Below are 72,089 nucleotides of genomic sequence, written 5' to 3'. Positions count from 1 at the left end.
GTGGGGTTGGGTCTTTTTCACATATTTAATGGCGGTGTGGTGTAGATATTTATATGCGTGGTTCTCTTCAGTATTGGCTCGAGAGGGAGTATCTTTCATTGTTATGGAAGGAAATAACTTTCCGAATGTCTGGTATTCTTAATTGAAAATAAATCTGAAAAATGTTTATTTGAACGTCTAATGAACTTAGTTTGCAGCATTTGCTGCACTAGCCACTAGTAATAAGTAAATCAAACTCAGGAACAGTTTTATTTATAGTCAGAAAAATACAAATCAGTTAACAATAACCGTTGCCAAGGAGAGCTAAAATTTTCATGGCACACTCCGTTGTGTAATGAACACAGACGTAGGCCAGTCGTGAATGCAGAACTCAGAGCCCTACATGAACTGCCTGCTCACACGGTTCCCCGGGCTGCAAGAGCCGAGTTCAGCCCCGTCAACTCAAATTGGACGGGAAAGGATTCACGCCATTTCAGCAGCGGCTGCAGTTTTCCAACGGTTTTATTAGGAGATGAGTGATCACCTCAGAAATCCGTAAAACTCCGTTTGCAGCAACAGAACTCGTCAATTGTTCATTTAAAGGGCAAAGACCTAATATAATTACATAAATTGTAACGCAATGCAATGGAGTAGATGCGTGATAATGATGAGGATGTGCCTGGTGGACCTAGCTCTGCATGATTTGAGATGCTGATATTGGGTTAAAATACTCGTCTGTATTCTGTTTACACACCACTTCAGAGTTTATTTCTTTCACTGATAAGTAGGGCTAGGATTTTGATGAAATTGCATCTTTTTTCCAGTAAGCCAGAAACATAGCTGCTTTAGTATTTATATGATATGTGATGAACTGAGTGTTTTAAGACATATTTGTTAGGACATTTTTTGCAGTTTTTGCCTGCTTCAACTCATAAGAGCATCTTTTGTTTAATTCGGCCATTTTTTAGGCATTTTCATTTAATTTTGGTCGTAAATCCCCATTATTAATGTAAATAATGTCTATTTCTTTTGATATTTTCTTTACACATTTTGTCCATCAATATCCATTGTTTTCTACAATATTTTAATCGTTTTTCTACACAAATATTGACATTTTAACGTAGTACACCCCATGTAATGGATCAGTCCAATCACCCCTTCAATATAGACTCCTCTATACCTGCTAATTCCGGATAAAAGTGGCCTTGTGGTAGACTACATGGAAACTAAAAGTAAAGTAAATCCATGGCGCTACAGCCCATGAAGGGCCAAGATCGACCAGCTGATTGCTGACCTCACGTCCATATCCCGACGCAGAGTGAACGATCATACATGGAAACTACATCAAGTAAAATAATCAATTAAACTGTACTACTTAGAAAAAATTATGTAAAACTTAATTTAATTACTAGTCTAAATATTAAGCAGTACGAAACCTCTTTTCCTACTAAGCCAATTATGTAAGATCAATTTTTAGGGCATTTTAAGGGCATTTTTTTTCAAGATTTTAGGTCATAGATGCATTGTTTTTAGGACATTTATTCATGATTTATAGGTCGTCATAATTCTAGCCCTCTGATAAGTTAGTTCGCTGAGGTATCTCAAGTGGTCCTAGTACGCAGATGTCTACATTTTCACTTTCTTCAACAATCTGTACTGTTTTGCTGTCCGGATTAAGCGAAGTCCGAATTGTAGGAGTGCGGATTAACGGGATTTTACTGTACTAAGAAATATTGTCTTTTTTTCTTTTAAGGATGGCAAATACTAACTGGGATTTTCCGATCTCTGATCGGGTCAAAAATTCTGACAGGACTGATATTTAACACTTGCGGTGAATTTCGATGAAGTTCTAGGGCCTAATTAGTCAAATTCACACTCACTTCCAAGCTGGGTCCCCCTGGAATCTTTTAAGGGTATATGTACGTAAACGACCACAATTATTATTGGAAAATGCAGGCTCTAAATTTCTAAAATTTTATAACGAAATGAAGTCACAATAGGACAAAAATTACAAGGTATCACAACAAGAGTGATTAGAAATTAAATATCTGATAAAAGTTTAAAAAATGTTACTAATAATATTCTTAAGAATTCACTTTTTACTTTAAATTAAATTTTCCAAAATTTGAAAGTTTTCACACATTTTATTTCATAACTCCATAATCATTAGAGATAGAATTCTGAAATGTTGTACACTGATTTAACACGAATTTATGCAAAAGGTAGACTACAATAATTCCCATTTCTTTGAAAACAGAAAAATTAGGTTACAAAACATTATGTAAATTTTAATATATTTTATATAGACCCTAGGACAAATAAAAAAATTAATTGTATTAAAATAAACGATTCTACATGTTTGAGAGTAGAGTAGTTTACTTTTCAGAAATAAGTATTTATTACATGCAGAAAAAATATTAAAGATGTCAGAGAGACCATAATAAATGATGTAACTGCAGAATTTTTTTTTTCATACTCTGATGAAAACTTGTTTGAAAAATATTATTAATAACCTTTTTTATACTTCTATCAGATATTTAAGTTCTAGTAAGTCTTGCTGTGGTACCTTGTAATTTTTGTCCAATTGTAAGTTCATTTTCTTATAAAATTTTAGAAATTTAAAACCTGCACTTTCTGATAATATTTGTGATCGTTCACGTACACATACCCTTAAGATGAGAATGAGAGAGTGGTGTGCAGAAAGCAACGGGAAGCTTCCGCGTGTACCTTCAATACATTGGAGAATGCTGGATTAGCAGTGAAGTGCCTACCGCTGGGCAGAAATATATGAAGAATGAATTAGTGAATCCTGAACGATCTTCACTCTATCCCATATTTGGTATTTCTCTCCTCCTACAATACAGTGACCTGTATCGACATCATGGCGGCAACGGAGAAAATCCATGTCCTAAATCAGATTAAACCCACAACTCCGACTTCCGTGAAGCGTGAAAGCTAAATTTGCAATCAATCATGTTAGCCACAACTGAGAATTGACTCAGTATTGTATGCTGCATGTTACAGTAAACAGAACTTGGTGCGTTTCTATTGAAATCTGCTACATATTTCTTGTCGCTGTAGGACTTCCGTTCTTTAAACATGGCTTTAGATAAATATTTACGTGTCCTTTCACGCATTCATTTGTAATACCTTGTATTCTTGCACAAAACAAGAATATCGGCAGTAGTGCGTTTCCTGACATTAGCACGAGGTAGGCCTGAATAAAAGACAACTTGCCACATCGGAAGTGGCAGCGGGGCCCGGAATCTTGTCAAGTCTTCAGCTTACTGTTGTGTAAGTCCCACTTGTTACATACCTCCCCCGCCATTAAGCAGGCAGTCCGTGTTGTCCGCCTCTTTTCTACGCAACAAAGAATCGTGGGCCGCTCCATTCACCCGGCATTGTATTCAATTTGTAACGGCTGCTTCCGATTTGAAGTGATACAATGTGTGCTACCAGAAATGTTACAGCGCTTCCTGTCGACCCAACGTCAAATATGTTTTTTTTATAATTGGTTATTTTACGACGCTATATCAACTGCTTTGGTTATTTTGCGTCTGAATGAGATGAAGGTGATAATGCCGGCGAATTGAATCAAGAGTGCAGCGCCGAAAGTTACCCAGCATTTGCTCTTAAGGGGAGAGGATGGTATTTTTTTTAACTTTTTTCCTATTTGGTGTAAATTATTAATTTTTTGTATGTAGGGAGCTCATAGCTGTGGCAACTCAATCAAATAAAATATTTTGAAAAAAAAAAAAATATTTGGGGGCCCAAATTTGAAAAAAAAATATATACCCAATGCAGGATTGTACTAAAACCGATATATCTAAACCGTTTTTAAACATAGATTCAAATAGTTTTTGCAATGTATTTGCAAAAGCATGTTCTACAAACTATCTGTAACAGAATTTTGATATTAATCCCTACGTTTGTAAAATAAACAATTAAAATTTAGTAACAATTTTCTGATTTCCTTTCTTGCAAAGAAACGGACGCATTTTTTAAATGAAATCAATTAACAAAATTCTGTTACAGAGAAAAGTTTCCTAATAGTCTAAAGAATGTGTGTTCTAAATTTCATGCATGTATCTTTAATAGTACAGAAATTATATTCATTCTGTCTGGAAATGTAGCAAAAAAATAATGAAGTTACTGGAAACCGATAAAAGCGGGCGTGTGATATAAAAATCCATAGCGCAGAAAGTTTAAAAATGACGTCTCAACATCCGATAAGGGCACAAATACCCACAAAATGTTATGCAATGCATTCCACACATATCAAAGGGTATTTTAAAGAAAAAAAAATTTGAAAATTTAATTTACCGGAAACAACAATAAAAGTGGGCGAGTGATTTAAAAATCCATAATGCATGAAGTTTAAAAATGGCGATCCACACATATCATAGAGTATTTTAAAGAATATATATATATTTTTAATTTAATCATTTTTCATCAAAAATACTATCCTCTCCCCTTAATGGGTTGATGGAAACTCTAACCAGAACTTGTCTCAGTCAGGATTTGAATCCGGGCCCCCTCGTTTCACGGTCAGGAATTCTAACTGTTCCTCCACAGCGTTGGACCCAAATATGTGGTAAACTGTACGCTTTTCATATCATTTCTATATTACAGAGCTAGCCAGGAGTGAGGGCAAGATTAAGGTTTAAATCCAGTATCGTGTATCTTGAAACTTCTCATCGATTTCATGCGCATACTCGACGCGCATCTCTTACTAGTTCCAGTACAACAAAACACAAGCCCTTCGCACAGACTCGTCAGGTTGTGGCGGTGCATTGATAATAACTTAATAGTCTTTATTTGACATAAATGTGTACAACTTTAAGGCGTTTTTTAATTTGTTTTTGTGGCCCGGCTCGGGAGTGTTTGTGGAATGGTGAGGAGAAACGGGAAAACCCAGGAAAAAATCCGCTTTGTTCACAACTTTTTTTTATGACCCAGACGGAGATCGAACCCTGATTGCTAGGCGGTACCGAATAACATAGACGAAATTTTGGACTGTAATGCGAAATATCTACGGGAATTTTACTTGAAGCAAGTAAAGAGCTAGGTTTGGAAGTAAATCCCAAAAAGACAAAGTATATGATTATGTCTCGTGACCAGAATATTGTACGAAATGGAAACATACAAATTGGAAATTTATCTTTTGAAGAGGTGGAAAAATTTAAATACCTGGGAGCAAAAGTAACAAATATAAATGACACTCGGGAGGAAACTAAACACAGAATAAATATGGGAAATGCGTGTTATTATTCGGTTGACAAGCTTTTATCATCCAGTCTGCTGTCAAAAAATCTGAAAGTTAGAATTTATAAAACGGTTATGTTACCGGTTGTTCTTTATGGTTGTGAAACTTGACTCTCACTTTGAGAGAGGAACATAGGTTAAGGGTGTTTGAAAATAAGGTGCTTAGGAAAATATTTGGGGGTAAGAGGGATGAAGTTACAGGAGAATGGAGAAAGTTACACAACACAGAACTGCACGCATTGTATTCTTCACCTGACATAATTAGGAACATTAAATCCAGACGTTTGAGATGGGCAGGGCATGTAGCACGTATGGGCGTATCCAGAAATGCATATAGAGTGTTAGTTGAGAGGCGGGAGGGAAAAATACCTTCGGGGAGGCGGAGACATAGATGGGAAGATACTATTAAAATGGATTTGAGGGAGGTGGGATATGATGATAGAGACTGGATTAATCTTGCTCAGGATAGGGACCGATGGTGGGCTTATGTGAGGGCGGCAATGAACCTCCGGGTTCCTTAAAAGCCATTTGTAAGTAAGTAAGTAAGTAATCCGAAATATCAGAAATGTGTCATGATGTACGTAATTAACAGCAGCGAAAACAGATGCAGACAACATTTAGGCCTACCTCTTTTTACTAAAACACAGTTTGAAAATTCCAATGCTAGTACTTCAATGCAGTAATTGACGTGGACTAAAGAACTTCTAATTTATTCACATTCGAGTGTGGCTGTGATGCCAGCAGTGGGCTGTTCTGCTTTTACTATGGCGCCATGAATAATAATAATAATAATAATAATAATAATAATAATAATAATAATAATAATAATAATGCCTATATAACAATACAATGCATTAGCCTACCATGGTTGTTCAGTCAAAGTTAAATAAGATGATAATTGATACAGCATTACTAAATAACCAACAGAAAAAGTAAGAAACATCCTGTAGATACGCTAATATGTTTTCACGGGATATCAGCCGAGTTAAGATTTTGGAATGCTCCAAGCTTTCGACTGCTATCTCTGCAGCCATCTTATCCCGTGAAAACATATTAGCGAACCAACGCCGAGAAAGCCTCAAATCATACATCCTGTAGATAGCCAAATTCTATTCCATCCCGTGACTTCGTGCTTTCCAGAACAAAATAGTCTACCATCACATCCACGTGATACATCATAAGATATCAAATTCATAAAGGAAAAATATTCACATCTTCGGTTGGATTCGAACCAACGATCTTGACCTTCAAGCAGCAATAAACTGCGCCTTTACGGTTGCGTTTGTCACAGCTGATCAATTGACTGATGTCAAAGCTGAAAATCTGTACAAAGTTAATTATTGAAACCAGTGCAAGCTCGGGGTGGGGGGGGGAGGTTTATCCCTTGTAGACATGGAGCCGGCGCGCAATAAATCAGTCGCACAATGTCGTTAGCTTGTACTCCTCCAGGCACAGCGGGGCTAAGCCGCTTACCGTAATTGTAGCGCCCAGCTGGTCCCGCTCCGTGTGAACCGTCTTCACTCTTGTTCGACATAACACGCTTGCTCCAGAAATGGACGTGTGTTCCAGGTGGCATATCACCCCAGGATGCGGATTCATTCTTTTCCAAAGAGCAAACGGGTGCTATGCATAGACATTCGCTAGCCCGCGCTACGAGAGTGTATACGATTTTCACTAAACCTTCATTTATTATATTACTAGCAGTACCCGTACGCTCCGCTGCACCCGTTAGAAATAAATATAACGTAATTACATAATTAAAATAGGACATATGATCCAGGGAACATTCGTGTTTGATAGAAGGATAAGTCGTTTAATATGTTACTTAATTTAAATTGGATCCAAATAATTAAAATGCGATCATTTTGGTCCAGAGACACTCATTTGGTGCAATGACAATTCCTTTAACATGTTTCTAATTTTTATTACATGCATCCATACTTTAATGAAGACTGACATATCATTTAGATTTAATGTGTATATTTTATTTTACTTGTTATAGGTTTCCATTTAATTATGCTAATAACTTAATTTTAACCCCTGTTTTCTACGTATTCAGTAAATGGCTCTTGGCCCACTATGGTTCTGAACCCTTCAAATAACTTAAATTATATTATATAATATTACATATTATATTATATTATATTATATTATATTATATTATATTATATTATATTATATTATATTATATTATATTATATCAGAAGTTACTGTAATAACAGTATAGCATTATGTCCATCTAGAGAAACTACACTTTCCAATGGTGAAATAATAATTAATTATACAAATCGGTTAATTTAGCTTCCGATATTACTTCATACAAACACAGAAACATTCTCTGTAGGCTATCTTTCATAGCTTTCGATTATTGCTGTCCAAGGCCCCTTATAGACGAAGTCATTTGTTTTTTATTTCATTATACGGCCTTAGATGGCAGTTATTTTAATTTTAAAACTCATTTATCTCATTAAATATCAGTCCTATAAAAATTTTTCAAGGAATAAAACTTATCGCAAATTATTTTTAAAGAAACTCTTGTTATGTAATATTTTTCACAAAAATCAATAATAAGCGAGATATTTCGATTTATTTAATTCAGGCACCCTTATAACCCCCCTTTTAAATAATGTATTTTGAATACCATATAGCCTAAAATCTAAGTTACAACGAACTTAATTTATATTCCAATTTTCATCGAAATCCGTTCAGTGTGAAAAGGTAACAAACATACAGACAGACAGACAGACATACAAACAAAAATTTCAAAAAAGCGATTTTCGGTTTTAGGGTGGTTAATTATATATGGTAGGACCAATTATTTTTGGAAAATCTAAAATTACCAGAAAAATTTCGGCTACATATTTATTATTAGTATAGATTCCGAAAGAATTAAAGTTTAATGATTCTGTAATAGAAAAGGTTGCATCAGTTAAATTTTTAGGTTTGATTGTTGATGAACATTTAACATGGGATAAGCATATTTTGGCTGTCTGTGAAAAAATTGCTCCAATGTCCGGTATTTTGAAAAGGCTTAAAAGATCTTTGCCTATATATTGTCTCTTGAATGTATATTACTGTATGCTTTTATCCATTCTCATTTAATGTATATGTCATTTATTTGGAGACTTAATAAGAAAACTGCTTTGAGATTTTACAAATTATTCAAAATAGAGCTTTAAGAAATTTATTGGGTTTTCATTATTTGACTCCAGTTAAATATCTATATCAATTTTCTTTCGTTCTACCAGTTGAATCAATTATCAAATTAGGTGCTGCCATTTTCATGTACAAAGTTATTAACAATTTAATACATAGTAATATTATATTCCAGTTTAATAAAGATATACATACTTATTTAACAAGACAAAAAGACAATATATTTTTTTCTGAGCATATCTCCGTAACTTATGGAACGAAAGGACTTAACCATTTTTTAATAACAACTTTTAACTAACTTCCTTTAGAATATATAATTTTACCAAATTGCCGGTGTTTTAAGAAGTGTTTAAAAACACGTTTTTGGGAAGATTATTTATTTTAATTCTCAGTTGATTTATTTATTTCATGGTTTCAAACTTTTTCTTCTTTCTGCCCAAAACTTATGTTACCTTACTATTTGTTCTTATTTTGCTTGTTTTCTTTCATACATTCTTGTGTTATTGTTTGTTTTCACAGACTGTAGTTTCATGGCTTTTCAACTACATTGTATAACATATGTATGTGTTCTTGTATAGCCCCTACATATGAGATATGCTCGTTGGGGTATACTCAATAAATTTAAAAAAATAAAAAAAATGAAGAAAAACTAGCCCCGATTATCGAGTGATTACTTGTACAGTATTTATATTATATCATATCGCTAACACTGGTTTATGAATACGAAGAACGTTAGTTCGCTGATCATCCACCGGAAGCCCGCGCTAAGACTGTCTACGATACGGCCCATGTGTCTACTTTTGAAAGGGAAGCGAAACTGGGGGTAACATGGCAACATATGCACTCTCTTTCATGCGAGAACATTTTCTTTCCACAGTCTTAGGGTAAAGCTTCAAAATTAATTCATTCATAGTTTTGGCCCAAGGACAGGTCTTTCATTGCAAACTCAGCATTCTGCAATGTTGTCTATGTTTCATCTTCCTCTTAGTCTTCACATTAATGTTCTGATATCCTCTTCTGTCCCGAACTAGTCTCTTGTTCACCATTCTCTTCACCGGCAGTTTTTTCTCACCCAATGACTCAGCCAATTCCTCTTTACCTTCCTGATCAGTTTCAGCATGATTCTTTCTTCACTCACTCTTTGTAGCACAGTTTCGTTTCTTATTCTGTCTGTCCACCTCACATTCTCCATTCTTCTCTACTGTATATCCACATTTCAAATGCTTCTAGTCGTATACAGTGAAACCTCTCCTTACGGACACCTCCAAGATACGGACACTCCTCATATACGGACAGATTTTTATGTCCCAACTGAAATAATATAGAAATAATGATAAATTTAACTCTCGTTTACGGCCACTCTCAGACACGGACACGGACAGCTGTTTCACAATCCTATAGCTTGTTTTACCTCCTGACTGCGGACAGAACTTGGATTTCAAGACATAATGTATTACAAAAATGGAAAATTTAGTTTTGAGAACTGTACAAAAATTCCTTAACATCAGCCGTAGCGAAAAGGCCATGGTGCGCCGAGCCACTGTGTAAGCTGCAACGTGCATAGCACCTATGGAGGGAGGCGGACAACCGAAGGGGAAGTTGTTTAGGACGTGTAACGAAGAAAGAAATGAACAAGAAAACATAGGACACATTATCACAACCTAAAATTAACTGTCTTCAGAATGTCTCTGCGACAAAGTTTCAAAATCAGGAATTATGTCACTTACTGCCAATCGTAGTTGATCACGAAGGTATTTGTCTGTCAGTCGTGATCTAAATTTGATTTTTACTATTTTCATTGTTGAAAATAATTTTTCACAAACGTAAGTTACAGCGAACATGGCTTCAACAGAGCAAGCGAAAGAACGAAGCTTCAAATATTTATTTTTTTCCAAAGATTTGAAAAGTTCAATATCTGTCAAGTCCTTACATTTAGTTTTCATTTAACGTCACATTGTAAATCTATGAGTTTAAATTGAAAATCTAACCGCATTATTCGTACATCTGCTGTAAAAGAATCGACGTACAGAGATGATAATGATAATAATAATAGTAATAATAATAATAATAATAATAATAATAACACTTAACCTTTTAATGTTTCACCAGTCTAACATGTAGTAACTTATAATGCCGTTTTATGTTATACAACCGTTTTCCTAGTAATATTTGTGAACAAATCATACATTTAATATTTTCATCATATTGTAAGCAAAAGAATGCATTCTCCCATTCTACTTGAAACTTTCGTTTTTTATAGAGGTACATGGTTTCGAGAGAGATATTGCGACGATACGCCACTCGCAGGTCCGAGACAAATACAAATAGAATGGAGTTTGACTCCAGTGAGTGAGAGGGTGGGGGTTGTAGGTAGGAAGAGAGAGAAAAGCACTGCGAGCCACAATATGCTCGTGAGTCGCATTTTCGCCGCGGCTGCTTAACAGGAAAGAAGACAATAAGGGTCTCGTAGGCTACCACTAGCCCAGCCGGCTACCCCTTGTTAGCTGGAAGCAGATGGATAAACGAAGTCATAAAATTTAACCTATCTGATTGGTCCAAGGTTTCCGCGATCGTGAAATTGTATTCGACACACGATAGGGTTAGTAGGATTATTCTCTCCACTCCAGCCAGTTGTACTATTTCGAGAGACATGGCACCTGAACGTAAAGGTTAAGTTGAAAACTCTAAATTACAATACTGCATAACTGTAGACCTAGAATAAAATTGCATGGCACAGTACAGTATTTTTTTCTTTTTTTCGGTTGTATTTACTGTAGTTCAAAGTTGTAAAGAATTTACTGTAGTATATAGTATTTAGAATTAAACTACAGTAAGACATTTACTGTAATTTAAAGCGTGAAGGGATACATAATGCATATTATGAATTTACTGTTAGATTGGGGAGCCTCCCTCCCAATAAAGGACACCTCCCAGATGCGGACAGATTGTTACGTCCCTTCGATGTCCGTAAATGAGAGGTTTCACTGTACTTCATTTCATTATAAAGCCAATGTTTCTACCCCATACAATGCCACACTCCATGCAAAGCACTTCACTAATCTCTTCCTTAGTTCTTTTTCCAGAGGTCCGCAGAAGATGCTCCTTTTTCTATTAAAAGCTTCCGTTGCCATTGCTATTCTCCTTTTGACTTCCTGGCAGCAGCTCATGTCACTGTTTATAGCACACCCCAAGTATTTGAAGCTGCCCACTTGTTTAACTGACCCATTTCGAATTCGCACGTTTACCTTCCTTATTTTTCTTCCGATAACAATGATCTTCATCTTGTTTACACTTTTCTTCATTCCATACTGCTCACAGTTGTCAGTTAGCTTCAGGACCATGTCCCTTAGTACAGGGACGGGGAACTCGTATTGTAAACAGAGCAGTCAGCAGGGGTACCTACATACAACAGCAACTAGGTTAGCGGGAGAAGCTAAGCTGTCTGAGAGAGGCTATTCCCCGTCGCTGCATTAGTACAATCTCCTCTTTACTAACAACGCCATATCATCAGCAAATCTTATGCACTTTATTCTTCTTCCTCCTACTATCACCACTCCTATGTTCTGGGAAAACAGTTCTTCGCTATATCTCCAAGTAGATGTTGAACAGGGTAGGTGTTAAAGAACATCCTTGTCTTACTCTTCTCCCTATTTGACTTCCCTTTGACATTTCTTCTTCTATCTTGACTTTGACTCGTTGTTTCATATAAAAGTTACTGAATAGCCTCCTCTCTTTCCGTGCAGTCAACCTCTACCTTGGAGACTGGAAATGTAGAGTTCAACAGAGCCCAATGCCTGTACCTTCCTCCAGGTCTGCGCAGTCCCATTCATTGTGCAGGCTTTTTGCAACTTCCTTGATGCTGTTCTGTCATTCTCCTATAGGCTACCCTCCTTATATGGTAACTATTAGATTATGTCCATTTCGGCTTTACCCTTCATAATTTTCTGGAACGGCGAAACTTGGAGTGAGACAAATGACCAACAGGTCAGGGGCTCACATATTTAGTTTTTTCAGTCTCAAACTCCCTAACAAGGATGCACGTTCGCGTACCTCTTAAATGTTTCTCCCATTCATTCATTCATTCATTCATTCATTCATTCATTCATTCATTCATTCATTCATTCGATTTGGGCATGAAAATCGACAGAACAACGAATACAGAGGTACCACTATAATTGAAGACCTCCCTCCAATAAGGGTGTAACCAACAAATTTATAACACACGTTTCAGGAGAAAGGAAAATAATTTCAGGGGCATATTTCTTTCGGCTTATGCTTACTAGCAGAACCATTTGATTAATCAAGGATACAAGTTTATTCAGCTATTCGATACATTCATTTATTGTAATAAATGAATGCTTAAAAATACTTTTTCCACCGAAGTTACATATTTCATTCATTTGATGTTACACCCTTTTTCGACGGAGGTCTTCAATTTCCTTAGAGGTACCTTTATCTTTCTTTTCATTTTCTAGTTCTCATGTTTTCTGTTCATTTCTGCCTTTTTCTTCTCATTCACTTTGCCTTTATCCCTCCGCTTTCCCTTTATTTTCCTCTTCATCTCTTCTTTTCTCACATTTTCCTCGTCTCTTCTTTTCCTCCTCCTCTTCCCCATGTATCCAGACGTCGTTGTCACATTGTACAGACTAATCTTACTTGTAGGCCTAATATTTGCTCATGTTTACGACAATACTCTTCTCCTTTGTGAAGCAGAAAGATACAAACTTCATTAGGCCTACCCATATTTTACAAGAACTCAAATGTTAATTCTTAAAGCGTCTACAATTTTGTGAAACAGTCACTAGGTGGTGATAGGCCTACAGGCACGGGTGATGATGATGACGATGATGATGATGGTGATTGTTATTGCTATTTTTCGTAATCGTAGGCCTATTTCAAATCGTTCACAGGAATCTCTGTCTACAGGGTGGAAGTGATCATAACTGTGTAGATTTTGACAGCGTATCTCTTGGACAGAGTACAATACAAATTCTGATACCATATTAGTCTCAAATGAATACTTTCCCCCCCCCTCCCCAAAAATCCCCTAAATGTCAGGCCTAACACTGTTTTATTAGATATACCTAAACACTATCCGTAAGATTTTGATTATTAGAGAACTGATAAGGAATGATTTATCCCTTTGCATCATTAACGTCTTTGCTCTAGTTCACAGAAACGTGCTACATCGAGTGTGGGACGAACTTGATTATAGAGTCGACGTGTACAAAGTCACTAGAGGGACAAATATCGAGTACATTTAATATGTCAAAAAAAAACAATTATTGCTATTTTAGTCACTCAATGGGGCCCCCCTTACCCCCTGTCCTAAGACCATACCACCAAGGTTACCAAGCAGACAGGATCTATGCCAACTGCCCTTCTAAGGTGTCTAATCTTACAGTTTTGTAATTATACAGGGCTTTCATTTAAAAACTTCAAAGTCTAAATAACTAAGTATTTAAATTCAATTCAATTTAAACAAAAAAACACGTCAATTTAGATATTAAGGGGGAAATCTGAAACCAGGCTTAATTGCATTTTACATTTCATCCTCCATCCCAGCCACCCCACTTTGAAATTTCAAATCGCACCCCTATATTTTTATACTTAAACTAGTGGCTTGTGCAGCAAATGCTGCTGCAAACTAAGTTTATTAGACGTTCAAATAAAAATTTTTCAGATTTATTTTTAGTGAAGAATACTTGTCTTTTTGATAGTTATTTGCTTCCATAATAATGAAACATACTCCCTCTGAATGGATTTTTTTAGGCCAAATACTTTTTCTTGAACCTATCCAACTTCAGTTTTTGAGTTTCAACGCGAAACGCAAGTATCAATGTCAGGACGATAGCAGTAGCTATTTCAGATCATTGTGGATTGTAGGCAAAAGTTAAAAAAATGTCAGGTTTGCTAAGCTTTCGAACAATAGCATTCTCGTATAGCTGCTGCATGTAGAACTTGAAATGTAGAGCCTAAAATTATTTTATCCTACTAAGAGATCTTGCTGAAATGATCTGCAGACTACAAAATTTTCTAGGCATCTTATTTTATCAGTAAGTAATACCTTTTTTATCTTTCCTTAGGAACTGTAATTTTTGCGCTCTCTCGAGCCAATACTGAAGACAATGACACATATCAATATCTACACTACACCGCCATTAAGTATATGAAAAAGACCCAACCCCATTGGGTTAATAACTATAAAAATATTTGATTTTTAATAACAATATTATTATCTTACTTAAGTTTTGTAGTTATATATAGCAGCCACTCAGTAAATTATAGAAATGAAGATCTAAATTAAGATATTCTCTACATTTACTTACATAACCACAAAACGTTTCACTTTCATGTCATCAATATAGCATCAATATTATGTACAATTAATGAAAAATAGACGCATCATGATATTAACTATAATAATATTTAATTTCTAATGGTAATAATGTCATCAAACCACCTCAAGTTTCGTAGATTTGAATATCCAATACACAGCTGTACTCAGAAAATTATACACTGCAGAATCAGTTTTTAATAACAAATTGAATTGAGCTCTAAATATGTCGGCAATCCTGCAGATCATGGCCTTCGTGTAATAGCCTGTTGTTTATTGTAGTGTGTGTTTTGTTCTGAAATTCAATCAAGTCGACCGTGATTCAATAAAATTAATTCTCAAAACTGACAACAGATGGATTTTGGAAAATAGGAAAATTATGTAGGAAAATTGACATTTCACTGAAAACTACAACTTTTCCGAAAAACTTTGGATGCCAGGCATGAATATGAGGGGTCTCTCATTAAAATCCGTTCAGCCGTTTTCCCGTAATTTCCATTACCAGTTAAAATTATATATATAGAAGATATGAAAGAGCATTCAATTGTTTATACACTCATTCATTTGTTTTCGCATATTTTGTTTTCTATCTCTCCTGGCAACCTGTATTTTTGTTTATCAGTTGATTGTAGGATGAAAACACGACTTATTTTGTGTAATTTCCTAAATTTAATCAATAAGGATGATTTGTGTTCTCTCTTGAAGAGTATACACCATTTAAAAAAAAATTAATACACAAACACAACTTTTACATGAAATGCTCAATAAGTTTTTATAGCTTTATTCTCTTCAGCTCTAGTCAATCTATCTGTCCTGTACCGGCGATCCTAGATGTATCAATTTCCTTCGTCAACGCATTGCAATAGCGATTCATCAAGGGAATACTACCTCCATCCTGGAATCATTTCCTAACTCTATTTCGATGGATGAGATCTTTCTCATTTAATGTAAATTATGAAAATTGTTTATTAAAAAAAAAGAGAATCTGAGATACATAGCCTAACCTAAAAAAATAGTATTAGTACATTAGTCATGGTTGTTGAAATGTTGTCTCACTGGTAATAAATAATAATCGAGTTAAAAAAAATCTTCAACGTTTTTATTAAGTTTGCCAAACTGTTTCTATACATTTTATATTTGTTTTTAAGCTAACATTAAAAGGCTCTTTCTTTAATAAAAAAATCTATTTAAGTATAAAAATATAGGGGTGTCAATTGAAATTTCAAAGAGGGGGGGTGGTTGATGGTGGGGGTAAAATCTAAAATATAATTAAGTCTGGTTTCAGACTTCCCCCTCAATATGTAAATTGACGTCTTTTTCTTTAAATTTAATTCAATTTAAATAATTATTTATAGTGTGAAGTTTTTAAATGAAAGCCTTGCATGTTAAATAACACAGGCTCGACTTACAGTGATTTATTTTTTTTAAACGCTTAAAATTATTCGTATACACCCCCATGTATTGTTAATAATGATAGTAATAATAATAATAATAATAATAATAATAATAATAATAATAATAATAATAATAATCCGTGGCACAACAGCCCCTTAAGGACCCTGTCTGACCAGGCGGCTGCTGGCCTCAAGTCTATATGCCCAAGCAGAGGTGAACGATCATCGAACTAGAATGGAGGTATCGTGTAATTAGTACTATGATAATCCCAGCCGTTATAGCTGATTTTCGTAACCGGATTTCGCTACCTAACGTAGCTCCGCAAATGCATCACAATGCTGCGTAGGCACCGGTCCCGTACACTGGTCGAAATTTCATGATAAAATTTCTTCTCCTATGAGGACAGGAACCAGCGCGCATTCCGTAACGCGAGTCCTAGGCAGGATGCCTTAGACCACGACGCAACGGCGCGGGACCATAGGGGAGAGTTGGGTAGTATCGGACATCGGGTAATATCGGACAGTGAATTTCTTTCATCTACCACCAGATGATAGTACCTGAATGACATGGTTACATTTCTGTGATGTCGCATACAGAAACGTAACCATGTATACCAACTCTCCCTACGTATTAGTAGATAACATAAATAACAATGAGAAGAATGAACATTTACGATTATCGGAATGAAATGCCTAGGAAAATAAATTATCAACAGTAATCTCACTAGAGGGTTTGATTTATCTAGAGAAAATCAAAACTAGAGTGGGATTTAATTGACTATTACACGATTAGAAGAAAGTATATAACTTAAAGATTAGAAGTAACGAAGTACTCCAATACAATAAAATATTAATTGACTTACGAAAATACAACTGTCTTCAAATGTATTATTGTACCATCTCAACATTACAAATATTACGCTAGTAGATGGCAGTAGTGTGTTACGGTTAGCTGTTTTCTTGTTATCAGTTGTGCCAACTATGGAATCTTTATTGAACTCTGTGGACGGTTACTAGTCAAGAAGGTTTGTTGATTCAGTTTCATTTTTATTAAAACATTTGCATTCCACTTCAATCATCCGGATATCAGTAATCAACGTCACTTGACAGATGATTTTCAATAAATCCTAGTATTAAACAATCTCTGATACGTGACTATCCATAATATCATATAGCAGAAGCTATAACAAACATAACCTAAATAATATAAAGAAGTGTTAGCAAAGTTTTAATTAACAATGATGAAATAAAAAATAAACATGAATAATTCTAAAAGAAACAATTATTGAAAGTACAATTTTCAAATTTAAATGTTTTAGTGGTTGGTGGTTCAGTTGATGTTATATTGGACGTGTGCGTAAAAGAAGTAAACTCGTTGATGTACATGGTGTAATCCTCAACTTATTCAGGATTTCTGATTGGTAATCTTCATTTATTTGTAAATAGGGTTTCAGAGAAGATGTATAGGTATGACCAGTGATCTTTATTAATTCTTGTTCTTGAATGCCAATGTGAGTCATATTTGAAACTGCTGTGCATCGACTGGAGTGGTTTGTAATTTTCTGTTTTTTTGACGTCCAGATCAGTGCAGTTTGAAATGTTGGCAAACAAAGAAACAAATGCTAGGGTAGTGATAAAAATAAACAAATGCTATGGACGCGATAAAATTAAACAAATGCTAGGGACGCGATAAAATTGTGCGATAAGCAGCCATGATTGGTTGAAAGACGTCCTTTCGTACCGTTTTATTGGTCAAAAGTAGTGTGACGTAGTAAAAGTGTAATAGTCATTATAATCAATGTCAATTAAAGATCAAATAATTAGATTGAAGGCCATCCTTCAATATAGTATTGCGGATCGGATGGTGGTGATGTGTTACGGTAGGGAAGAATTTGCAGGCCGGAGTCACGTCGAATTTCACGGCCCATTGTCACCTGCACGCCATTATCCTGCTTGTGACTTCCGACAGCGGTGGCATACATCCCGGGGTTTATACTTCTTTCAGAAATCACACCACGTAAGAAAGAATTAGCTTGTAGGTGCAAGGTGGCTTTTGTGGGGGTTAGCGGAAACGACGTAATGGGAGGGCGCAACAATGGGGCGCCTGACAAATGACTGGCGGGGCAATCCGCTTAGCTTCCTGCGGGTAATGGCGTCATAATAACGGGGAGGGGGACGCCCAGATTTTTATAGCTCATCGGTTGGGAATCACCCTGACACCTGGACCCTGGCCCATTTCTCACCCTGACAGCTTCCTGCCACAAGGGCCCAAGGCGACAACCCCACTTGACACCCTTCTTGCACTCCCGAGTATCAGTTTTCCCTAACAAAACACACTGAGTACCGTTACGAAACACGTAAATTATACGCAATTTGCGGATGTCAGCTTTCTAGGGACGGAACGCGGCCTTCACCGAGTGGTTTGCAGCTTGGCGCTTCTTGTCTTTTTAGCCGGTTATTTAATGACACTGTATCAATTACAAGGTTACTTGGCGTCGATGGAATTGCTGAAAGTGAAATGGTATTTGGCGATATGAGGCCGAGGATTCGCCACGTGATTGCCTGATATTCGCCTTGTATTTATATGCAGCATTCGGAAATATGACCATATTTCACCACACCTGGAACAGCTGCCGTGCCTCCGACTTGAGAACCGTAGAAATTACACGCGCTCTCTGCTGTGTCAAATCTTTCATACTCCTTGTCCGGCTTACCTGTCATATCGGTTTCAGAATGTCTTCTCTCTTCACATTTTCGACACCCGTTCTCAACAAGAAATTATTCTTCTTATACCCAGCACAGAACATCCGTTATTCTCAATCTCTTACTATCTACGTCTCTCGAATGTGGAATCTTAGGTACGCTTATTATTATTATTATTATTATTATTATTATTATTATTATTATTATTATTACTTAAAATGACTTTTAAGGAACCCGGCGGTTCATTGCCGCCCTCACATAAGCCCGCCATTGGTCCCTATCCTGAGCAAGATTAATCCAGTCTCTATCATCATATTCCACCTCACTCAAATTCATTTTACGTCTCGGCCTCCCCAAAGGTCGTTTTCCTTCCGGCCTCCCAACTAACACTCTATATGCATTTCTGGATTCGCCCATACATGCTACATGCCCTGTCCATCTCAAACGTCTGCATTTAATGTTACTAATTTTGTTAGGTGAAGAATACAATGCGTGCAGTTCTGTGTTGTATAACTTACTCCATTCTCCTGTAACTTCATCCCTCTTAGCCCCAAATATTTTCCTAAGAACCTTATTCTCAAACACCCTTAATCTCTGCTCCTCTCTCAAAGAGAGAGTCCAAGTTTCACAGCCATACAGAACAACCGGTAATATAACTGATTCTAACTTTCCGATTTTTCGACAGAAGACTAGATGACAAAAGCTTCTAAACCGAATAATAAGAGGCATTTCCCATATTTATTCTGCGTTTAATTTCTTCTCGAGGGTAATTTATATTTGATACTGTTGCTCCAAGATATTTGAATTTTTCCATCTCTTCGAAGGATAAATCTCCAATTTTAATATTTCCATTTCCTACATTATTCTGGTCACGAGACATAATCATCTTTTCCTGTCACTCGGAAATTAGTGGCATGATATTGTTCCTCCACTTTTTTTTCTATACGAAGTACACAATGGTACACAACAATATGTCATTTTGAATCACATCACAATAAACTCACATACCAGTAGAAAGAAGCACAATATTACTAAGTATAATCGTACAAGAAACCATACACACATTCCTCAGTGAACCTTGGCAGTCAGTGCCATCTGGCGGGAATTTCATATATTCTCGATTACAGCTTTAACACAGGAATCAAGATGAATTGTCAAGGCCGGTAAAGGAGAAGCAAAGCGAGCATCAAGTCGGCCGTGGTTCAACGAACTTAAAGTTTCAAACAAAAGATAGCCTATACACAAATACACATGGAGCGCTCGCGATCAGAGATCATTAATAATTAATAAGGTCTATATTGTTGTAAACAATAGAGTACCACAAATTACACATACCAGGGTCTACAGAGGAAGAGATATATCTTCAGATCATTATTTAGTTATGTCGAAAATAGGACTATGGACAAGATGAAGAAAAACTACAGTAAGATTAAATTAAAGAAGAAGCAAAATAATCTACAAAACAAATTTACTACAGGAACCGAGTATCAAGAGGCTTTATCAAGAAAGATAAAATAATATTTTGAGAGTTATAAAAGAAGATGACATAAGCAATGAAGGGATTAATCAATATAGCAAACGCAATTCAAAGAGCAGCAGATGAAGCAATTGGTAAAGGAAGAAACGTCGAAGAAAAGTAGGGATAATTGTTTGGAATTATAAAATTAAAAAAGGAATTGATGGTAAAAAAGAAGCTTAGATTATAAGAAGTACCTCCAAAATAGAACAGAGGAATCAAAACAGGATTATCAGGAGAAAAGAAATCTTGCAAAATACTCGTATATTGTTAGAAGAGGAAATCAAGAATCATGGGAGAATTTTATAAGCCAAGTAAAAAATTATATATATGTATATATATGTGTAACAACTTTAATGTTTAGAATTTCTGGAACATGTTCCCTGACACGTTCTACGTCGATTAAACCTAACATACCTATATCCAAAGTTCTATACGTTTGGAGTATTTGTACCCCAAAGTTAAATTTTTTAGTTTAATTTTATCGCTGAATACTGAAAGAAGTAACACCAATTTCCGGAAGTGACATGTCTATGTCATTATTTTTATTATTACCATATTACATTTTAATATCAACTACTTATGAGTATGAAAGAAGCAGTGCAAAGTTGAAAAAAAAATGTCCTTAAGATTCCAAACACTGTACTTGTTGAAATTTGCCAATAGGCACGTGAAAATACCTGTGCACTAGGAATCCTACGATTTGGGAACCGTGCTTGATATGCCAAAACAGCTGCTGTTGCATTGCCATCACACAGTCCATACACATAAACTATGTCGGCGTATTCCTGATGTGTGTACACAAAAGGCATGTTTTAATGGTCAAAACTGAATAAAAAGATTAGTCACAATACGGTTTATTTTTCTCACAACTGTTATTTTAAACTGTTGTCTGTTTCGTTTCCTGAGCAACCTAAACAATTTTAATTTAATTTCTCTTAAAAGTAAAATTTCCTTCATCCACTGCTTTTCAAATGTTTCTTATGTATCTCTACTTAGTAATGCCATAAAATAGGCCTTGTATAAACGGTATAATGCTTGGAGCTGCAAGAAGTTCTATTTTTTCCAGCTCTGTTATCTCTATAACCTCTCAATTTCGGATATAGGTATGTTAGGTTTAATCAACGTAGAATGTGTCAGGGAACATGTTCCAGAAATTCTAAACATTAAAGTTGTTACACCCTGTATATATATGTGTGTATATATATATATATATATATATATATATATATATATGTGTGTGTATATATATATGTATAGCAGACAACAGTTTGGATATAAATTAATCAAGACATTGCAAAAGGAAGAAAAGGATAAAGTTAAAATAAATCATATAAACGAAGAATGGTTAAAACATTACAAAGAGTAGTGGTATAAATCAAAAGAGAATAAAGATGAAACGAAAGAAACTGTAATCGAAACGTTTGTCGATTTAATTACTGAGGAAGAATTGCAATGCAAAGCATGGAAAACAGAAAGTCACCTGGACGGACGGTATTAACACAGAATTGCTCAAATATGGAGGAAATAAACTTATTGAAAGACTGTTACTTTCTTAAATAAATGTTGGAAAAGAACAAGAATTCCTAAAAGCTGGTATGAAGTCCATGTTATCACAATATTTAAAAGATAAAAAGGAAGTTATGTGATAATTTCAGGAGTAAAAGTCTCCTGAATACAGGATATAGGCTACACACAAAAATTATAAATACACGTTTAAATGTAGTTACAGAATATTTACTATTAGAAAACTAACTGAGTTTCAGAAAGTGACGCTCCTACATTGACAACATATTTGCAATAATAAAATCATTGAAAAGAGAAGAGAATATAATCTCGAAACGCATACAGTATAGCTTTTGTTGATTTCGAAAAAGCTTTTGATAAAGTAAAAAAGACGAGTGTGTGGTAAATATTAGAGAAGAAAGGGTATCCTAAATATTTAATAAATGTACTGAAGAATATTTATCAAGAAACAAAGATAAACTTTGTGATAGAAAATGGACGGCTGTCTCGAGATATGATTATTAACAGTGGTTGAAGACAAGGATGCAATTTGTCTCCGCTATCATTTAATATAATATGGACGATATTCTGTTACAGTTAAAAGAAGAAATACTACTTGGAATTAAATTAGATAAAAATAATATTCTACATCTAATAGGCCTATGCTACTCTTTGCAGATAACACGATGTTAATTCAAGATAATGAGAATAAACTACAAATAAGTAGATCTATGCATAAATTACAAACATTATCAAAAGATTATAATTTTAACATTTCAACTGAAAAACCAAAAATTATGGCAGTTAGACGAAAAGACATAAGATCAAATATAGTTTTAAACAATAAAATAGTAGAGCAGGTTGGAAATTTGAATTATCTAGGTTATAATGTAGCATACATAGAAATAACAACGAAGAAATATAGAACAATGTCAATAAATTTCAACACATCTGCGGAGTAGTAGCAATTACATTAAAAAGAAAAACACGAAGGGAAACAAATCATCTTCTTCTTCTTTCTCTCACTTTAACCTCTCCCTTCTAGGTGCATTTACACGACCCACGCCACCCGGGCCTTACATGGCCGCGACCTGTCGGGAGAGGTATTAAGCTATGGATCACATACATACTTTTTGACCACACAAGGACATGGAGGGCCTCCCCGGATGAGGGATCAACTCAATGCCAGGGCCACCTCCGATACAACACAAACATTTAAGACATTACACAGCATTCACTCACACATATGAAAGGATTAAGGGAAGGATCGCCGTCCATGGCCGGACTTTCAAGAGGTACAATCCCGGAATTTGCCTGGAAATAACTGAGGAAACCATGGAAAACCTCAGTTAGGATTGCCGGCTCCTGGAATCGAACCCCGGACCTCCCGAATGCGAGGCCAGCCCTCTACCACGCCGCTAGCCCGCTCGGTGGGAAATTCTATAAAACAATGGCAGTTTCCGTTTTATTACAGTATCTGGATCTGAAACTTAGACTAGGCCTACAAGGAGGATAGATTGGAATCATATACAAGCAGTAGAAATGAAATACCTTCAAACGGTAAAAGGATGTAAGCTACTAGATCAGCCTAGACCAAATTAAAAATGAAGATGTACGAAATGATTTAAATATATTTTCGTTGAATGAAAAAAATATAACATATAGAGAAAAGTGAAGAAATCACTTCTTGAGAATGGATAAGCCTAATAAACGCATTCCACTACAAACATATAGATATCAACCTTCGTCTGGTTATAGAGATGTAGGAAGACCTGCAAGAAGATGGCACAGAACATGAGGCGGGACAGGAGAGCTCTCTTAATCCCTGAAGAGTTGATTATTATTATTATTATTATTATTATTATTATTATTATTATTATTATTATTATTATTATTATTATTATTTATTACAATTTCAAACAACTCATTCGTGTCATTTTGATGTGTGAATCGTTTCGACTGTCAGTTGCTTTTTGTCTCGGGATAGGCCTCATGGAATGAGGAAGCGATTATGAAGAGTTGACGAGAAGGCTCCGCTTTGTTAAATTTAAGTTGCTAATATAAAACTTTTCTTTCAAATTCCAAACATCCTTAAAATGCCAACCATGCTCACAATAACAGTTACGAACAGCATAAACATTTCACGCAATTGCAGAGATTCCATGAATCCCCTGTCATTTTTATGGGTTTTAAATAGAGATGTTCTCCCATAGATTATACGATATTTAAGAGGTGAAAAACAAGATTCGGCATGAAACTAAACACATTGGATTGCAAGTGGAGGAGGTCACCTGAAGGATGCGGTTTTTAGGTTATTTAACTCCATATAGGCCTATGATTCACTCCATAAAGTTTTATCATAATTCTAAAATACTTCTCTGAAAATGTTCCACCTTGTACAGGGTCATCATTTTATTTGTACTAAAATTTTTAATATTAACCTGGCTATACCTTTGGATTAATGATTGAGACCCGGAAACACCGTTTACTACCTCCTTCCACGACTGGAGTTCGATGGTACTGGCGTAAAATACAAACAAATTACTTTACTAGGTATAGGAGGGAAGAAAAGTAGTTCATCCATTTACGTAAATTAGGAAATATCGCGATTTTGAGTTTGATCATTTTCATTAGGTTTTGTTTAATCAAAATACAGTATAGTGTTAACAATAAGTGTTTTTACTCACGAACTGAGTTATCCATGCCAACGTATTCATTATGGAGTGTATATTATACTGTCTACAGCACATTAGCGTACAATATAGAGAATGAAGTTAAAATGAAAAATAATCATAATATGGATATTTAAACACATTTTTGAAAATGGTGGCCGTTCATTTCGATACAGGCTTCAGATCTTTTGTGCCTATTATCGCACTATAGACTATTGCATCTAATTCCAATTACCAGTTTCGTCCTTCATACTTAGTAACTCATGTTAAAATAATTCTGTACCTACTCTATAAAAGAGTACCTTACATACTGTAAATTAAGTCTTCATTTCTGCCCGACCCGCACAGATAAAATCACTCAGACATGCTATCTACTGTCCGTTCAAGTGGTTATGTCGCAGGATCGTAGAAAGGGGGGAATCACATGATATTTAATTACTTAATGAGGCCCTTTTATTTAAGTTATTTTAAACAGTTGCATAATATTACGTAGACGTCCAATTAATTCCTAACAGAAATTAATGTTTTCAGAAAAGAGCTAAGAAAGCCCAGCCACTAGTCTTTACAGTGGAGCGAGCAGAAGCAGGTGGGGGAAATCGGGATGCGACGTAGGCAAACGGACGACAGTACCTGTGCGAAAATATGATTCAATATTGGAAGTTTTCGTCACTGGAAAACGCGAACATATTTCTGAAACGTACTATACTCACAAACTCAGTACTGCGGCCTTGGTTCTGTGTGGAGGACAGTTGGAACTTCGCTAGTAGAAGGGGTGGGATTGAAGTACATTCAAAAACTCAGGTACAATAAAAGTTGAAGTAAAAAAAAAATGATGTCCCTGTATAAGGATAACAAGAGTGATCAAGGCATTGATGGTTAGGACATCTACAGAGAACAGATGAACAGTAAGTTCTTATCATTTTAGGAAGCTTACTTTTACTAGAAAGAAGGATTGGGCGGCCACATAAAGATGGCTTAGGCCTAAGGACAACTTGAAGAAAATGGACTAAGCACATAGAAAACAGACAACAAAGGGAAGTGGGAAAGCTTCGCAAGGAGAGCCAACATTGGAAAGCAATAATTATTAGACCTATTATTATTATTATTATTATTATTATTATTATTATTATTATTATTATTACTATTATTACTTACTTACAAGTGGCTTTTAAGGAACCCGGAGGTTCATTGCCGCCCTCACATACGCCCGCCATCGGTCCCTATCCTGTGCAAGATTAATCCAGTCTCTATCATCATATCCCACCTCCCTCAAATCAATTTTAATATTATCCTCCCATATACGTCTCGGCCTTCCCAAAAATCTTTTTTCCTCCGGCCTCCCTTGCTGTGGTCGTGCCAGAGAATCAGTCCCATTCCGAGGCTTATTGTATGGATTCGTAACAACCGTTTTTACGCCCAACCCCCAAGCTGGAGGACCACCCCTGTCCACGACTTCTTATTCCATATATTCACAGCTACCCTCCATATCTGAAGGCCGTCTCCTCTATCCGCAACCTGAGAACGCGCCATGTCGTGGTGATAGGGACTCACAATATTATATTATTATTATTATTATTATTATTATTATTATTATTATTATCTTATTTTTTATTATTTTTCATAAAAGACTGATGAACATTGACCCCGTTCTGAAAGTCATGACGACGTGGCGAAAACTCTCTCCTGTGCTCGAACTTGAACCCAGGGTCTACCGATTCATAGTCTGTTGTACTACCGACGAGTTAATCGTGAGTCCACCGCTGTGGACTAACGGTTAGCATGTCTTACCGTGAAAAGAGCGGGCCTGGTTCAAATTAGGATTGGGACAAGTTGCCTAGTTAGGTTTTTTTTTTTCTGGGGCTTTCCTCTCAACCCATTAAGAGCAAATGCTGGGTAATTTTCGGCGCTGGATCCCGGATTCATATTACTGGCATTATCTTAATTTCACTCAGACGCTAGGTAGCCTAATCTTCGCAGTTGATAAAGCGTCGTAAAATAAATAAATTGAAAATAAAAAAATTCAATTCTGTCTCTTACCGATAATGTGGAAGATTTTGAATTATAAATAGGCCTAAATGATTGAATAATGGCAGAAAAAGCGGAAGTTGAGAGAAATCCTGGTCCGAGTCGTCTTTTACCATCCACCGAGGTATGAACTGGGGTCTCCAGCTTAGAAAGACAAGGCTCTATTTAATCGACTAACGAACTGTTGCGTGGATATTTACTTGAATTTAATTTCATGGCTCTAAATCAAAGTTGCATAAACTGAAGCAGATTTGAAACGCTATACATAACCTCAATCTGTAAGTATAAAGATGAACTTGTAAATGAAATAAAAGAGCGTAACTAAATTCCAGTATAGTCAGCATTGCTAGCAATTCCTTCATAAAGCCACGCGACACAAAATTGTCGCTAATCCAACAAGAGGTCTGTCGTCCATTACAATAACAACACAAGTGTTTAATAAAAGTTTAACAACGTCAAGATGCAGTTCAAACAAGTGTACTGGATATATGTATAACAAGATAAACAGTGACACAGCCGCTAAGCTCGCGCTGTGGCTCCCGAGATTGACTAACGTGTTTGAGCTACGGATTCCGGCGTATTAACTCACGGGGTTCGAGGCAAACATCTCAGGTATTTGCTCCGGGGGAATTCGCAAATATTTGTTGTCGAAAGGAAGTGTTGACATTAAATTGTGACGAATATAGTCTACATGCATACACACTACAGTTTAGATGGCGGAGGAGAGCTGGAAGCAGTATTTAAACGACCTTCCTGCCTCTCTTTCTCTTTATGCCATGCGCGCGACGCCATGTCTTCATTGTGAGTGACGTCACGTGTTTGCTGCCCGCAAACAACGTAAGAGAGAGAGAGGGTGAGTACGTTCAACAACCAACTAGCTATAGTATTGGTTGCCGTCTGTCTTCTTTTTTTTTTATTATTTTTTTAAGCGAGCGTTGCGCAGGCAGGCAGGCAGGCAGGCTACATTAGCACGTCACTCTATGTGCTCTGTAAACATGCGTACAACGCTGAAGATAATACTTAAAAATAGCAAAACCTCACTCTCGTTTCAAACACAATAATGCTTTCGTTTCTTTTTTATTTCTTCCTCTCTACCTACAAATATACAAACTGTCGTTCCGTTAAATGTAAACAAGATTTCATTGAGGATCGTGATAAACACAAAGTTAAAAAGCGGCCACTATAAATGTGATTATTATGGTGGGAAGGAAGCAAACACTGCGTGTAATTGAGTGTCTGATCCTTGATAAGTCAATGCTACACTCTTATATGTGTACTTTTCCAATGTGTGTATTTGCTTTGTTTCTTGCATTTTGTGCTATCTTTCAGCTCTTCCAGACGATCCCAACGTTTATTTTATAATGAAGTAGCGAATTAAGGCTCGATATTGCAGCTCCCTGCAACACGTCTCTACGAATATGTGTTAATTGCGTATACTTCTCTGAATTCGAAAGACTTGCAAAACAGCTTTAATCAACAGCGAATTTAATTATACCTGTTATAATCTGAACAACAGGGTGGCTGTTTTATCAACTGTTTTTATAAATAAACGCGTCTCATTTCAGTGGCGTATAGTCTATTGAAATGAAACCTTTGTCATTGCAAGCTTTATCAAACGTAAGTTTACTGGTACACAGTGGGACAAAATGTACTTTGAAGTGGACGAAAATTGAAAAACCAATGTTGCAATTTCAAGGAAAAATCAATGTTGAACTATTCTATAGGCCTAATCAAATAATGCAGAAAAAAGCTACAGGTTTTGCCTATTTTTCAACACAGCAACCAAGTCTCTCGACATACTATGAAACTTTGCACAGACGTTACAGGTAACATATTTTTTGTGTAAAAACTCTGAATAACTCTTTATAAGGTAAAATTAATAATTATCTCCTATCTAGCCGATTTTTATGAAAGTTTATACTGACGTTAAAAATAGTACATAAACACAGCTATAATCAGAGTTTGTATGTACATAAACATTTTTGCTACCTGTAGGCCAACTCCTAAAGGTACAAAATCATGTTATGCAGGACAGAAGTTATTAACTTTATCCAGCGATTTGCGTTCTGACCCACAGTGGGACAGGAAGCTTTACTACTTGTTTATCTTCCTTAAGAGACGGAGAATATTGACAGTTATTTTCATTCTCTCGCCTAATTTTTCACATCTATTATAAGGATGAAAAAGGCTTGTCTCACAAGTTTTCTTGTAATTTCTGCCGAAAAGAATAATAGTAATAACAATCATTTTATTATTATTAATATCGAGTCTGATAATAAAAGTTATTATTATTAATAAAAAGTCCCCGGCGCTGCTGAGGTGGTGAACTCGTCTGACTTCTGATCCGGATCTGCGCACGGGCGTGGGTTCGATTCCCGTTTGGACTGATTAGGCCTACCTGGTTGATTTTTTCTGATGTCTTCCCAACTGTAAGGCGAATGTCAGTAAATCCTATTGGGAATTCTCGGCTCCCATCTCTCCAAATACTAGCTCGTTATCACCTATCGACGCTAAGTAACCTCCGACTAAAATAAACATACAGTAAAAATATATAAGCGTGTATTACAAAAGTGGGTAGACGTATCTACTTGTATATAATGTCTACATAAAGCTATATGACGTAAAATTAAAAAAAAAGCTATGTAGCAAAAGATGTTAAGGCAAATAGATATACTTATATTGAATTTATAGGGTTCTTGCATACAAATATAGACCTACTAGCCTTACCCGTGCGCTCCCCTGTCCCTGTTAGAAATAAATGTAAAGTAATTACATAATTAAAATAGGACGTTTGATCCAGGAAACATTCGTGTTTGACAGAAGGATAAATCGTTTAATATGTTACTTAATTTAAATTGAATTTAAATAATTAAAATGCGGTCATTTTGGTCCAGAGACCAATCATTTGGTGCAATGACAATTCCTTTAACATGTTTCTTAATTGTTATTACATGTAACCATAGTTTAATGAAGATTGACATATCATTTAGTTTTAATGTGTATACTTTATATTACTTGCTATATGTTTCAGAAGTTACTGTAATAACATTGTAGAATTATGTCCATATAGAGAAACTACACTTTCCAATGGTGAAATAATAATTAATTACATAAATCGGTTAATTTAGCTTCCGATATTACTTCATACAAACACAGGAACATTCTCTTAGGTTATGTTTAATAGCTTTCGATTGTTGTTGTCCAAGGCCCCTTATAGACGAAGTCATTTGTTTTTATTTCAGTACAGCGCCTTAGATGGCGTTATTGTAATTTTAAAACTCATTTATCTCATTAAATATCAGTCCTATCAAAATTTTGTATAGAATAAAACTTATCGGAAATTATTTGAAAAGAAACTTTTGTTAAGCTTATGTAATATTTTTCATGAAAATCAATAATAAGCGAGATATTTTGATTTATTTAATTCAGGCCCCCTTATAACCCTCCTTTTAAATAAAGTATTTTGAATGCCATATAGCCTAAAATCTAAGTTACAACGAACTTAATTTATATTCCAATTTTCATATAAATCGGTTCAGCCATTATCGCGTGAAAAGGTAACAAACATCCAGACAGACAGACAGACATACAAACAAAAATTTCAAAAAAGCGATTTTCGGTTTCAGGATGGTTAATTATACATGTTAACACCAATTATTTTTGGAAAATCGAAAATTACCAGAAAAATTTTGGCTACAGATTTATTATTAGTATAGATATTTCACTTCATGTAGGCTGCCTAACAATCATTCATAATTCTTGTGAATCATTTCGTCGTTGTAAAATTCCTTGTTTTGAATCTTCCATTATTATTTTTCACAGATTTTTATAGGGTTGAGTTACAGTGAATTTTAAGGCCAAATAATTTTTATGCAGCGAAGTGCAAGATCTAGGATCTGTATTTTTTAATTTTTCGGACGGGATGGGAAGCATTCCTAATGAAGTGGACAGGTCAGTGAACCTCCAGATACCTCCTGACTCACCATTTATAGGCTTATCCCAAATAATATGCACCATACTTTACCACGTAGACATTTCTGTTACTTCGTAGTGACACGTCACTGATACAAAAAATCACGTAGACTATTCGTATACTTACTGCACCGTATAGCGAATTAAAGAAACGGAGACATATAAAACACTATATTATAGCTACTCTGTTGTTGGTCTTAGGCGTAAATAATTTATTCACAGTGTACTTTTGAATGCTAACATGTTCTATGATCTTTACTCTTTGAAAGTCTGAAGTTCCTATTTGCAGACACTTGAATTTACATTTCCTTTCTCCTTGTCACTCGAAAACCTGCAGCTTTCCGAAGTTCAGAATCAGTGAAAGCAATAATATTTTTTGTTTATTATCAGCAGAGAACAGTCTAGAGGTCTAGACTATCAGCCTGTCGCGTAGGCGATCTGGGTTCCAGTCCCGGCTGGGTTTGGAAAATCCATAATAAAATGTGTGACGTACAACATCGCAGTTCGGGTTTTTCTCAGGTTTCTCGAAGTTTCCCCAATATAGACATTGACATAATTACGTTAACCTTCCTGCATGCTTTCATCCTTCCATTAGCATTTCTCCGATACCCGATAGTCGGCGGGCACAGGAGTCTGATCAAGGTATCCCACCTGAAACAGTCCTTGCATGGAACTTCGAATAGCGTGCCTTAGCACAATCGACCAGTGTAGGTGAGAATGCCCTACAGTTGGAGTTCAGTACAACGGACCAGAGAGTGATCTAAGAAGTGCTGTGTCGTCATAAACACTTCCATACAATTATTCTGCATTAATAAATCAAATCAAAAGTTTTTGGCGATACTTTTATTCACAGTGTTCTGCCCAAGGACAGGTCTGTCACTGCAAACCCAGTATTCTCCAGTATTTCCTATTATACGCCTACCTCTTGACCTCCGCATACGATACATGTAATTTATATCTTAATGTTTATCATCTGATGTCTTCTTCTCCCACGAACTTTTCTCCCGTTCACCATTCCTTCCAGTGCATCCTTCAGTAGGCAGTTTCTTCTCAGCCAGTGACCCAGCCAATTCCTTTTTCTCTTCGTGATCAGTTTAGCATTATTATTTCGTCACTCATTCTTTCTAGCACAGCTTCTTTTTTTTTATTTTGTCTGTCCATTTCACAATCTCCATTCTTCTCCATATCCACATTTCAAGCGCTTCTATACTTGTCTTTTTTTAAAGATGGGACATGACAGGAGCGTTGCGATCGGAAACACAACTGAATGTCACATAGCGTGGTAGGCCTGTTGCTATGGTAACAACGGTTGAGTTGCCAAACTTACAGTTCACACGTGGCGAGTGCTTAGTAGCTCTCTTTGCGACATTTATTGTGCACACAATGTTAGCATTGATACGTTTCGTCTTTGATTCTCTGTCGATTTTTGTATTGTTTTCTTACCTTCGCGTTAATTGTCAATGAATGTTTTAACGTCAGCCATCTTAACGACAATTGCTAGCTTCCATCAGCTGGCAGCATGGTATTCCATATTCGCAACATAGCACTGTAGTTCCAAGCTCGGCCGCTTAACTGTCATGTCCCATCTTAAAAAAAAAAAACAAGTATAGTCGCTTCTCTTCACTTCGTCGTAATGACCATGTTTCTGCCCCATACAATGCCACACTCCACACAAAGCACTTCATTAGTATCTTCTTTATTTCTTTTTCCAGACGTCTATTAAAAGCTTCCTTTGCCATTGCTATCCTCCTTTTGACTTCCTGACAGCAGCTCATGTTACTATTACATTGTACAGCCGCAGGTTGCAGCCACCAAATTATTCTTCAAGGAACGACCACTGTTATAAATTGAGGGACAGAAGACAGAGGACGGACACTGGAAAGTTTTCTTTTCTCAATCGTACTATCAGGGACTGGAATGCTTTACCTGCAGACTTACGAAAGGCTTTACCAACAACCAAAAATGTATTTAAAAATAGGCTTAAGGACTTTACTAATAGACGATAATTATACACAGTATTTAAAGGGTGTAATTGATATTTTGTTATTGAAGTGTTCTATCAGTGAAGAATTATGTTGTGTCAGTGAAGTGTGTTGTGTCAGTGAAGTGTGATGAGTAAGTGAAACGTGTTCCTGTCAGTGAAGCTTTATAGTTTATAGTGGCAGTGCAAAGTATTTGAACAGTGACATATTTTTGAAGTGTTAGTGAAATCAGGATAGAATCAGTGAAATGTGTCGTAGTTCCAGTGCAGTGAGTGAGTTGACAGCGAAATGAGTGTAATGTGGAAAGGTACTTGTGCACATATGAACATATCATACTCGTGGGTTTTAGTTCGAACATAGGTTTAAGGTACAAATTAAATTTACTTTAAATGTTATTTTAACTGATCGTGCTTCATTTAATTTAGGATGTTCCCTCATTATTATTATTATTATTATTATTATTATTATTATTATTATTATTATTATTAATTACTGTTAGTATTAATTATTAGTATTATTATTAATTGTATTTTTTATTAATTGTGTTTATTATTGTCTTTATTGAGTGTAATTAGTTACCACTGCCACCGGGTATATACCCATTGCAGTGTGAATAAATACATACATACACCCCTAGCATTTGAAGCTGTCCACTTATTTCGAATTCGCAAATTTACCTTCATTATTTTTCTTCTGCCTTCGTCTTGTTTGCATTTATCTTCATCCCATACTGCACACAGCTGTCATTTATCTCCGGTAGCATATTCCTTAGTATCATCTGCTCTTCTGCTGACAATGCCATATCATCAGCAAATCTGATGCACTTCATTCTTACTATCACGCCGCCCACGTTCTGAAAACAGTTCTTCACTAAACCCTCCAAATAGAGTCGGTGATACAGAACATCCTTGTCGTTTTCCCCTTGGTAATACTACAGATCTAATGATACAATTATTTTGTGATTTTTAGAAGTTTTTATTGTTTATAAAAAGGAAATTATAGTTGGGCATATACACTAATGCCGTTAATTAGCACAAATATGTCCCATTGAATTATAATCCCGTCGAGAGACGAAGGCTAGGAGCGGTTTGTCAACACTACACTCAAGCGCCATTTAACGTTAGAAGTCAAATATGCAGTACCTTGTTTAGTTGTCTGACTACAAAATGTACAGTACAGTCTTTGTCAAAAATAAAAGACTACCAGGACATGCAGCTTAAAGAGTTTACTCCGGTTATTAATTAGGTATATACAGGGACATCATTTTATTTTTACTTGCATTTTTATTGTACCTGCATTTCTGAATGTACTTCACTCTCACCCCTTCACTAATGTCCTTGCTCCCGTCAGACACACAAACTTACGGCCGCTGTTGCATTCGAAGTCTTCAAGCAGTGAAGTAAACACTGCAGTGTATAAGGTGTTTCATAAATATGATTGCGTTTTCTATAGAAGAAAGAACCTATATTAATAATATCGTACTAAAAATTATATTCAAGAAACGATAAATTCAATTTCAGAGAATATGCTTCAAAATGTTTTTAATAATATGCGTACTGAATTGAAGCCTGCATTGTAATGAACGGCAACCATTTTCAGCAACTTGTTTAAAAATTCAGATTAGCTTTTTTTGAATTGAGGTGGCTAGAAGCAAAGGAATGCTAGTGACATTTGTAATAACATGAGTTAAGTGCATCCAGTATAAGCAAAAGTATCTAAAATTTTAGTGGCAAAGGGATATTTTAATCGCATCACACATTAAAATTTAAATAAAAAATTTCACCGATTTTACGAAAGCTTAAATATTTAAACCCCATTTTCTCAAAAGTAACTTAAGTGCACTTACAGCCCTTTACTTATGACCCCCTCAATTTAAATGCACTCTCTATATTGTATGATAACATCAATAATTAATATGCTAAATAAAGTAGACATTACATAACGAACAAAGCCGCCTGAAAAGTTGAGTTTTTGAAAAAAAAAATGTTACTACTCTACTGTATTTTGATAAATTCCGTAAAAGTGATGATCAAACTGAAAATCGTAATATCGTATTTCCCTACAACATAAATGGATACACTACTTTTTTCTCCTCCTATACCTAGTAAAATGATTTGTTTACATATTGCACTAGTAACATCAAACTCCTGTAATGGAAGTGGGAAACAGTGTTTCCGAGTATAGCCAGGTTAATGTTAAAAATGTTGGTAAAAATAAAGTGATGTCCCTGTACATATAGACTCGCTCTTCGTCATTAAATCCACATTTTCTTAAAACTCGAGCTGTATTTTTCTTTATTTCGCTATTCAGAAAAAAAATGTGTTTTGTAGACAGACCACTCTTAACAATAATTATTGTCATAACTAGGGCCTTGACGTCGGTATATATGTATTAGTCTGAGGTGAACATAAGACGCCAGACATAATGTAGTCGTCGTGTTTCAAGTACAGGCAGCGGAAGCGAATTTGACACACGCCTATGCAAGCACGTTCCGTGTTTTGTATACGATTATTGCCTGTTATAAAATCAAGACAATACAATTATTGTATATAAGGGTTAATATCGGAAAGGTCTAAAACGCTGGTGAGGTTCAGAATAAATGTCGGAAATCATACTTAAATTGTCACAAATATGATAAAACATAAGTCTGATAAGATTTTTTTTTTTTTATTATTTAGATTGCATTACAGTTTTAGAATGCCGAAAACGTATACGGCGAACAATTTTGCTTTCCCTATATTTAACTGTTACATTAATTTATTTATCACATCTATTCCGAATCTTACTTTTCTTGCATGTTGTTTGCTTGTTTCGGTTTCTCCTGCAATAAACAACATACATTTTCAAAGTTTCAAATGAAAATATCCGCCGAGTGTCGGATAGTATAACCTTGTATGCGGAAAAACTACGTTCAACATCGGCTGAAACCAAGGGCGCATATGTAAAATATAGATCTATGTAATATAATCTAGACTTCTAGACCTATCACTGTTATTATCAGGCAGTATATCCCACTTGACGATATGTGTCGAGGAAGAAGAATTACTGTATTGTTTGTATACATCTGAAGTCTGACTAGTGTAATATGTAACTAGTCGGCGATGTATGCAATGAAGGGGGAAAGGAACTGGCCACTGTACCTCATTATCGCTTGCCTAGTTGTCCATAGTAAGTGATGCCTTATTGGTATCACTTCTGAGGTTCAGACCTGTCTTGGGACAGTTGACTAAATAACAACAACAGTGTTCCTAGTCGGATATTTTTTCCTGCAGGAACGTGCGAAGTGCTGCAGTACAAGATGATGACGAGGAAGTCTGTGCTGTTGCGTGGCTGTGCTTGGATCAGAATTAGCTCTGCGGCGTCGACCGATTGTTCATTTGTTTGCCTGCAGCAGCTGATGCGGAAGTCACACGGGGAGCTGCGAGAGGACATTTCAGTGACGTGGATTGCATCTCCAATGTGATTGGTGCACGTGAACCAATAACGCAGCATCAGAGCCATTCGACAACGTTACATTCTTCTTACATTTTCACTCCCTTCTTAATCGCCTATGTAAAGTCCAAGTACGGCATCGGCATTGAAAATGTGATCGCAGTCGCAGTGGCTCCCCAGTAGAGGAGGACTGCGGGCCCCTGTTTTTAAAATAACTGAGCCATCGACCCCTACACTTGACTCTGTGTACTATGTACGGTAGTTACCTATGCCAAACCGAGTCAGGTCTGGGATTTTTCATTGAAAAATCCATAGTGTCACTTGTGGCGGACAAGGTCGCAGTTGGGCTTTTTTTTCGGGGTTCACCCGATTTTCCCCATATTAGACATCTATAATCATTCCGTCATCATCCCATAGCATTCCTTGATCGCCGGCAGGCGTCGCACGGAGGAGGCTGGCCTAGGGACGAGTGAGGTTGCCTGCTCGACATCTGGGTACACAGCGAACCTTACTGTAGTCAGCCGGTGTGGGTTTGGGAATGCGCCTAGCTTGAGAGTTAGCGCAATAGATCGTAACAGGTCGCAGTCATGGGCCAAGTGCCCCCCTCCCGTAAATTCCGTTCCGTTCAATTCCATGTCTATGCCATAACGGCCAAAACGTGAATCGTGATATATAGTGAACCTGTTTACAACGTATTTCTGACGTCGACTCAACTCCCTACCACCACTGGACTGCAGTGTCTCTGTAGTGTTTACCTGCTCTAGTTGCTGGTATACGTGGCGAATAAATTTACAATTTCGCTTTGAAAACTATCTACCTCTATAAAGCGGAACTTTTCTGAAGGTTGCGATCAAGAATTTTCATCTGAATATGCTACATTGTTGACAACTGTTCAAAATAAACTTACTATAACCTAACCAATAATTTAATTATATTGTCCTTACTTACTTACTTACTTACTCACTTACTTACTTACTTACTGGCTTTTAAGAAACCCGGAGGTTCATTGCCGCCCTCACATAAGCCGCCATTGGTCCCTATCCTGAGCAAGATTAATCCAGTCTCTACCATCATATCCCACCTCTCTCAAATCCATTTTAATATTATCCTCCCATCTACGTCTCGGCCTCCCCAAAGGTCTTTTTCCCTCCGGCCTCCCAACTAATACTCTATATGCATTTCTGGATTCGCCCATACGTGCTACATGCCCTGCCCATCTCAAACGTCTGGATTTAATGCTCCTAATTATGTCAGGTGAAGAATACAATGCGTGCAGCTGTGCGTTGTGTAACTTTCTCCATTCTCCTGTAACTTCATTCCTCTTAGCCCCAAATATTTTCCTAAAAATCTTATTCTCAAACACCCTTAATCTCTGTTTCTCTCTCAAAGTGAGAGTCCAAGTTTCACAGCCATACAGAACAACTTGTAATATAACTGTTTTATAAATTCTAAATTTCAGATTTTTTGACAGCAGACTAGATGTCAAAAGCTTCTCAACCGAACAATAACAGGCATTTCCCATATTTATTCTGCGTTTAATTTCCTCCCGAGTGTCATTTATATTTGTTACTGTTGCTCCAAGATATTTGAATTTTTCCATCTCTTCGAAGGATAAATCTCCAATTTTTATAGTTCCATTTCGTACAATATTCTGGTCACGAGACATAATCATATACTTAGTCTTTTCGGGATTTACTTCCAACCCTATCGTTTTACTTGCTTCAAGTAGAATTTCCGCGTTTTCTCTAATCGTTTGTGGATTTTCTCCTAACATATTCACGTCATCCGCATAGACAAGCAGCTGATGTAACCCGTTCAATTCCAAACCCTCTGTGTTATCCTGAACTTTCCTAATGGCATACTCTAGAGCGAAGTTAAAAAGTAAAGGTGATAGTGCATCTCCTTGCTTTAGCCCGCAGTGAATTGGAAAAGCATCAGATAGAAACTGGTCTATACGGACTTTGCTGTAAGTTTCACTAAGACACATTTTAATTAATCGAACTAGTTTCTTGGGAATACCAAATAATTATATCGCCCTTAGAGTACTTAATTAGTTGAAACGGTATTTACCTCGTCGTAAGGAGACTGCATTTCGACCTTTAGTTTCGTTATTAATGCCTTCCTCTCTTCGCCGATAATATGAGCGTGGGTATCAGAATGTTTAACTTCAAAGTGACGTTTATTGTTGTACGTTTTTGCCCGTACATTGATATGACTAGGCTTCGAGACTTCGGACCCGATAGAACAGTTCAGTGGGAAATCTGCATAACGGCGTACTGAGTATAGTGGTAAAGCGTACAGTGGGTGGGGGTACTGTAGAATGAATGACAACAAATACGCAAAGGAAAATGCTCTGGATTTGAAGGTTCTGATGAATAATTTGGTTTTCATACAAACCTATTTTCAAACTGTGTCTGAAACTATTACACGGTTAGAAAAGTCAGAGCAAGAGATACCGGAAGCCCTCAAATTAATTTAGAAAATGATGCAGAGAATTAATGAGACATCAAGTCCTACACCGGTTACTGAACGTGTAAAACAGAAGTGGAAATCAATTTTATGTAAAAATAACGGATATGGAGCATTTTATAATATAAACAGCAAATTAGTGGACGTAGAGTCACCCGAGAATGAAGCTCTGTCTCTTAGAGACTGCAATTATGTTAGGTTTTTTCGTTTTGATCCTATGAAGTCATGCGACGTAGAACGCATCTTTTCACAGTACAAACTGTGTTTGGTAGACAACTAAAAAGATTTACGTTTGAGACACTGAGAATGTATCTTGTAGTACATTTCAATTCGGTACTGTAACTGCACTTCCTAAAGACAACCAATAGGATTAATGAAGAAATTAAAATTGTTACATGTTTATTTCCACCATTAACACTGTGTATAATTAAACACAAATGCTTACAAAAGACAGGTGAATAAATGCTTTTCACATTCTTTTGACATTGTCATTGTGTAATGTATATTTACTTTCAGAATGTCCATATGTGTGCGTTTCCCCATACTACCGTACTCTGTTCTAAATAGCAACGTTGTTACCTCAACACATCTCTACCTTTCACTACCTGCAGCGAGTGAACAACCTATAGTGCAAGCACAGTAAACTTATTGTATCTGGTCCAAAGTCTCGAAGCCTGGATATGACATATTAAACACTGAATATTGTTGTCGTCAGATTACAAAAGATACAAGCCCCCCCAAGAGGTGTTAAATCCTGAGTGTCGACGCACTTCTCTTCATTCTTATTCAAAACAGTTAAGCACAAACGATAGTGCACCATATGGATGAATGAATGGCTGATTGAACGCATAATCCAGCAATGCCTGCAGAAACAGACGAGAAGAGTTGATGATCGCATGCATTCGTACACCACCACAGCCTCAGGGACAGAGAGGAGTGGGGGTCCGCCCTGGGCAGGCACAGGGCATCGTCAGGGCACCCTAGTCCTCAAACGCTGTGTTGGAATGGTCTGCCGTACGGCGTATTGTATGTCTGGCTTAATGAAATGAAAGTGATAATGCCAGCGAAATGACTCCAGAGTCCAGAGCCAAAAGCTACGGAACGAACCTCAACCATGTAAAGACTGGTTCACAATAAACCTGGTATGGAAACGACAACGAGAACGGAAATATTGTTAAAATAAATGTATTTAAATGTGAACATTCACAATCAACTATTCTAACATTCTAAACTTGTCTCAACCAGGATATGAACTCGGGCCCGCTCGTTACACGCTCAGACACGCTATCCATTACTCCACAGCGGTGAACTTCAGTGTCTGTATTAGGTAACAGACAGCGTTAGTATAATTTTTTATTTGTATTGAGCTATTACCTCAACGCCAAAGTATACTAGAAATTATGTTTGGTGAATGTTACTTAGGCCTATGTCCCGCCCACTATAGGAGACATAGGCCAGTTTTACACTAATCCTAAACATATTTAGTATAACTTGTTGCTTGTGGGTCATCCCAAACCCCGACCTCCAGCTCTAAGAGCGCCGGTCCTTATATACCCGTCAGTCAAGGCCTATTGACAAATAAAAGCAATTGACAATAGATATCTCAGTCATGACAACCTCATAAAATATCCTATCAATTGAATAATCGATCTTGCTACGTACCACATAATTATATTATATTATTACCCATTTCAACGAGTACTAACGACTACTGCAAAAACGATACTGTAATTTGGTCCAGGGAGCATTCTCTTTCGGCACAAGGATGATTTATGTAACATGTTTCTAAATGATTAGTCTTTTAAATATCGGTACATTCCTTAATAAATCACTGGAAAACAAATGTGAATATAGGATGTGGAGTGAGTACGAAATTATTGTTATTTTTTATTTTTTGGCGCGTCATTTTTGCGTAAATAAGGACAAATAAAAACTAACATGTTACATAACATTATTTTAATAAATACAGGAAACAAGCATGAATAATATTCACCATTCTTAAAGATCTTGGGATAGAAAAAAACGTATGGAATATAATTTACATACAATTATATCTGATTAATAAGCTTAAATTACTCCAGGTTTAGTGTAAGAGTGGCCTATATCTAACGATGTCTCCCAGCAAATTACTTAATTTAAAAACAAAAAAATCGTGTTAGAAGATTGAATTTGTGTGTTTTCTCTGAAACTTTCCAAATATTTGTAGGCAGTCTTTTACATTAGATTGCAGAAAATTGGTTTATAGCGCAACATTGGCAGTGATAAAAGTGTGAAATATTCGTTCAGTGGCCGGCGGATACTCTACATTGACCTTATGTTTACATAATATTTCGCGTCATTGTTGCAACATCCATTTCCATTTTGATCGCTCTTTGGATGGTATCCATCTTTTGAGTAAAATTATAGTTGTTTTCGATTTTACAGGAATTTGTATTTTTTAATGGGGTTAAGTACCGTATGGTACGGTATGGCAAACAAAAGCTCTTGCCCAAAAGTAGGTCGCGCCTTCAAAAAGTTCAGGAACCAGAATAAGTCCACAGCGTCTATCTCTTTACGCATTACGTGTTTATCTGTTCATCTGTTTTTCCTAATCGATGCCCTCCTGCGACCCAGCTATTCATGTAGCCTACAATACTAGGCCTATCGAGCCAGCCACCGTCTGTAAATCGATTCTTCCATTGATCTGTAATACCCTGTCAATTACTCCTTCCATGTATGTATTTGTTCATTCCTTCACCATTGAACTGCGAACTATTGTTGGAAGCTTCAATCGTGTCTTAATCAAGTAGTGGATTCACTCATATGCACGTCGACTGTCTACACTATCGTAGGGTCTACAGCCTGCACTAGAGCAGTCCTATAGGGCTAATTCCAGCCGACGAAAGTAGACTTTTTGCTTTTCCCGTAGTTTTCATATGTGCGACTTCTATTCCGCATTTACAATATGCTTTCGTGTCAAACAATACAGTTATGTAGATGTGATTCTCCTTGCGATTCAGTGGACAGAGCGTGCGCAAGCTCTTCGTGGCATGGGAGGATATAGAGGCCTGCCTGCGTGACGCGGACTGAGTGTTTTTCACTTATCTTACAGGCTATTTGTCTGTAAGGCATTGGCATTGCATCGTGCAGAGAGCCCCAAAGACCAATGATGATGTAGTGTCTAAAAAAAAAAAAAATAATTCACAAAGAGAATTATTTACTCATATCCAGAGTTAGCAAGTTCAGACACTAAAAGCAAAGCATGACAGTGAGTGCATACGATGTCCATTGGAAAGGTCTTTAAGAGTGGTTCATATGACTGCGAAATCTAGCAATAGACAACCGAGACACATGAACTTTACTAGAGAATGCATCTTGTGAACCGAGCGTTACCATACAAGTGACGGTTAGGACCATTAATAAAATATTGTCGGTATTTTTTTATGTTGCATTACCGACCTTACTGTTAAGGCTCATTCACAATGAAAATTAAACATAACGTAAGCGTTAACTTAAGAATGTAAACGTTACGGTAAAATCAAGAAGTCATACCATCATTCACGATGGGAACATAAACGTAACAGCAAACATACTTGGTAACCATGGAAACATAACAACGACGCCATTTCCTGATATTCTGTCGTATACTTCAGCGCTCCACGATTGTGTACTCTTTGCAAATCACGTAAGCATAAGCATGAAAGTTTGGAGTTTGCAAACTTTCATGTTAACGTCTTACGGTAATGTTAATGTCAGTGTTTATGTGAATCATTGTGAATGATCCCATTTGGTAGCCTGGGCGCAAACTTCTGTGTTTATATTATTGTTATGTTTAATTTTCATTGTGAATGGGCCTTAACATAATTGGTCAGCGCACGGTTTACAACATGCATCCTCCAGTCCATTGAACTCTGTTACTACGCCTAGAAACTCTTCCAGTGGACGTCACATCCACTCTCGGTTGAATTCCTAGCTTTCAGAGCTTGAACTTTCTAGCCTTACTCAGTACCAATTATTACATAAGAGAGAAAAATTCTCTCTGTCTTCTTGTACCGGTACCTAATTCAAGTTGGGACTCATTTTCAAGGGTACAAAGTAACAAGTAAATTCCAAATTAGACCCCTTCATCCCACATAACTTTAAACAATATATCTTGCATACTTCCACTCGGTAATGAGTTTTGGAATAATATTCTGGGGAAATTCCACAGATAGTAACAGTATATTTCTATTACAAAAAAGAGTAATTAGAATAATAGTAGGTGCCAAATCTAGGCAATCGTGTAGGACTATTTTCAGAAAACTACAAATAATGCCCATGGCTTGTCAGTATATCTTTTCATTAATAATCTTCCTCGTATGTAATCGTGAAAACTTTGTAACTAATTCAACAGTTCATAGCATAAATACGCGTCAAAAATGACTTTCATACTCTATATGGCAGTAAAAATTTTTAATAGCCTCCCTATCGATATAAAAATGAAACTCAAAACATAAGATTATTTAGGGCCAAATTAAAGAAGTACCTAATTTATCCCGCCTTCTATCCTGTAGGTGAATTCATGACATTCAATAACGCCTCATGAAATTGATACTAAAACTATGTGTTGTAGTCTACTAGTAGACGATATTGTAAATCTCGTCTGTATATATTTCATCTAGATTGTGACTATAAATTAAGACTTTATAATAGTATTAAGTTTTTTTACTTGTTCCATATTCTAGCTGTGAAGCAATGTATAAATACCATAGAATGTTAATAAATACAATACAATACAATACAAAAAGAGAGATGTTAATCTCTTAATCCATGGTTTTCACAGATTGCTATCAACGCCAACCGAAGAATACTGTTAACAAGACTAAGATAACTTTTCATCGCAACGCCCGTATTCTGCGTTTCAAGAAAGGTAAAGGGGAGGGGGGGCAACCTCAAGCCTCAAGGTGAAGTCATGTATTATCGCTGTATTGCATGATATTTGTGATTTGGTTGTGTCGCTCAGGAGCGTAATTATTTTCGTGCAAATACGAAATAGTTAATGGTCATTACAGTCCAGGTCTTTTCATGCGTGTCAGCTTACGTATTTGTTCACTGCTGATGTTCGCTGGAGAACGAAGACATATCAGATGTTACGTCTTTAGCAATTTTTTCCATCATTATTCGATACACATTTACCCTAAAATAGCGTAAAATACATAGAGCGGATGCAGAACTGGTGAAGAGAGGGGTGGAAGCAAGGGGAAAGAGCTTGATCCCTCGTCCACAAGGCCGAAGCCTTCAATGACGCATACGTGACGTTTGGCAAGCACACTGAATACATATCTCTTCTCCCCCTACCATGTCCAATGACGCGAGGGCTGAAGGGAAGGGATGAGTTGCGTGTTCCGGCTTGTGACATTCTGCCACAATTGTAGCACAGTTTTGCATCCCTGACATAGAGGGATGTGGCCCTGACCTGAACATTATTTTATGTTTCATTTGATTAAAAATTCCTATTGTGAGAGAATTAACAGAGATATCCAAATAAACTAAATTGCAATTCAGAGTATAGGGACAAACGTTTATGACATGGACAGTTCAAGGGAAGAGTCATCGCAGTAGGAATGGAGGCTAGGGTTGCGAAAATATAGTGAGAAAACGTTGTATCACGCGCCAGTAAACATCGGCAGCTCTACCCTATTCCTACGTCCACGAAGATATCGGCCACGTGATCCCTGGGCAGTGTGGTACAGTACATTGTACCACAGCAAACAGTAAAGGGTGAAGACGTGTGTCCAGCGCCTGAAATTTGAAACCCCTTTGACTAAAGAGTGCAACTCCAAAAAAAAAAAAAAAAAAAAAGCGTCAGTCAGAGGTATAGAGGTGGCAACTCCACTATTCACTTAACTCGTTCTCGGCTCGTAACCCTTTCGGGAGAAATTTTTCGTTACTGTAAAGCCTAAAGAAAACCTGTAGTTGAGAAACTTCAAAATATTACTTTTCTGGCCAATAATACGAGGCCATCCAGAAAGTAAGTTTCCCTATTTAAAAAAAAAAAGAACACACACTTTCAGGAAAACATTTATTGGCAACAGGTACAGCAATATTTCAGCTATTTTTCAACATAGCCACCATCAGAATTGAGACACTTGTCGTATCGTGGGATCAACTTTTGTATCCCTCTGTCGTAGAACTCTGCCGCCTATGAATGGAACCAGCGTGTGACAGACGTCTTCAGCTCTTCGTCGTTGCCAAAACGCTCACCGGAGGACAGGAATTTCTTGAGGTGCAAGAAAACGTGAAAATCGCTGGGACCAAGATCAGGACTGCAGGGTGGATGATCAAACAACCCCCAGCCAAATTCCGTCAAAACAGCTGCTGTGCGCCGAGCCGTATGTGGACGAGCATTGTCATGGAGGAGCACAACACCTGCAGTAAGCATTCCACGCCTCTTATTTTGAATGGCACGTCGCAATTTTCGCAGTGTTTCACAGTAACGGTCAGCGTTCACTGTTTCACCTCTTGGAAGGAAGTCAATGAGCAGAATGCCCTTCCTGTCCCAGAACACCGTGCACATCACTTTCCTTACCGACAACGTCTGTTTGAATTTCGTCCTGACCGGAGATCCACTATGCCGCCAATGCATTGACTGCTGCTTGGTTTCCGGGGTGAAGTGCGAAATCCAAGTCTCATCGCCCGTGACGATCCTATCGAGGAACTCGTCGCCGTCATCGTGATACCGTTCCAGAAATGTCAGTGCTGCTCCTAAACGTTGCATTTTGTGTTCGGGTGTCAGGTTTTTCGGCACCCACCTGGCACACACTTTTTTGAACAGCAGGTGCTTAGTGACAATATCATGCAACAAGGATCGCGATATCTGCGGAAAATGGCTGCTCAGCTCCGTAATCGTGAAGCGACGGTTCTCCATGATGCACTGCCGCACCAGCTCAACACGATCATCATTGATGAGGGACGGTAGCCCACTGCGCTCTTCATCATGAACACTTTGACGACCTTCGGAAAACTGCCTACACCAGCGACGCACCATCTGCTTAGGCCTACTCATGATGTTCGGCCCATAGACCTGACAGAGCTGCCGATGAATTTCAATTGGCGCAATGCTTTGTGCATTAAAGAACTTTATCACCGACCGAACCTCGCAGGCGGCGAGAGAAAGAATAAGAGCTTCCATTTCGGACCACTGCTGCCACGCTACTGGCACCAGGCGGGACCTGTCCGGCTGGCATATGATTGATACGTCATAGATCTGTTACGCATGGGCAATTGACACGGCTAATTACGTTTACTTTCAAGGGGAAAAAATCGGGAAACTCACTTTCTGGATGCGCCTCGTAGTCTACATCGAATTCTTTTTCATTGTAAAAGCTAGAAATGGCCGTAAAAGATCAAAGTTATTGCTACTATAGACCACAGAGGCCCACAAGTTAGCGAGATGTTAAGACTTGCACTTAGTAACAGTAGCCTACATATGTGAGCCCTACGTATTAGCCGCCTTTATCCCGAGGAAAACTTTCCGGTACTGAGCCGTGCACGTCGGCTTGATCGCTAGGACAGCTCTTCAGCTAGCGCTACCTGTATTATAGATATATTCCCGAATGTTCTACCCTATTAGCAGCAAGGATTTGTGGTTAAACAAGAGAGAGAAATAAGAGGTTTCCTGTTAGCCGAGTAGTATCGCATCGTTACTCGGGAATTCGCCTCGGCCTAGTCGTGTAGACAGACTCGGAAACTCGCCTTTGCTTGGACATGTAGACAAGTTATACTAATAGATTCGCCTTTGTGTAATGATGTAGTCGAGAGGGTTTGAAATTGTGCCGGTGAAATTAGTAATGGATGTATATTGAAGGTTTGAGAACGTGTAATTTCTACGTTGGCTACTACAGGTTATTCTGGAAGGATCCAGAGAGATTCGCCCGTTTGGTAAAGTATTAACTGAGATTCGCCCGTTTGGTGAAGTATTAACTGAGATTCGCCCGTTTGGTAAAGTATTAACTGAGATTCACCCGTTTGGTAAAGCATTAACTGAGATTCGAACGTTTGGCAAAGTATTAACTGAGATTCGAACGTTTGGTAAAGTATTAACTGAGATTCGTCTGTTTGGTAAAGTATTAACTGAGATTCGCCCGTTTGGCAAAGTATTAACTGAGATTCGGCCGTTTGGTAAAGTAGTCTATTCACTGAGATTCGGCCGTTTGGTAAAGTAGTCTATTAACTGAGATTCGCCCGTTTGGTGAAGTATTAACTGAGATTCGCCCGTTTAGTAAAGTATTAACTGAGATTCACCCGTTTGGCAAAGTATTAACTGAGATTCGCCCGTTTGGTAAAGTGTTAACTGAGATTCGTCTGTTTGGTAAAGTATTAACTGAGATTCGCCCGTTTGGCAAAGTATTAACTGAGATTCGCCCGTTTGGCAAAGTATTAACTGAGGTTCGCCCGTTTGGTGAAGTATTAACTGAGATTCGCCCGTTTGGTAAAGTATTAACTGAGATTCGCCCGTTTGGCAAATTATTAACTGAGATTCGCCCGTTTGGTAAAGTATTAACTGAGATTCGCCCGTTTGGCAAAGTATTAACTGAGATTCGCCCGTTTGGTAAAGTATTAACTGAGATTCGCCCGTTTGGTAAAGTGTTAACTGAGATTCGTCTGTTTGGTAAAGTATTAACTGAGATTCGTCTGTTTGGTAAAGTATTAACTGAGATTCGCCCGTTTGGTAAAGTATTAACTGAGATTCGCCCGTTTGGTAAAGTGTTAACTGAGATTCGTCTGTTTGGTAAAGTATTAACTGAAATTCGCCCGTTTGGTAAAGTATTGACTGAGATTCGAACGTTTGGTAAAGTATTAACTGAGATTCGTCTGTTTGGTAAAGTATTAACTGAGATTCGCCCGTTTGGTAAAGTATTAACTGAGATTCGCCCGTTTGGTAAAGTATTAACTGAGATTCGCCCGTTTGGTAAAGTATTAACTGAGATTCGCCCGTTTGGGAAAGTATTAACTGAGATTCGCCCGTTTGGCAAAGTATTAACTGAGATTCGCCCGTTTGGCAAAGCATTAACTGAGATTCGCCCGTTTGGTAAAGAACAAGTATTAGCAGTGGCGGTTCCTCGGGGGAGGGAAGGGAGAAATATCCTCCTCACATTTTTCTTCTTCTGAAAGTAAATACGAAATAAAATATGTGCCTTGAAATTCGAGGAAGATTTGATAATTTTTAAGTTCACAGCTATAAGTAAATCTTGATTTATCGGGGTTTAAATGACATTCGATCATTATGCAGTAAATTTTATTTCATTATACTCTATGTTCAGTGAAATGTTACCTCATTTATTTCTAGATTAAACAATAAATAAATGGCATATTTTAATCATGCAGGAAATACTTAAATAAGTGCTGTATCTTTAAAACATTAAGTAAAATTACTATATTTTGAACAAAGGAGTCAGAAAGTTTCAGATCATAATATAATGATCATTAAGATTTATGGAGACTCAGAGGAAGGCGGAAAAGAGGGAGGATTAGAGAATGCTGGGTTTGCATTAAAGGTCTGTCCCTGGGCAGAAAAATATGAATAAATGCATTACCGGTATGGTAATATTTTCAGTTTTAAGGTCATAAGTTCTTACATTTTCTGTTATTTTTCGGTCATAAACTTCCGGGTTGTAGTTATCAAGCTGCATATAAATAGTGCCTGTACAGAGTTTCGTCCAATTTAGTTAAGAAACGCGTGAATTATTAACATTTTTGTAAATATAAATGACATTTTGGAAAATTGTTACTCTTTACACGAATTTAAAAACTTTTGTCTGAAATATTGTATAGGCCTACGCCTGTCAGACTCTAAAAAACAAAACTTGCTCTCAAAGATTTCCTTTACATTTACAAAATTGTTATAACTTTTTAATTTAATGCAGTCGAGTGCAAAAATTGCCCCAAAAATTGCAAGTGTATAAAATCATATAAAAATAAAACATGAGTTCTAAAGGATGTCTTGATAGTAAATGTCATAAGCACAGGTTCAATAACATCCACAAAAACGCCATGCATCTACTACCGTATCTGTAGTAAGAGTAGCGTTTTTAGTAAATAAAAATAGTATAATAAACCTAAGCCGAGAAAAATGAGCATAAAAGTTCTGAAATATATTGTAAAAGGTGAAAGTAAACACATGCAGTTTCTCCTAAGTCCAATAGGTGATTTTACTATTATAATTTTATATCTTTGCAAGTTTTTAATGATAAAGAGGGAAAACAGTAATTTTTTTATCTAAAATGACAAAATTTCACCTCAGTATACTTCTAAATATTGAAATATAGAAACAGAGACCAAGCAATAGAAAGTAATCGTCATGTTTATATACCAGTAATATTTTTTTATCGAACGGTTGGTAATTGACTTCGCGTCATCCATCCAACCTTGGCCATCTGTGAACGACGCGCCGAAACTTCAGTCTCTCTTGCCGCCGTAAACATTTTCCTCGATGCGAAATATACAGCACCGCTTGATGGTTATTAAAGGAGCAATGATGGAATTCCGGTAGGAGAAACGGGAGTATCTCCCGAAAATATACCACCAAGCACTGTGTTTGTCCGCCACAAATTCTGCTTGAACACACCGAGATTCGAACCCGGCCTATCAACGTACCAACCGACGTTTTTCTAACGGTGCGCGTAATTATTATTATATTTAGTCTGAATCGTTTGCTTCTGATTCGACAAGGGAACATCACAGATGGCTTTATGGTTTGAATGTAATGGTTCCTTGTTTAATCAAGAAAAAACTAGCACCATAACTTTCAGCCTAAATTATCTAATAAATAAGGACAACAGACTCAACTACACAAAATTTCTAGGACTTTTTATAGACTCCAGTTTAACTTGGGATAAGCACATCGAATAGATATGCACAAAGCTATCAAGAGTTTTATATTTATTAAAGAAATTAACGACTTGCGTTTCTCAAAATTATTTAAGATGTGTCTACTTTTCTTTCTTTCAGTCGATAATCCGATATGCCTTAATTTTCTGGGGAAATGGAACCAAAATTGGAAGCGTCTTGATTTTACAAAAGAAACCCATTAGAAGTTTATGTAAATCAAACTATCTGGAACATTGTCGGCCACTTTTCAGACAATTACGGATTTTAACAATCATAAAGTTGTATGTATGTATGTATGTATGTATGTATATATATATATATATATATATATATATATATATATATATATATATATATGACCTAGTAGGCTACTTTACACTCGACAAAATATCGACAATTACTCATTAGTGGCCAATATACATGATTATGAAATTAGAAATAGTGAACAAATTAATATTCCATATTGTAGATTACACAAGAGTAACACAAACTTTTTAATTATGGGGATGAAATTATATAATAAGTTCCCCAGTCAATATTATAAATTACCAATCAATAGCTTCAAAACTAGATTTTACAATTGGTTATTAAATAATCCTTCTTATTCTGTTGCTGAGTTTTTCAACACAAATTTGTATAAATTTGTATTTTAATAAATAAGCTTAAATGCAATTTAGTTACTTTTCTTTAATTTGAAAGTTTCAAATTATGTCATGTTTTCATTGTATTGTTTAAATTTCACTGTTTCTTTTATTAGTGTTTTTTTAAATGTATTTATATGTTTTCCAATGTATTCTGACGAACCCTAAAACTGTATGTCTAATGGCCAAATAAATTGAATTGAATTGATGCAGGCAGTAGGGGATAGGGAGTATTGACGAAGCTAGGCTATGAAGAAGACATAGGGAGGATGGTAAGAGAAATGTTAAAAGGAAGAAAAATAATGTGGGAGAGGAGGATGATGGAGAGTGAAAGTAACGTGAATAGAGGCAAAGAATGAGAACGAGCAAATTACGGCACGTACGTGGATTATAGCGAAGTAAATAACAGAGCAAACAGCGAGCAGTGCAGGTGGCGTATCGATCGATCCAAGTCGCTATCTGGCCGACACATCCCATCGCACAATTTACAAATCATTAATTATGCAGCGCCTGCCGAATCGGCAAACAGTCGTTAGTTCTGCAACTGGTTGACAATGAAGGATGGGCGGACGGCGCGTGGGAGAGCAAATACTGCAGCTATTTTTGTTTCAGCTTATCTACGTCATTATTTTATCTCAATTTTCCTACCATTTCTGCTTACTACGGTGGTCAAATTCAAGTTCGGAAAAAAAAAAAAAAGCAAAGAACATCGATATTCAGCCTGACAACAACATGGGAACAATCATGCGTTTGGATGTCACCAGACTCGTACTCTGTAGGTTTAGAGAGATTTAACAATAACGGTCTTATGCTGTGTCCAACTGACAAGACTGACTGACTGACTGTCTGTCTGACTGACTGACTGACTGACTGACTGACTGACTGACTGACTGACTGACTGACTGACTGTCTGACTGACTGACTGACTGACTGACTGACGCTCTCGCTCTCTCAATGATATTTACTTACTTACTTACTTACTTACTTACTTACTTACTTACTTACTTACTTACTTACTTACTTACTTACTTACTGGCTTTTAAGGGGATGCGCTACTGAAAAATGACAGTTTTTGAAGAAATGTCATATTTTTTTTTATTTTACTCTTCATATGCTAAATTCCAATGCCCCATTATCACAACCTGAGTTTCAGCTATAATATGCACTATAAAAAACATAGAAACTCTTGTTTTAGATTCCAAAAAACGGTTTCCAAAAATAAACGTGTTATTTTCAAATTTTATTTTTAAAAGAGTTATTTCTTGACTTAGATCATTGAAATTTTCCTGATTAATTCATAATCATGATCACAATATGCTCTTAAAATTTCAATACATTATCTCTTAAAATGTAGAAATTAGAAAATCCAGTAGCGCATCCCCTTAAGGAACCCGGAGGTTCATTGCCGCCCTCACATAAGCTGGCCATTGGTCCCTATCCTGAGCAAGATTAATCCAGTCTCTATCATCATATTCCACCTCCCTCAAATCCATTTTAATATTATCTTACCATCTACGTCTCGGCCTCCCCAAAGGTCTTTTCCCCTCTGGCCTCCCAACTAACACTCTATATGCATTTTTGGATTCGCCCATACGTGCTACATGCCCTGCCCATCTCAAACTTCTGGATTTAATGTCCCTAATTATGTCAGGTGAAGGATACAATGCATGCAGCTCTGCGTTGTTTAACTTTCTCCACTCTCCTGTAACTTCATCCCTTTTAGCCCCAAATATTTTCCTAAGAACCTTATTCTCAAAAACCCTCAATCTCTGTTCCTCTCTCAAAGTGAGAGTCCAAGTTTCACAGCCATACAGAACAACCGGTAATATAACTGTTTTATAAATTCTAACGTTCAGATTTTTTGACAGCACACTAGATGACAAAAGCTTCTCAACTCTCTCACTGATTAGGCTACTAAGTAAAAAAAAAAAAAAACACTGATATGAAGTATGTAGAATATCTCATTATTTCACTGGGATTTTTACCTTCATCTGAGCCCAAGACTAAATAATATGAACGATTAGATCGGGGACTGGTAGATCCGAGGATTTGGTAACTGCCGATATTAGATTTCTGTAAAAATATACACGCATCAGATTTACTTTAAAGCTAAAATTGCCCGAAAAAAAAAATAAAAGATTTGAAGAAAAGAATAAGAAATCTTGGTACGTTTCACATGTAATGGCTCTTCTTTTTTTCTTAGTTGGTTATTTAACAACGTTGTATCAACTACGACGTTATTTAGCGTCGATGAGATTGGTGACAGCGAGATGAAGCCGAGGATTAGCCATAGATTACCTGGAATTCACCTTACGGTTGGAGAAAACCTCGGAAAAAACCCAACCAGGTAATCAGCCCATGAGAAAACTATGAACTCTCCGCCAATATGGTATTAGGTCTACACTTTTCGTTACATACAACACGAGCTATTCGCTCTGAAAACCTGCAGGGTTATTTCACTTCCACCCTGTATAATGTATATCATACGTGTGGAATTGCAGTTAGCCTATGCTAAATTAAAGATTGTGCATGTGTATTTATTTAATATGTTTCAAATTCTAGTGTTGAATTTACTCTTACATTAAAGTACGCTCACTTTGTATAGTCTAAATGTTTCCATTCAAATGCAAAAGAGTCTATTGCGATGTCGTTAAGCTACATTAAGTCTGTACAATTCATCATTATGGCCGCAACCGTTAACACAGGAGGGACTTTGCGCCACCTGAGAATGAATAGAAGTTCCGATCGGGTTGCGCCAAAATATTTCCCTTCGACAAAACAATAGAAAGTCATCACAGCGGATCCAGCCACCCAAACACAACGAAGCCGCCAACGCGTCGCTGTCCCTCGCTTCCGATGTGAACTAATTGTTGTGAAATATGATGTGCACGCGCCGCCGGCCGCCAGCACCTGCGAGTGCAGGGGGACGCCATTGTGAGGCTGTCAGAGGGACGTGATGACCTGCCACGCGCCTGCTGCTCACGTCACGAATGAGGCACGATTAACAAATTAATGGAATTATGGGCAAGAGGCCTGGCTTCGAATTCCACAGCGGTATCTGCCACAGGCTACTGAATACCTTGACTTCTGATCAAGAGACTAATAGGTTAGATTTTGTACAGGAAAGTGTTGTGAATATAAACGGACTTCACTTCTGAGCAGAGGGCCCTCATTTGTAATTTGTAGTAAATAGTAAATTAACAGACAGGCTGTTTCATTTTCGCAGTCAATCTGATGCGAATAGTACAAGAAATGGTTTCTGATGAAGAAGTTCTTAATCGATTTATTTAGCGAAATCTATTCTCAATAGTAAAAAAAAAAACATGTTTCTTGGTTTATTTTACTACGCTTTATCAAGTGCTAAGGTTATCTAGCTTCTGAGTGAGATGAAGGTGATAATGCCAGCGAAATGAGTTCCGGGTTCAGAGCTGAAAGTTACCCAGAATTATCTTTTAAATGGGTTAAGAGAACCTAACTATAACTTCACATTGGTGGACAACATGGTGTCTGATGAAGAGATTGCCATTTGATTTATGTGCCGGAATCTGTTGTCAATAGCAGAAGAACATGATTTATGATGAAGAGGTTCTCATTTCATTTATGTACCAGAATCTGTTGTCAATAGTAGAAGAACATGATTTATGATGAAGAGGTTCTCATTTGATTTATGTGCCAGAATCTGTTGTCAATAGTAGAAGAACATGATTTATGATGAAGAGGTTCTCATTTGATTTATGTGCCAGAATCTGTTGTCAATAGTAGAATAACATGATTTATGATGAAGAGGTTCTCATTTCATTTATGTGCTAGAATCTGTTGTCAATAGTAGAAGAACATGATTTATTATGAAGAGGTTCTCATTTGATTTATGTACCAGAATCTGTTGTCAATAGTAGAAGAACATGATTTATGATGAAGAGGTTCTCATTTGATTTATGTGCCAGAATCTGTTCAATAGTAGAAGAACATGGTTTATTATGAAGAGGTTCTCATTTGATTTATGTACCAGAATCTGTTGTCAATAGTAGAAGAACATGATTTATGGTGAAGAGGTTCTCATTTGATTTATGTGCCAGAATCTGTTGTCAATAGTAGAAGAACATGATTTATTATGAAGAGGTTCTCATTTGATTTATGTACCAGAATCTGTTGTCAATAGCAGAAGAACATGATTTATTATGAAGAGGTTCTCATTTGATTTATGTGCCGGAATCTGTTGTCAATAGCAGAAGAACATGATTTATGATGAAGAGGTTCTCATTTGATTTATGTGCCGGAATCTGTTGTCAATAGCAGAAGAACATGATTTATGATGAAGAGGTTCTCATTTGGTTTATGTGCCAGAATCTGTTGTCAATAGCAGAAGAACATGATTTATTATGAAGAGGTTCTCATTTGGTTTATGTGCCAGAATCTGTTGTCAATAGTAGAAGAACGTGATTTATTATGAAGAGGTTCTCATTTGATTTATGTATCAGAATCTGTTGTCAATAGTAGAAGAACATGATTTATTATGGAGAGGTTCTCATTTGATTTATGTACCAGAATCTGTTGTCAATAGAAGAACATAGTTTCCGATTAATATGTTCTCATTTGATTTCTTTATTGGAATCTCTTGTCAGTAATAGAAGAACATGATTTCAGATGAAGAGGTTCTTATTTGATTATGTAGGGTACCGGAATCGGCTGTCAATAGTACAATAACATAGTTTATGAACAAAAGGTTCTAATTTTATTTAGGCCTATGTACCGGAATCTGTTGCCAACAACAGAAGAACATGGTTTGTGACAAAGAGGTTTTAATTTGATTTATGTACCGGAATTTGTTGTCAATAGTACGAGAACAGGATTTCTGATGAAGAGATTCTCATTCGATCTACTGTATATGCCTGAATCTGTTGTCAATATTAAATTGACATAGTTTCCGATCAAGAGGTTCTTATTTGAAACTGTTGTAAACATTAAAGAAATGATTTCTGACCAAGAGATTCTTATTCGATTTATGTACCTAAATCTGTTGTAAAGAGTAAAAGAGTGGTTGCCGATCAAGAGATTCTTATTAGATTTCTGTGACGGGGTTTGTTGGAATTAACAAAAGAAATGGTTTCTGATGAAGATGCTGCGTGTTGGTATTCCATCCTGGCCAGATCATGATGGAATTTGTGGTGGGCAAAGCAGATGTTTCAGATGGTTTTCTTGGGGAACTCTCGCTTTCCTCTTATCATTCCACCAACAATCCCTCGATTTGTAATCTCGACATCTAGAATATTAAAGCGATAATATGCACTACGATACACTTTGAGTTATATTGAAGAATTTCTTATTAGCTGGAACTAATTTCGTAATATAGATATATGTGGAGAATTATTATATGCCTTTCTTGAATTATCGAAACAAAAATAAAACATTCAAACTAACATAACTGTAGTTTCATTCCCGAAACTTGGTGACCTTTTCTACGTGTCGACGTATCCCTGATAAGGCGCAGAATTTTTGTTTCGGTAGCTATGGCGACCCATATGTTAAGAACCTTTAGGCTATATTACTGCCAATTGTGTGAGTGACATGTATTATCAACTTCATTATTCATGAGCTTGCCTAATATCCAAATGAATATATTAAGTCAAGTGTTATAAACTGTATGTACAGTAATAATAATGTCTGTCTGAAAATCCTTCTCGTCTCATGTTGTCCTCCTTGGTCGCTCGGCTCCCTCGTCGGTCGATGAACTGGCGCTATGTATTAACAAGAGTTAACGGATGGTTTTAGGATGTTCTGAATGACGTCACTTCCACAGGACGTCTGCTCCATTCTGTTCGACTGCCATCTTTGTTTATACAACGTCACAGAGAGGGTGAAACCCTGAGAGCCGTGTGTCTGTTCCCTCCACGCAGGGTGAAGGCTAGCACTGTAGCGCAGGACGTCCTTCCTCATTGAGCGCTACTTTACATGACGCGATGCTTCGCTGTAATACAAGCGACTGCTCATCAATATCTGCCTTAGTTACGTAGTTGTAACTGAATTGTTAGTATCTCTAGTTACAAATCCAAGTCATCAGAGTTCGATTTCAGGCAGGAAAGTTTAGATTTTCATACGAAGTATGAAAAGAAAAAATTGTGATGATACAAAATATCTATTTCAAGATTTTGACGAAACTGTATATTTTTTACTTGTAATATAACCACAGTATAGAGAACATACAGTAAAGACACCTAAGCCATTTCGTGGGAACAAATTCTGAGTGCGCATGTCACAAAACCGGGTGTATTATCTGGAACCTCCACCAGATGGATCTCCATGTACGACAGGTCTGGCATAATTTAATATTAACTGAAAATATTCATTAGGCCTACTCATCTATACTAATAATAAATCTGTAGCCGAAATTTTTCTGGTAATTTTCGATTTTCCAAAAATAATTGGTCCCAACATATGTAATTAACCACCCTGAAACCGAAAATCGTTTTTTTTTTTAATTTTTGTTTGTATGTCTGTCTGTCTGTCTGTCTGTCTGTCTGTATGTTTGTTATCTTTTCACGCGATAATGGCTGAACGGATTTCGATGAAAATTGGAATATAAATTACGTTCGTTGTAACTTAGATTTTAGGCTATAATGCATTCAAAATACATTATTTAAAAGGGGGGTTATAAGGGGGCCTGAATTAAATAAATTAAAATATCTCGCTTATTAGGCCTACTGATTTTTGTGAAAAATGTTACATAACAAAAGTTTCTTTAAGAATAATTTGCGATAAGTTTTATTCCTTGAAAAATTTTGATAGGACTGATATTTAATGAGATAAATGCGTTTTAAAATTAAAATAACTATCATCTAAGGCCGTATAATGAAATAAAAAACAAATGACTTCATCTATAAGGGGCCTTGGACAAAAACAATCGAAAGCTATGAAAGATAGCCTACAGAGAATGTTTATGTGTTTGTATGAAGTAATATCGGAAGCTAAATTAACCGATTTGTATAATATGGACATAATGCTATAATGTTATCACAGTAACTTCTGAGTGAATCGAGGACAGGTAAGATTAAAATAGATTCTTATGCACAGAAAACTTGATAGGCTATTCTATATATTCGTTTCCTGTATTTCCTAAACTAATTTTTATGACCAAATGAGTGGTCTCTGGATCAAAATGATCGCATTTTAATTTTTTAATTCAATTTAAATTAAGTAACATAATAAACAATTTGTCCTTCTATCAAACACGAATGTTCCCTGGATCAAATGTCCTATTTTAATTATATAATTACTTTATATTTATTTCTAACGAGTGCAGCGGAGCGCACGGGTACGGCTAGTCTTTTAATAATTTTAAAGACATGAGGCAAAGGAATGGCAATATAACCATAATAATAATTACTTCCGTATCATGAAAATATTCACTAATTGACGCTAACGTTCAAGTCACTGCTTGAGGTTTATGTTGGTAAAATTGATCCAAGTACAACAAAATACATCATGGCGTCCGTTGCGGTGAAGTGCGAACGTCAGCAATGGATAACCTATAAGTATTTTGACTTGCTAGCGACATAATATTAATGATAGATAATATACATACAAAATTATTTGTGTTACTGAACAAGAAATAAATAAATAAATAAATACATAATAAATAAATATTTTACTAATATTTTGATAGTGGTTTGATACTAGCGACATAGTTGGATTCATTGAGAACTAGACCTTACTGAGCTTGAATTTAGTACCAACAACATCAAAGGTGCCGACAAGAGTTGTCCCTACTGATTCTTCTTATACTGTGATATAACGTCTATTTTCGACCTACACTAGTCTAACTGAAAAAAAAAAAAAAACGAAAGGATTTGGTTCAACGAATACTACACTCACTTCATTTGACTTCGGTCGCTATTGAGATACTTACGTCACACGCTATAAAAATCAACACTCTTGGAGAGTCCATCCCTATACATCCGTAGTATGTGTGAACCGTAAGTGATGTCATTACTTCCTGAGGGTTATTCTTTGATATATTCCAAACAAAAAGTTTAATACAATTTTCCTCGTTTTTGCTTCCTTTTCAAGAAAAAAATTGTTTTATTTGAAACATTTCATAAGTGTTTTGGGAAAGCCATTGATTTAATTCCCAATATGCTCGTCAGTTTAAGAGAACAATGTATTATGATAATAAATGATTGAAATAATTTGAATTTTAGGTTTGTTTTTTTTTTAAATTGTAGACATTTGATCAGAACAAATGTAACATTTTAAAATTCCTTTGCAGAACGAAAAGTTACAAAAATATCTCAAAGAATAACCCTTGAAAGTAATGACATTACTCACGGTTGATCTTGTACAGCCTACATAACCTAGGTAGAGGAGTTTATTATAGTCGATGGGCGGGAGGGGGAGGGCTGCCATGTATTTAAAGAAATTCAGCTGTGCTTCGACATGGATGCGAAACAGACACGTGCATAACTACAGAAAGGTAATAGCCTACAAGCTCAGCAGTAGGCTACTCACATACATATGGATATTTAAGACATGTTATAGTGAGTTTTTAGACAGCATACCTGCTAATTGTTAATTGTTTGTGTCCCAGAAGTAGTTCTTTACTTGTCTTCTTAATAGTACATTTTATTTTAATGCATTAGCTTATTATTGAAGAATTGACCGTTATTCATAGCTTATTTCATTCCGTTCATTCTTCTACATACTAAAACATTTCAGTAAATTGTATTTATTTACCTTAATTCCTATAATATAGACATACGCTATCATAGAGATTTCCTCAAATCTCCTGTCAATTTTTTTCTTATAAATTTACTTGAAACTAGCCGTACCCGTGCGCTCCGCTGCACCCGTTAGAAATAAATATAAAGTAATTACATAATTAAAATAGGACATTTGATCCAGGGAACATTCGTGTTTGATAGAAGGATAAAATCGTTTAATATGTTACTTAATTTAAATTGCATCCAAATAATTAAAATGCGATCATTTTGGTCCAGAGACCACTGATTGGTGCAATGACAATTCCTTTAACATGTTTCTAATTTTTATTACTTGCAACCATAGCTTAATGAACATTGACATCATTTAGATTTAATGTGTATACATTATTTTACTTGTTACAGGTTTCCATTGAATTATGGTAATAACTTAATTTTAACCCTTGTTTTCTCCGTATTTAGTAAATGGCGTTTGGCCCACTATGGTTGTGAACCCTTCAAATGACTTAAATTATATTATATAATATTATATATTATATTATATTATATTGTATTGTATTGTATTATATTATATTATATTATATTATATTATATTATATTATATTATATTATATTATATTATATTATATTATATTACATTATATTATATCAGAAGTTACTGTAATAACATTATAGCATTATGTCCATCTAGAGAAACTACACTTTCCAATGGTGAAATAATAATTAATTATACAAATCGGTTAATTTAGCTTCCGATATTACTTCATACAAACACAGAAACATTCTCTGTAGGCTATCTTTCATAGCTTTCGATTATTTTTGTCCAAGGCCCCTTATAGACGAAGTCATTTGTTTTTTATTTCATTATACGGCCTTAGATGGCAGTTATTTTAATTTTAAAACGCATTTATCTCATTAAATATCAGTCATATCAAAATTTTTCAAGGAATAAAACTTATCGCAAATTATTCTTAAAGAAACTTTTGTTATGTAACATTTTTCACAAAAATCAGTAGGCCTAATAAGCGAGATATTTCGATTTATTTAATTCAGGCCCCCTTATAACCCCCCTTTTAAATAATGTATTTTGAATATATTTATAGCCTAAAATCTAAGTTACAACGAATATAATTTATATTCCAATTTTCATCGAAATCCGTTCATCCATTATCGCGTGAAAAGGTAACAAACATACAGACAGACAGACACACATACAAACAAAAATTTCAAAAAAGCGATTTTCGGTTTCAGGTTGGTTAATTATATATGTTAGGACCAATTATTTTTGGAAAATCGAAAATTACCAGAAAAATTTCGGCTACAGATTTATTATTAGTATAGATGAACAACAAACAGTCCACACACTCCACACCTGTGGAGTAACGGTCAGCGCGTCTGGCCGCGAAACCAGGTGGCCCCGGTTCGATTCCCGGTCGGGGAAAATTACCTGGTTTAGGTTTTTCCGAGGTTTTCCCTCAACCCAATATGAGCAAATGCTGCGTAACTTTCGGTGCTGGACCCCGGACTCATTTCACCGACATTATCACCTTCATCTCATTCAGACGCTACATAACCTAAGATGTTGATAAAGCGTCGTAAAATAACCAACTAAAATAAAAAAAACAACAAACAATGGCGATTTAGTCCATAGGTGATTGACCTGTAGGTATTGTATTAGGCCTAATGTTGAATTAACTGACAAATAAAACGCTGTTGAACGTACCTATTTATTCCTTCTGAATTGATATAAACCAGACGTGTTCAATGTGTGGTATGCATACGCCCATAGGTACCATTAGCTATATATTATTGTATTAATAACTACTGTACGTATAATAATAATAATAATAATAATAATAATAATAATAATAATAATAATAATAATAATAATAACACTCGCTTATTTTGTATACAACAGCAATCATAGTTATTTTTTTATTTCTTATATTGTATATAATTTCAATGCAGTTTGGGAACACGAAGAAAAAAAATTAATTTGGGGGTACGTAGCTCTGTCGGCTAAGGCGCTTGCCTATCGATATGGAATTGGGTTCGAGCGCGGGTTCGATCCCCGCTTGGGCTGATTACCTGGTTGGGTTTTTTTCCGAGGTTTTCCTCAACCGTAAGGCAAATGTCAGGTAATCTATGGCGAATCCTCGGCTTCATCTCGCCAAATACCATCTCGCGATCACCAATCCCATCGACGGTAAATAACCTCGTAGTTGATACAGCGTCGTTAAATAACCAAGTAAAAAAAAAACAAACACTGATAGGCCTATAAACTATGTGCGAACATATCATTTTCAAAATGACAAAAGAAAGGAATAATTTCATTTGAACCTTTACACTTCTTACATAAATAATTAATGATATATTTAATTTTGGTAACATCTGATCCTGAATCGCACAAAAAAGCCTTTCATCTCAGTTAAAAGTTCTCCATTTGTTAACCACGCTTTGTGCATTTTCATCAACTTGAGATTCTGTTAGATCGTGAACGTATTAAGCCAAAGGCTCATTCACAATGAAAATTAAACATAACGTAAGCGTTAACTTAAGAATATAAACGTTAGGGTAAAATCGAGAACATTCACGATAGGAACATAAACATAACAGCAAACATACTTGGTAACCATGGAAACATAACAACACGTCATTTCCTCATATTCTGTCGTATACTACAGCGCTCCACGATTGTGTTCTGTTTGCAAATCACGTAAGCATGAGCATGAAAGTTTGGAGTTTGCAAACTTTCATGTTAACGTCTTACGGCAATGTTTATGTCAATGCTTATGTGAATCATTGTGAATGATCCCATTCGGTAGCCTGGGCGCTAACTTCTGTGTTTATATTATTGTTATGTTTAATTTTCGTTGTGAATGGGCCTTTAGAGAGGTTTATGAATCTAAGTTTGCTTTTTCTCTCATTATTATTATTATTATTATTATTACTTACTTACTTACTTACAAATGGCTTTTAAGGAACCCGAAGGTTCATTGCCGCCCTCACATAAGCCCGCCATCGGTCCCTATCCTGTGCAAGAGTAAGCCAGTCTCTATCATCATATCCCACCTCCCTCAAATCCATTTTAATATTATCCTCCCATCTACGTCTCGGCCTCCCTAAAGGTCTTTTTCCCTCCGGTCTCCCAACTAACACTCTATATGCATTTCTGGATTCGCCCATACGTGCTACATGCCCTGCCCATCTCAAACGTCTGGATTTCAAGTTCCTAATTATGTCAGGTGAAGAATACAATGTGTGCAGTTCTGTGTTGTGTAACTTTCTCCATTCTCCTGTAACTTCATCCCGCTTAGCCCCAAATATTTTCCTAAGCACCTTATTCTCAACCACCCTTAACCTATGTTCCTCTCTCAGAGTGAGAGTCCAAGTTTCACAGCCATATAGAAGAACCGGTAATATAACTGTTTTATAAATTCTAACTTTCAGATTTTTGGAGAGCAGACTGGATGATAAGAGCTTCTCAACCGAATAATAACACGCATTTCCCATATTTATTCTGCGTTTAATTTCCTCCCGAGTGTCATTTATATTTGTTACTGTTGCTCCAAGATATTTGAATTTTTCCACCTCTTCGAAGGATAAATCTCCAATATTTATATTTCCATTTCGTACAATATTCCCGTCACGAGACATAATCATATACTTTGTCTTTTCGGGATTTACTTCCAAACCGATCGCTTTACTTGCTTCAAGTAAAATTTCCGTGTTTTCCCTAACCGTTTGTGTATTTTCTCCTAACATATTCACGTCATCCGCATAGACAAGAAGCTGATGTAGCCCGTTCAATTCCAAACCCTGCCTGTTATCCTGAACTTTCCTAATGGCATATTCTATAGCGAAGTTAAAAAGTAAAGGTGATAGTGCATCTCCCTGCTTTAGCCCGCAGTGAATTGGAAAAGGATCAGATAGAAACTGACCTATACGGACTCTGCTGTATGTTTCACTGAGACACATTTTAATTAATCGAACTAGTTTCTTGGGAATACCAAATTCAATAAGAATATCATATAATACTTCCCTCTTAACCGAGTCATATGCCTTTTTGAAATCTATGAATAACTGATGTACTGTACCCTTATACTCCCATTTTTTCTCCATTATCTGCCGAATACAAAAAATCTGATCAATAGTCGATCTATTACGCCGAAAACCGCACTGATGATCCCCAATAATTTCATCTACGTACGGAGTTAATCTCCTCAAAAGAATATTGGACAAAATTTTGTACGACGTCAACAGAAGTGATATTCCTCGAAAGTTACCACAGTTGGTTTTGTCCCCCTTTTTAAAAATAGGTAGAATTATGGACTCCTTCCATTGATCTGGTACAATTTCCTTTTCCCAAATAGCAAGTACAAGTTTATAAATTTCGCTATATAATGCACTTCCACCCTCTTGTATTAATTCTGCTGGAATCTGATCGATACCTGGAGACTTGTACTTTTTCAGATTTTCTATCGCAATTTCGACTTCTGAAAGCGTGGGTTCGGGTATAAATGGCTCAGCAGTTTGTATTTCAATTTCGTCCCGATCATTTCTATTTGGCCTATGTACATTTAGTAGTTGCGCAAAATAGATTTCCATCTGTTTAGGATTGATGGAGAGTCTGCAAGCAAGTCACCATTCTCATCCTTGATCACGTTTACCCTTGGCTGATATCCGTTCTTAAATTCCTTTATACCCTTATATAAATCTCGAATGTTTTTATTCTTACTATTTGTTTCTACCTCATTCAGTTTTTCCTTCAAGTAACCTCTCTTTTTATTCCTAAGTGTACGACTTGCTTCCCGTCTTTCATTGAAATAATTATCTCTCTTCTCCTCAACTGGATCCTGTAAGAATTTCAATTTTGCCTGTTTCCTTCTTTCTACTACCATGCAACAATCTTCATCAAACCACGGTTTCTTTTTCTTAGTTTCATAATAACCTATGCTCTGCTAAGCTGCAATTTTGATACTATCTCTGATATTTTCCCACACGCTATTAACATCTAATTCTTTCTCAACTTCGTCGGAACTTTCTAAAGTGGCAAACCTATTCGAAATTTCGACCTGATAATTTTGCTTAGCTTCCTCGTCCTTTAATTTCAAAATATTGAATTTAGTAATATTAACTTGTTGCTCTACTCGCTTGGCTACTGATAATCTTTCTCTTAATTCTCCAATCACCAAATAATGGTCAGAATTACAGTCTGCACCCCTGAATGTTCGAATATCTACTATACTAGTATGTCTCCGTTTATCTATCAAGATGTGATCAATTTGGTTGTGTGTCAATCCATCTGGAGAAGTCCAAGTATATTTATGTATATCCTTATGGGGGAATGTTGTACTTTTGACAATTAAATTTTTCGATGTGGCAAAGTTGACTAATCTAACTCCATTGTCACTACTAATTGCGTGTAGGCTCTCTTTTCCAATAGTTGGTCTAAAAACCTCCTCCCGTCCTACTTTAGCGTTGAAATCCCCCAATAAAATTTTCATGTGATATCTAGGGAACTGATCAAAAGTATGTTCCAATTCTTCATAGAAGCTATCCTTTATATAGTCGTCTTTCTCTTCTGTAGGGGCGTGAGCATTTATAACCATGATGTCGCACCATCTACCCTTAAGTACTAAATATGATAACCTGTCACTGATAAATTCGACCTTTTTTACTGCTGATTTTATTCTTTTATGTACAAAGAATCCTGTTCCTAATTGGTGATTATTGTTTCCTTCCCCATAATATTATTATTATTATATTCAGGCATGAAGGTAGAGGAGGTTGAGGTGAAAGCTGGCGATAACCATATTATAACCATCGCCGTTACAGCAGCTTTAAGTCTCGTTCCATCTCTCGAAACATCCCTCGTCCGCGTTCCAGCCTATTCAAACACGAAGTCACTGCGGAGCGTGACGAACAAGCGGCAAAGAGTGAAATTCCGATACTTACCTTCGAATTCAAACCGGTTCTATTTCCCGTGCGTTATACTCAAGAACTGAAGCTTTGGGCGCCTACGAAATAGGAAACTGACCTGAATGTACTGAAATAAATGTATAGACAGGTGCAGCCGACATCCCGGACGTACTTTCAAAATAATTGTGTACAGTAGCGTGTCCAGGTATTGTCATAAGGAGTGGGACATGGCGATCAGGTTCCTTTCTCTTTCTCAGTGTACGAACTATAACCTACTGTTGCCACAAAAAGTTGTTTCTAGATTTTTGCAGAAATACAGGATCATGGTGCCGCCTATCTGCTTGTGCTTCTGTGTGTAGAGATTTCTCTTAAACCACTGGACAGTTTCTTTTTAATTCGTTACTCTACGTCAGCGTTTCTCAAACTATGGTCCGCGGACCACCTGTGGTCATCGAGTTCTGCTCTTGTGGTCCTTAAAAAAACAGAAGAAAAAATAAAATTCAAACGAATTGCGTATCACACTATAGCTGAAAATGTCAGAGTTTAGAAATGACATATGGAAATCGCCTTTCACTTTTTCTCCCAGTACTAATATTTTATGACATTTCTTACCCTACCCGTCTACCCACTTCCCACTCTACTCTCAGCAACAAAAGAGGGATTTTAAGCACTATGAACGTGGCGTTTCTCGCCATCTTTTCTCAGCATATCTGGCGCCGAGCCTGTAACCCAGCCAGGGACCACCCGAATTCATAACAGAGGATCGAAGTACCGAACCTTTTATTGTATTGTTGACTTTCTTAATAGTTTTGCAGACACCCAGTCTGCACATTGAAATGGGCACGTACTGTACGTCGTACGCCAATGATAGAACGTGCCAAATTGCATCTTTATTTGTTCAAAATCGGGCATGTTTCTCCATTAATTTTTTATTTGTTTTTCCAGATGACGATATAAGAAATGTTGGACTCCGCCTATTTTAAAATCCGACAGGTTTACTTTTTACACTTGCGTGTTTCGTCTCTAAGTGCCGTTTCAATTTCGCGGGTTTCGTACACTCGTTTGAAAGCACTTCTCAACAAACAACGCACCGAGGTTTTGGTTCACTCTCATTGACACACCAAGTGAATCCAATTTCCAAATAACTCTTGTCATATTTACGAAAGTATTTTTTCTTTGAACAGCTACCACTAGGAATAGATATTTCTGTAATGGCACTATAATCACTGATATTAATATATTTCTTCATACACAACTTCTAAACTATTAGCACTGCCTAAATGAAGCGTATCATCATGTTTTTTTTTTCTTTTCAAAGATCCGGATCGAAGCCAGTTTTCCATTATTTATAATGGGCACTATTTAACAGACATGGACAACTACTAGCGTGTACCACATAAGAAGGATTTCAAACGACTGCTAATAGGCAATCGATGAATCAACAATGCACAGAATTTGTTATAAATTACTTGTGATTGGCTACAAAAATATAATTAGAAAAGTATTGCAATTAATTAATTCTGTTTTAAAATATAATTATACTGGTATTAAAATATGCTACAAAAGTGATAAATTTGCTTTCGAAGGGAACAAGAGTAGGTGGTCCGCGGAACTGTTCTGACTTAAAAAATTGGTCCCCACTTCAAAAAAGTTTGAGAAACGCTGCTCTACCTCATTATCTCCTGGCGTAGTTGTCTCATGAGTGATCCCTTGTTGGTGTCGCTTGTGGGGTCCAGACCTGTTGACTAAACAACAAACTACGACTCAATTCAATAGAAAATAATCGTTGTTTTTACTATAAAAAGAATAGATCTTTATTTTACAAAATGACGATCTGTTGAAAATCGGCCCTAACGATATAAGCATCTTGGTAAGGGGTCATCGTGAAAAGACTTGCTAAATTAAGAGAAGAAGCAAATAGAGTCACCTGGCGGTAACAAACAGGAACAAAGAGAATTAACGAAATTAATTGAAATAAACTTAGCGAATCAAACCAAAAATTACGCAAAAAAAGAGCTAAATATAGCCCGAGAAAACCAAGTCTATCCCATAGCATGAAAATGGACCCAAAAATCACATAAACAAACTGAAAATACGCGTAGCCACGAAAAAAACAAAACTAACCTAAAGCACAAATCAGTGGACACAAAAATCACTTCGGGAACTAGAAATAGTCTCAGAAAAGGAAACCTAATCTAAAGTAACAGTCGGTGGACACATAAAATGACGTAAGCAAACTAACCTCAAAATCAAACCTACCCTAAAGGGTAAGTTGGTGAAAACAAAAAAATGACGCAAACAATCTAAAAAGTTTACTGACAGAATTAATCTAACTAAAGCAAAAATCGGTGGATCCAAAAATGACACAAACAAACTAAAAATAGCCACAAATACCTAATTGAATTTAAAGCAGTTCCACGCAGTAGTTTAAGATAGCCTAGTGGTTCCCAATATTTTGAGAACCACGAATTCCTTAAGCTCATATTTCATTTAGGCGAACCTCCAAAATATTTTGCACATTTAAGACTGGTAATCATGTTCTGCTTATGTGCATGATGTAGTAAATTAAACACCCTTCATTAATTGTTAGCGGTATTGAATTTCAGTTTTAGCTTTCGAATAGGCCTAACATAAATACAAAGTTGTTTTTTTATCATGCCACGCCTTTGCTGTGAAAAATGAAACTAGTTTTTTTTTTTTTTTTTAACTTACCATAACGTTACAGTGAGATGGTTGATGTTGTTTTGCAAAGCCTGGCTCAATTATAGATAACTAATCTAAGTCGCAAGTCTACCTCAACATTAAGTTCATTTCTATGTGTGTTCTTCAAGGCCAGAGCAGAAAATATATTCTCACACAAGTATGCTGAGTCAAATGGCATTGAATGTTGTATAGCATTTCGGAAAACATCGGGATATGTGGGTGATGCATGCAGCGGAGATACTGACAGAGACGTTGCAGGGAACACGATTTTTAATCTCGAATTAGAAGATAGGCCTAATTCTAATAATTCTAACAGCCCCTCTTCTTTTTTAACAGGCAAACCATTATCCGTCATCAAAGAGAATTTTTTTTTTTCGTTGCATAAAGGGTGATATTCCCTTAATCTTAATGTCAATTGTTTATGTAGATATTTTTATTAGTCTACAAAGATACAGAACGAGAGTTCATCATCATACGTTCCTAGAAAGTCATTGAGAGTGTGAAATGAATATAATTCTCGATTGATAAATCAGCGACAGCATAAGTTTAATTGTTATAGTAGCTTTAGTCTTATTCTCAACGGTGAACACAGTTAAAGTTGGACCATGAAGAATAGAATTTTAAAAACTAGGTACACAAAACTTACAAGCCGAAAGAAGTAGGCTGCCTCAGGTGAAGTCATTCCTATTAAACTCTGTTTCTAAAAATCTGAGATATAAAATATTCCAGCAAGCTGATAAAACTCAAAGAATGTGAAAAGTTAAGCTTGGTTAAAATACCGTTTGAAAACACCTCGATTCTGGATCCACGAACCACAGGTTGGAACCGCTGTCCCAAACCATTGGACAGTTTTTATTATTATTATTATTCATTCATTATCTACGAATCAATTCAATCGAAAATTATATATATATATATATATATATATATATATATACTGTATATATATATATATATCTGGAAAAATAATTATTTTTAATGTAAAAAGAATTGGCAATCAGCGGTAGGCCTATGTTTTATCGTATGTATTTATTTACACTGCAAGTGGGCAAGCACCAGGTGGCAGTGGTATACACAATATAAACAATACACAATAAAATTACAATATACAATACAATTACACAATACAAACACATTTATACAATACACAATACAATTATATACACAATACAATAAGAATACACAATACAATTTAACACAATAATTGCAATTAATAATAATATATAAAATAACCTAATTAATAAGTGAACCAAATTTTACAATACAACCTACATATGTATAGGCCCTACATAAGTTTCACATTGGTACTGATAATAGTCTTTCACTGTACTCTCATCTCACTCACTGTAGTGGCACTTTGACGCATTTCACTGACACTCTATAACACATTTCACTGACACTATAGAACACATTTCACTAACACTATAGAACACATTTCATTGACACTATAGAACACATTTCATTGACACTATAAATTATCACTGATCGGAACTATTCACTGCACTGTAAAACCATAACTTCACTGACTCACCACGCTTCACTGATACAACAGCTCAAATAAGACAAATACTTACACCCTTGTGCATACTTATAAACAGAACTACATTTAAGCTAAACATTTCTAGTCTAAGATCCTCTTACACTCTATTTCTAAATAATTTACAATTCAAACCAAGGGAGTAACTCGTCAGGCTAAATAAATACATGTCACATTAAAAAATTAAATGCTAAATGTCATCTTAATTTTAATTTACACTTTATACACAACTTTTTAAGTTATTCTTGAATCTCCTTAAGGAAGGACAGTCCTCAAAGACCGCTGCAGGTAGGTCATTCCAATCATTTATAGTTCTATTTAAAAATTAGAATTTACTTACATCCGTTTTCTGTTTCCTACATTTGATTTTAAAATCATGATCGTTCCTATCATAGTACGTTGGCTTTTCTAACCGAGCCGTTATGTCTACCCATGCTTTCTGACCTAGATATGCTCTATACAATGATGTTATTCTAGTTTTCCTACGTCTGTTTTCTAAAGTTTCCCATTTGTACGGAAGATTTTTAGATTGTTAGCGAATAACAGGCTAAATAGAACTATATTTGCGGGAATATTATCTATAGCAATTATAAAAAGAAAGATCTCTAAAGTAGAGCCTTGTTGTACATGACAATTTAAGTTGAATGGTTAGGAAAATTTCTTAAGCAGACGTACACAGAATTTCCTGCCACTTCGTAGTTTTTACAACAGTTGACGTCTAGCAGAAAGACCGATGTTTTCGAGCTTGTGAAGCAAGATGCTGTGCGAAACCGCTGTACATCGAAAGCTTTAAGTAAATCGAAATATATTGAATTATTACTTTTTCGACAGGGACGATTTTCCCCTATACCAGCAGAATGTTGAAACGGGCTGTAGAGACAGGCTCTTGGTTTTTGAGTGTGTGTGTACAGAGGAGACAGAGTTAACGATTGAAGAAGCGCCCCCTTGCAGCAGCACGAAACAAAACGGAGTTTGTTTGACTTTTCAACAAACCCCGGGGTATGCATTATTACTTTATTAGACGGGAGAGAGCGAAGAGATCGCGAACTCTAAATTAATTATTTTGTTTCGTGTGCTTGTGTCATGCATTCATCTGCTTCCAAACTTTATTACTTAAGTGAGATTAAGCATGTATCTACAACTGGGCTGGTAACTAAGAAACGAGTAACGACTCTCCTTTGTCTTCAGACAAGGCCTGACTGGCTGCCTTCCATTTCTTGAGCGTCGCGTGTTGCCATTGGTGGAACGGCCGGAAGTAACTGTCACAATTACAAATGGCGGAACCCTGTTACTGAGGAATAAGAGCGTGAGGTAAATTATATTTTCCTTTATTGTGGATAATTTTTATATTAATAACAGGTCCATATTTAATTTATGTATAAATATACCATTCTTAATTGAATTCATCTGATATTTCAGTGCACTGAATTTTTATCGCATCTGCGTGAAAGAAATTATCGATGACAAGATTTTAAAAGATTCAGTCACTAACAATTTATTCCTTCATGTAGACTATTGTTACATTTCTTCTTCTTTTTGCTTTCTCTCTCTTTCTTCTTCTTATTTCATCATTTAGTTTCTGTAAAACTAGACCTACTTTTTTACTTGGTTATTTAATATGTTAGAAGAAAATCCTCAAACGATTAGGGAAAACACGGGAATTTTACTGGAAGCAAATAAAGAGATAGGTTTGGAAATAAATCCCGAAAAGACAAAGTATATGATTATGTCTCGTGACGGGAATATTGTACGAAATGGAAATATAAAAATTGGAAATTTATCTTTTGAAGAAGTGGAGAAGTTCAAATATCTTGGAGCAACAGTAACAAATATAAATGATACTCGGGAGGATATTAAACCCAGAATAAATATGGGAAATGCGTGTTATTATTCGGTTCAGAAACTTTTATCATCTAGTCTGCTGTCAAAAAATCTGAAAGTTAGAATTTATAAAACAGTTATATTACCGGTTGTTCTGTATGGTTGTGAAACTTGGACTCTCACTTTGAGAGAGGAACATAGGTTAAGGGTGTTTGAGAATAAGGTGCTTAGGAAAATATTTGGGGCTAAGAGGGATGAAGTTATAGGAGAATGGAGAAAGTTACACAACACAGAACTGCACGCATTGCATTCTTCACCTGACATAATTAGGAACATTAAATCCAGACGTTTGAGATGGGCAGGGCATATAGCACGTATGGGCGAATCCAGAAATGCATATAAAGTGTTAGTTGGGAGACTGGAGGGAAAAAGACCTTTAGGGAGGCCGAGACGTAGATGGGAAGATAATATTAAAATGGATTTGAGGGAGGTGGGATATGATGATAGAGACTGGATTAATCTTGCTCAGGATACGGACCAATGGCGGGCTTATGTGAGGACGGCAATGAACCTCCGGGTTCCTTAAAACCAGTAAGAAAGTAAGTAAGTATTTAATGACGCTGTATCAACTACCCGCTTATTTATCATCGATGGGATTGGTGATAGCGAGTTGAGGCCGAGGACTCGCCATAGATTACCTGACATTCGCCTTACGGTTGGAGAAAACCTCAGAGAAAACTCAAACAGGTAATGAGCCCAAGCGGGAGTCGAACTCACTCCGGATCGGCAGGTAAGCTGCTCAGTCGACTGAGCTATGGAATGTTACAATACAGGGTGATTCTGTAAAAGCTTGCAGAAGTTAAGCAGGAAATAGGGGATGCTCTACAGAACATTTTCAAATGGGGAACTTGGGGTCTGTAAAGTCAGTTCAAGGCGATATGAACAAAAAACAGTCTACAGCTATCGCTACTGTTTCCATGTTATCTACATTAATTATTAGTTACACTCATTATTTACATATTTTATTTAGACCTACACTCAGGCCTACTATTCACATGTATTTACATTTTTTAGACTATTTTCATAAAACTTATAAATCTTATTCTACGTAGGCTATTGTGATTATGATTAACTTTTCGAATGCTACGAAAGGGTCTGTTGTTTACTTATATTATATTTTTTAATGTGACAATGTAAACACGATAGACAGAACCAGCTTGTGGACGATAGGTCAACAAACAAAACCTGATGGATGGCCTACATGTAAATAATAAATGTAAATTTAAACCAAATACCAAATTGTGAGCACCTGTTGTGAGGTAAAAAATGGTGGGCTACATTGTTAACTCAGATTTTTAATTATATAAAAATAATTTGAAGTCGTGAATAAATGTGAACAATAAATGTACGGGGTGTGCTATGCAAAACAGTAATCGATAGCGATACACATGTTTAAGCTCACATCTCTTTAATTTCATTTCGCAGTCGAGTCATTCCA

Source organism: Periplaneta americana, chromosome 12 (assembly GCF_040183065.1).
Source record: "Periplaneta americana isolate PAMFEO1 chromosome 12, P.americana_PAMFEO1_priV1, whole genome shotgun sequence".
NCBI classification, from domain to species: Eukaryota; Metazoa; Arthropoda; class Insecta; order Blattodea; family Blattidae; genus Periplaneta; species Periplaneta americana.
The sequence above is the reverse complement of the archived record's forward strand: the minus strand, read 5'-3'. Positions refer to the sequence as shown.